Source organism: Pinus tabuliformis, chromosome 7 (assembly GCF_031772625.1).
Source record: "Pinus tabuliformis cultivar Carrire ecotype Pingquan chromosome 7, CPIR1, whole genome shotgun sequence".
In the NCBI taxonomy this organism is placed as follows: Eukaryota; Viridiplantae; Streptophyta; class Pinopsida; order Pinales; family Pinaceae; genus Pinus; species Pinus tabuliformis.
In genome coordinates, this window is record NC_142293.1 from 437,352,660 (window position 1) to 437,424,748 (window position 72,089).

A 72,089-nucleotide genomic window follows, 5' to 3' on the forward strand; every position below is an offset into this window, starting at 1 on the left:
ATAAAAGTCTTGGACTCATCCATAATTGATCATTTTCTCTAAGTTATTTGATTTAAGTGTAGTTGTTGGCGAGTCTTTGTGTTTTTTCTTCGTAGGCTAGTCCTGATAAGCAGAATTCAACAGAAATGTCTTAGTAGAAACCATTTTGTTTGCACTATTGTAGCTGTAAAGAAGTCTTAATAAAAAGAAGAACCATTGCAATTCTATGTATGAGAAGAGTGAATGTGTATCACGTGCTATTAAATATATGATGATGCTATGTTTATGAGTTGAATTACTGCTTTATTTGAATTTTTCCATATATGTTATTGGATGCAATTGGATCATTATCACGATTGATCTGTTTTAATCGAAATATTTTAAGTATATAGACGAATAACGGTATCATATATGTGCAGTGCTTTATATTGTTGAGCCCTGAAACTACATCTCTTCTACACACTTTCCTAGACTTTTTCCCCTCACCAGTGCCTCACAAGCTATCAAATATCATTACATATTGATTCTGAGAGTGCATTTAAGTGGTTTTCTAACTATGTTTTTGTGTTTGCTATTTGACTTAGATTTTTCTCATCAGCTGTAGAATGCAGCCACTTTCCGCAGCTAACTTGAGATTCCACAGTGATTTTCGTTGATCTCTAGGTTACAAGTGTCAGCAAGCAAAACAAGGCACGTGGGCAATTCAGAAATGATCTGGACATGGACCAAGTCCTATTGGTTCAGCCAAATTCGTAGAGAAAATCCTTGGTCAAACTATGGTCAAACGAGGAGTTCTACGGCAAACAGGTCTCTGTTTTCAACACGTGAAGAGTCCGAGACCGTTCCTAGATCCATGGATTCATTTTGAAAGCTGTAGACTGCCTCCACGACGCAAACCCAACAGCCACCTTTTGGTAGATTGAATGATCATGGCAACCAACACGCTAAGCTCACGGATGCTGTCTTTTTATGTGTCCTCTGCTGAAGGTGTTCCATAGGAAAAATAGTTATGTAATTTCCTTTATAAATAATGCATTTGCAAACGCATGTAGCTAGTTTTTTTTTTATGTAGTCTTGCTGTTAGTTCATGTATTGTGCCGTGACATTGATCTTGTTGTTGTAACGAGAGGATCCTTCCTCTGTTTTGCAATATAACAAGACTCTGTTTATATGACTGTGTGATTGTAATTTCGGACTCACAGCGTGTTAACCAAGGCCGTGCAGAGGGCCCCTACTGGATAAGGTTTCGTTCTTTATTTTTGTAAAGTTTTCATATGTTGTTGTCTTATTTCCATCGTAGATATTTCGTAGTTTGTTCACCTGTGTACATTTCATATTTCAGTTATGGTGTTAATGTTTCATTCCTGTACATGCTTTTCCAAGCATTGTATATTTGTGCTAACACTGATCAGTGTGTTTCAGGATAGGCTAGGCTCGGGCATTTTCATACAATTTTTGCAATAAATAGTGACATGAGATTGGCCTCTCTACTAACTTTATTTTTCTTAGCTTTGAATTTCAATTATGCTTTGATTTCAGTCTTATTCATTTGCTGTTGATAGTTAGTTTAGATATCAAATTCTTTATGTCATTTAACGTTATCTCCAGAGCCATGGCTTAACCCGGAAAAGCTACTTGGCGAGCTATCGGATTATGAGTGAAGTGATTTGATTTTACTTTCATTTCTGCAAATTAGATATCAGGTTCTTCATGTTATTGACGTTATCTCCAGAGCCATGACTTAAGCCCGAAAAGCTACTTGGCGAGCTATCGAACTATAAGTGAAGTGACTTGATTTTATTTTCATTAGCAAGTAGGTAATTTAGATATCAATTCCTCATGTTATTGACGTTATCTCCGGAGCCATGGCTTAACCCTGAAAAGCTACTTGGCGAGCTATCGGACTATAAGTGAAGTGAATTGGTTTTACTTTTATTAGTTTGCAGTTTTTGATTTGTTTGAGTGCAATAGCGTAACTTTTATTTATGTATTTAGATGAGCAACAGAGATAGTAATTTCATGATCAGTAGTTTATCATTTGTTTGATTTGAATAGCTGCACATTTACATTCTTGTTCAAGTACTAATTTCATCACTAGTATGTTTTGAGATCCTCTGAAGTGTTAAGCTCTGGAAGTCATCATAAAGGACATAATTGCCTTAAAATCTATCTCCATACTTGCCTTCTAAAGTATTCTTAAAACTTAGGAATAGGGTTTCCATTCGCTTTAGGAGACAAACCGAGATAAAAACCCCAAAAACAAAATAAAATTGAAAACAATAAAAAGTAAGAAAGAGGTTGTCTTACACATATAGTGCGCCACACTTCATCAGTTTACGACTCCCGGATTGATAATTAATGTAGCAATTTAGGACATACTAAATTGACTAAACATTTTGGCGCCGTTGCCGGGGAAGTGTAACTAGGTAGCCGATCTCTTACAAAAAAAAAAAAAAAGAAGGGAAAAATTGATAACTTCTTGAAGTATGCTCTCCTCTTGCACCTAGTGTGATCTGGAGGATCAGAAAAGAGAGTTATTAGTTTAATAATTTCTTGATTATGCTCTCTTCTTGCACCTAGTGTGACTTGGAAGATCAGAAAGAGAATTATTAGCTCGACTTAAAAATAAAAATAAAAATAAAAAATGACATGCATAGAGCAAGAGATTCTGGGGGGAGGTTTATAGCTAGGGCCAAAAGTTCGATTTTCACAACTCTAGTTACTTCAAGGCATAGACAAGATACACCTCCATCTATGACTCATACTCCCAACCTTAGGATTCCTGGAATTCAAGGGGCAGCAGCCGAATTAGGAGATTCTCCCACACTATCTACTAAATCTGATCTAGGAGAAGAACCTTTCTTCACTTCTACAGGGGAACATATTGTAATCAAAAAATTAGAATCACCTGAAGAAGAGGGAAAGGGAGAAACTCTCCCTCGTTCACCATTAATAAAAGAACCAGAAGACTCTGAGGAAACTATCATGACAGAGGAAGTAGTAGATGGATTTGGAGGAGGGGGTAGAGGTAGAGGAAGAGGAAATAATGGAGGAGGTAGAGGTAACAATGGGGGAAATAGGGAAGGAGATAACTCATTTGGATTCCCTATAGTTGATGAGGAAACTCATACAACAATGAAAAACATTTCACCATTTGTCCTCTCAAACTTTTATGGGTTGCGAAGTGAGGATCCTGAAACATTTCTATTTGAGTTTGAAGTCTTGTGCCGAACCTATGACTATATGGAAGACTCTCAAAAACTCAAACTGTTTCCTTCAACATTGAAAGGAGCTGCTTTGAAATGGTTCATGGGATTAGTCACTCAATCTATTAGGACTTGGAATGATATGAAACAAACATTTTTGGATAGATACCTGGATTATTGTATGCCCACCAATCATAAGGATGAGGTATTCAAGATGATGCAAAAAGAAGATGAAAACTTGGAGGATTTACTTGAAATATTTCAATACAACTTAAAGAGAGCAAAAATGAGTAATTTAGATGAGGAAACCTTGAAAGCCCTTCTATTGAAAGCCATTAGAGATGAATGGATAGATATTTTAAACATGATGGGGAAGGGAGATATTTCTCAACTTCCACTTCGTGACATAGCAGAACCATGTGTCCATCTCTCAAGGGAAAATCTAAAACTGGAAAAGGGTCGAGAGATCCTTCTCTTATTAGAGCAAAAAAATCTACAACTGGATCAGTAAGTAGGGTAGAGATTGGCAATATTCTTGATGAGTTCAAAACTGATATTCTAGGGAGCCTTAGTGAACAACTAGACACCCTTAAAATACAAAACAAGCAGAAAGCAGAAGCTGATGCCTTGGCCATCTTTTGTCCAAAATGTAGAAAGAAACATGCTCTAAGGGAATGTCCCTTGGATGCAAAGGTTGTAGAAACATGTATGATTTGCTTAGAAAGGCATGAGACCAAGGATTGCCCTTCAATTCCTGGGCTCAAAGTTGTCTTTCAGGAAGATCCAAATTCAGTAGAGTCCCTTTGTTTTGTTTCAAGAAGACCATGGCAGGGGCAACAAAATCAAGGATTTAACAATCCTATGAACTTTCAGCTCCCGCCAAATTGGAATTCTTGGCAACAACCTTGGCCCCAACCTCAAAATCCATACCAATCATGGGCACAAGGGATGCAAAATCCTTATGGGAGATTTGCTCAATTTTATCAATATCCTCCATCTTTTCAAAATCAACAAAATCCACAAATTCCAAATCAAAACCCACAACTTTCATTGCCATTCCCACAACAACAACCTTCTCAACAAAATCCAAATTCTCAACTCTTGCTTTCATTTCAACAAAAGACAAATCAACTACCAGCCCAGCCATTGCCAAATCCAACAACAAAAATCCTCGGAATGCTTACATGGTAGAAGGACAACAATTTCCTACCTATATGATTGTTCCTCTTAATGATGTTCAACTCAGATCTAGTAGAGTTTTAGAAAAACCTTCTATAGATGTTCAAGAACAAGGTACCTCTGAGGAAGATTCTCTTAAAATCAATAAAGGTTTTGAGGAAGTGTCTCTTAAAAACCCAATCATTCAAAAAGAAAAAGAAAAAGAGTCAACCCCCACAACTCCTATAGTTGAGCAACCTGCATCATCATCCACGCCTCCTTTCCCTGAAAGATTACAAATTGACAAAGGGGTGGAAAAACAAATCTCGTTGCTTGACTATGATTTTCTAGATGAATTAAAGAATGTCTGTATCAAGATTCCCTTGCTACAAGCCATTAGAGAGATTCCTGTTCTAGCGAAAATAATAAAGGAGTTGAGTCTCAAAAGACCAGGAAGGAAACCAAGAGATACAAGAAGAATCCACCTGGTAGGAAAAATTGCAGATATCATGATGGGAAAAATTACCATGTAGAAGTATGTGGATCCAGGTAGTCCAATTGTCAAGACACATATAAATGGGATAGAAATTCCAAACACTTTGATTGACTTAGGGGCTGCTATAAACATTATGAGTAGACAGACTATGGAACAACTTAAACTTCCTAATCTTCTTTTTACGCCTACCTTATTGCAACTTGCAGATAGATCAATAATCAAACCAGATGGTGTACTAGAAGATATTTCAGTCTCCTTAGATTCTTGGGAATATCCAGTAGATTTCATGATTTTGACTCCCAAGAGTAATTTAGGAGGGCATCCACTCATCTTAGGAAGACCTTGGCTAGCCATAGCTGATGCTTTCATTAGTTGTAGATCTGGAGATATGTATATTTCTAATGGTAGTTCAACAAAGAAATTCAATTTGTATCCTCTAGCAAAGGCAATTACATAGGTAGGAGATAATGAATGGGTCGATGATAAAGATATTATACAACTTGTCTTTACCATCTCTGAAATTAGTGAAGATAGTCAAATTTTGAACACATTAGAAAATTTTGAAACATCTTCAGAATATGACCACACATAATTTCAGTTAGATTTTGATATTGAATATTTATCATTAAGACAAATGTCTCTTTACTCTATGGAAGAGTTTGGTAGCTCTACCATTGAAATTTTTCCAGGAAAAACACTGAATATCAACAAAAATTTGGAAAAGTCACAACAGGAAGAGCTAACCAAAATCTTGCAAAAACATTCTACTGCATTTGCATGGGAGTATACTGATATGAAAGGTATTGACCCTAAGACTTGCATCCATCATATCTATATCGAGGAAAACAGTAGACCAATCAGACAACCTCAGAGAAGGATGAATCCAAATCTTAGGGAGATAGTGAAAGAAAAGCTCCAAAAACTACTCAATGTAAATTTCATTTACCCAATTTCAGATAGCCGATGGGTTTCTCCTTTGGTTATAGTACCCAAAAAGAATGGTAAAAGGAGGGTATGCATTAATTACAGGGAATTGAAAAAGCAACTTTGAAGGATCACTTTCATTTGCTCTTTATCGATCAAGTATTAGATACATTAGCAGGCAAAAAGTATTTTTCATTTCTGGATGGTTTTAGTGGTTATAATCAAATTTAGGTAGCACCAGAAGATCAGGATAAGATCACATTTACCTGTCCATGGGGAAATTTTGCTTATCGAGTGCTTCCTTTTGGATTATGTAATGCACCCGCAACATTCCAAAGAGCAGTACTAGGAATTTTTTCTGATCTAATCCATGATTATGTAGAGGTATATATGGATGATTTTACAGTTTATGGTGATTCATTTGAAGAGGCATTAGAAAATTTGGAAAAGTCCTTATAAGATGTAAAGAAAAAAACCTTTCACTAAGCCATGAAAATGCTTTATGATGTTTATTGAAGGTATTGTTTTAGGGCATCATATTTCAGGGTATGGGATTAAAGTTGATAGATCAAAAGTTGAAGTCATCTCCAAGTTACCTATTCCAAATTTTCAAAAAGATGTTAGAAGTTTTCTGGGATTTACTAGATATTATAGAAGATTTATAGAAAACTTCACCAAAATAGCATCTCCACTCTTCAAACTGCTTACAAAAGATTGTGAATTCAAATGGGGTCCTGATTGCCAATCAGCATTTGAAACTTTGAAAACAAGAATATCTGAAGTGCCTATTTTGAGAGGACCAAATTGGAAACTTCCTTTCCATATTTCTACAGATGCTTTAGATACAGCTGTAGGGGTTGTATTGGGACAGAAAGATTTAGTTCCTTATGCCATTTACTATACCAGTAAAAATTTAACTCCCACTGAGTTGAACTATACTGTAACTGAAAAAGAGTTCTTAGCTGTTGTTCATGCAATCAATAAGTTCAGACATTATATAATACGCTATGAAACTTTTATTCATACTGATCATTCTGTAATTATATATCTAATGAACAAACCTATTACTAATGATAGAGTTACAAGGTGGCTCCTACTTTTACAGGAATTCAATATTACTGTGTTAGATAGACCAGGGAAACAAAACATAGTAGCTGATTTCTTGTCTAGGATTCAGAATACTAAAGAAGATTCTCCTACAGAGGACAAGTTTCCTGATGAATATTTATTTGCAGTAACTACTAAGACTCCTTGGTATGCAGATATAGCTAACTATTTGGTTACAGGGAAACTACCTCCATATAAGGGACCTTCCTTAGGAGCTACAGGACCCCTAAGAGCTAACCAACCATCTTAGGTGCCTGACCTCTGAATTAACTTCATTTTTAACTGAAATAAACCCCGAGTCACTCCCATGAGAACCCCTCCATGCCACTGTAACCCTCCAGTCACTCCACAGCAAGGCCTCCATGCGACTACAAACTCTTTTAACCAATTTTGTGCCAACGACTACGAGATTTAGGCCACCTTTTTAGGCTAGTCTCTAGATCACTGCCCAAAACTTCATGAGACTTTCGAAAGCATTAAACGACACTAGGATAAGGCCTTTCACACAAAAATTAGATAAAAAAATAATCTGAAAAGGCCTAGCCATGACAGTTATTCTGTAAAACACATCATGAACGTGTATTGTACATGTCATAAATACACATCTAAACATAGGGAGCTTATATTTATATGAGAATGATCAATAAGGTGTAATGACCTCTCACAATTGTTGCACTATCAACTATTATGTCATTCATTCATTAACATTTCATCTACTAACCAAAACATGATGAGAGCTATAACTCAAGTCTGTCATTAACCATGTCTGTAACGAACATATAAATAGATAAACAATAATAACAGGCACAACCATCATAACCACATAATAAAAAGTACATTTACACATAGAGGAAAATAAGATTTGATTAACATATGTAAATCCAACCAAGTCAGGGAATTCCATGTACCACCCAACAATAGATTGGGTTGAAACAAATCTTTCTTTCAGCCAATCGCCCCTGCACCATATTCCAAGCACGAATGTGGGATCTCATGGAATAAACCAAGAAAATCAAACCAGGGCTTCCACAGGCCATACCACATCAACTCACAACCATTGCTTCCACATCACAGTGGAAAATCACTAACCATCACCATATTTGCCTCTATCCAAGTTGTCTAAGGCTCCAAAGAATTTTTTCCAACTTGGCTTCGAAGACTAGTAACTCAACCCACCAAGGGCTCTAAAGCGTTTTTCCAACCAATGCTTCTATGACTAGTAGCTACCCCCAAGCTATTATATGGCTTCTAGAGATTTTTTCCAACCAAGGCTCCAAGAACTAATAACTCAACCCAAAACCATAAGGAACATGTGCACCAATGAGAAAACAAAAGGTAAAACCCACAAAACCATGGCTATCTAGGAAATGGAAAGGCTAGGAAAAATAATTGTCCATTGAGGAAATCCTCCATGCCAATGATAGATCATAACTAAATAACCACATGCATATTCCATGCATGTCAAAACTAGCAAGGAAATCATACATGCAACTTAGTACCTACAAAGCAAACCTGTTGTAGCTATTGATCACACAGTTCTCTTGCACTTCTACTTTTCCTTTACCTTCTTGCTCCAAGTCCAAAGTATGCCCAAAATCCTCCAAGAGTGAACTAAGAACTCTAAGTGTGCAAGAGTATGAGATAGAGAATAGAGAGAGAGCTCCACATTAAAACTGACAAAATTATATGAACTGGTCCTCATAAGCCTTTTTATCATTGAGGCCTTTATTTTCTTTAATTTCCTTTATTTTCCTTCATTTTCCTTCTCACATGTAACCTGTGACCTTTCACCTTCCTTTTCTCCTACTTTCCATTATTTTCATAAATAAAATGCCAATTAATGCCTCTTTTCTTTTCCAAAGCCTTTTCCATTTCCTTTGCCAATTCCCATAGCCATTAATTAATCACAAGTGATTCCCATCGCTATGTTTTTTTCCCAACATTCAGCTTGGAATATGTGTCCCATGACCTTGGTATTATTTTTTCCTTTATTAAATTTATTACATGGATTTTTAACCCAGGGTTGTTACAAACCCCTCCCCCTTAGGGGAACATCGTCCTCAGTGTTCAATCACACCGACAACCAACAATACCATTGAAAACCAAACATACTTCTCATGGAGATTTATAAGTTAGCTCGTTGCAGTATTTACAATGAACAACCTGCTAAAAAGCATACCAACATGAAAAACATAGTAACATGACAACCATACTGCTTATTGGAACTTTATAACACGGATCGTTGCAATATTTACAATGAAAACCATATATAAATATGTACATATACCAAAACTAATTTTCCTCCACAGGAAAACAATGAAGGATACATAGCTCAAATCTGATCAACCATCCACCATGTAGCTTCATCAGGCCCAAAGTGCTTCCTCTGCACTTTAACCTGCTCGATTTCTTGGTTATGGAACATGAGAATATTTCTCTGCAAAATGCACTCAAGTTCTGGCTGGAATTATCCTTTTGGTTCCACTTGTAATACATACTAGTCAATTACATGATCAACATCTTTAACATGCTTCTTAAGTAATGACACATGGAAAACATCATTTAATTTTATTGTCAAAGGTATTTTAAGTCTGTAGGCCACTGGTCCAATTCTCTTAAGGATCTTGAAAGGCCCACAATACCAAGGTGCTAGTTGCACACATGACCCAATCCTCAAGGAGCTCTTCTTAGAATTGATGTGCAAGTACATCTTCTCCCCAACCTAAAACTCCTTAAGTTCCCTGTGCTGGTCTGCATAAATTTTCTGCCTATCCTGTGTTTCTTTTATATTCTTCTTGATAACCTGCATTTCCTATTCCATATTTGCCAACATGTCTAGTCCTATCAATACCCTATTCACTAGATCACTCCAATTGATGGGAGTTTTATAGCTTTGCCCAAAGAGTTCCTCAAATAGACACATCCTCAGTGACTCCTGATACCCATTGTTGTAAGAAAACTCAACCAATGGAATATAATCTTCCCATTTTTGTTATTGATGCATAACATACATTCTCAACATGTCCTCCAAAATTCCATTGAGCTTCTTTATCTGTCCATCTGTCTAGGGATGATTAGTTGTGCTGAAGGCCAACTTTGTCCCCAAACCTACAAACAATTATTTTCAGAACCTATAAGTGAACTTAGCATCCCTGTTTGATACAATATTCTTTGGTACACCATGCAACCTCACTATATATTTGATGAATACATATGCTACATCATTAGTTGAATAAGTAGACTTTACTGGAATGAAGTATGATACCTTAGTCAACCTGCCAACCACAACCATAATAGAATCATGTTGTCTATATGCTCTTGATAAACACATAATGAAATCCATGGAAATGAACTCGCATTTCCACTTTGGAATCATAACCAGTTGTAGTAATCCACCTAGATTTTTACACTATTCTTTTACCTGTTGAAATCCAAGCATCTAACGGCAAACTCTGCCACTTCTTTCTTCAGATTCGGCCAGTAGTAGAACCTCTTCACCACTGTTAATGTCTTTTGATATCCTAGATGACTTGAATATGGCTTATCATGAAATTCCCTCAAGATAAGATTCTTGAGCTCAATTTTTTCTGACACATAGATCTTGCTGCTAAATCTCACCAAACCATTCGCTGTAAGACAATAGTCCACATCCTGATCATTGATATCTTACTGTGACCTATGCCTAATCTCCATATACCTATCATCTCGTTGTCTTTCTTGCACGATCTGATCTTGTAGATTTGTCCCGTAAGAAATCAAAGCTATTATATGATTTACTTGTACTCTTATGCTAAGAGAATTTGCAACCCTATTTTCTTTTCCCTTGATGTACCTAATCTCAAAGTAAAACTCAATGATCATGGTGAACCACCTAGATTACCTAACAATCAGATTCAGTTGGTCAAGCAAATATCTCAATCCACTATGATCACTCATCAATACAAACCTCCTGCCAAGAAGATAGTACCTCCACATATTCAGTGCATGAATGATCGTTGCCAACTCAAGATCATGTGTCACATAGTTCTACTCATGTTCATTCAGTTTCCCTGATTCACAATACACTACCTGTCCTTACCGCATCAAGACTCCACCAAGTCCTCTCTTGCAAGCATCTAGACGCACTATAAAATATCTATCTAGATTTGCAATTTTTAGCACTGGAGCATTTATCAACAACTGCTTCAATTTCTTGAAAATTTCTACACATTCCTCTGTCCATTCAAATTTCTTACCTTGCCTTTGCAATGATGTAATAGTATAAACAATCTATGAGAAGTTTCTGATCAACCTCCTATAATAACTTGCTAACCCCATGAATGATCTGACCTCATCCACATTCCTAGAAGCTACCCATTCCATGATAGTTCTTACCTTTTCCGGATCTACTGTTATGCCTTCCTTGGAGAAAACATGCCTCAAGTAATGTAACTCTGTCTGAAATATTTTTTTTTTTAATAATCTTGGCATACAACTGATGCTCACTTAGTAGTCTTAATGTTGTTGCTAAGTGTTTGACATGTTCTTCCTCATTCTTAGAATATATTAATATATCATCAATGAATACAATAAGAAACTTGTCCAAATAAGGAAGAAATACACTATTCATCAAGCACATAAAATTATATGGAGCATTAGTCAAAATGAAAGGAACTACAAGAAACTCATAATGCCCATACCTAGTCCAGAAAGAAGTCTTGTAGATGTCCACCTCTTTAATGCATACCCGATGACATTTGTATCTCAAATCAATATTCAATAATAATTCTACTCCCTTCAATTGATCAAACAAGTCATCAATCCTTGGCAACAGATACTTGTTCTTGATGGTTACCTTATTTAGCTACTTGTAATCAATGCACAGTCTAAGAGTTCCATCCTTCTTATTTACAAACAACATTGGTGCACCCCAAGGCGACACACTTGGTCTAATGTATCCCTTGTCAACCATTTCCTTCAACTGAAACTTTAACTCCACTAAATCTAGTATGCTCATCCTGTAAGGTTCCGTTGATGTTGATGTTTTCCCTAGCACCAACTGAATAGAAAATTCCACTTCCCTATGTGGGAGTAACCCTGAAATATCTACTGGAAACACATCCTAAAACTGCTACAAAACTAGGTACCTATTCAATATTTATGCATCATCAACATCCTTACCTTTATCACTGGAAATATGTACTATAAATAACACACACCCTTTCCTACAACTGTGCTTTTCTTGCATAGATGTAACCATTCTGACTGATGTTTCCTTTTTCTTACCCTATAAGTTTCTTTGTTCTCCATTGTCATCCAAGCACTCAATAGCCTTATTGTAATAGTTCAGCTTAGTCCTGTGAAGAAAAAACCAATCCATACCGAATAGCGTAATGTACAAACCAAAGAGAAGCACATTTAGATGCACTAATATAGGAATACCATTCATTTCAAATGCAAAATATCTTACCCAATGATGAACTCTTTTCTTTGTACCTGTAGCCAACTACACTAACCAAGATTATGCATGTACTTCTTTATTCAAACCACAGTTATCCACTAGGTTAGGATTAACATAAATATAATTATATCCAAGGTCAATCAAAATAGAGACAACTTGATCAAAAATCTTACCATCCATCTCTATAATAGATTCCTAGTGATCTGTCTTCTTGTTATCCAACGTTACATAAATTTGAGGGATACTATGTCCAACATCCCCCACTGTTTTTGCCTCTTGTGCACTTTAGATATGTAGTTTACCACCCTGATGTTGTGGAAAATCTCTCCTATGATGATCCTTGCCACAACTCCAACCCTATAAAGGCTTCTTTCCATCACCCATGTTCTTCTCCTTAGACTGAAATCCCTATCCTCTGTCATATGCAATGAACTTCTTAGGCGGTGTTGCATTCTCTTTGTTACCTATGTCCCAATTTTTACTTCACTTCTTATCCCATTTTCATTTATTCTTCTCATTACCTTACCAATCCTACTTAGTCTCAGATATGTGCTTCAATTGCTCATAACAATGCTTTAGCTTTCTGATAGCTTCCTCCAATGATCTAGGATCATCAAACTCAATCCTGTCTTTGAGTGCTACCAGAAACCCACTGATAAATCTCTAAATATTTTCTTTCTCCTCCTTAAGGTAAGGCAGATACCTCAATAACTCCAAGAATCTGCTAGTATACTCCTCATCGATCATGGATCCCATATTCAACTTATAGAATTATTTTTCCCTATCATCATAGTATCTCTGTGATAGGTACTTCTTCCAAAAAAGTCTCTCAAACTCACTTCAAGTCAAATCCTCCTCGCGGATGCCTCTGACATTATTTACATCCTCCCACTAAATGTCTACTTTACCTTTAAGACTAAAAGAAGCTATTCTGGCCTCCATGTTTTTTGAGTAATCATGCAATCTGAAGAACTTATTCATCACAAGCAATCGTGCTTCTGCATCTTGTGACTTCTTCACGTCTCCATCAAATGTAGGTGGATTTGTTTTCTTGAACTCATCTGGAAAATATCCCATGTCACTCCTCCTATATGGATGACAGTGATGAAGACCATGATACCTATCAGAACCATAACTATAGTAAATCCCATTTCAAGTGCCTCATCTATCTGGTGTATCCAAGAACTTACCATCTCTAATGGTATCATCTCTATCTAACCTGTGCCCACCATGAGAATTACTACCATATGCCCCATTAGTTCTGTACTCCTATCCATGATCGATTCTAAGTGGTCCTTGTCTCTGCAAGTCTGACAAACTATGAAGGATAGATGCATTGACATTTGCTTGTTTCTCCTGAGCCCTATAAAGTATCTCTTGTGACTAAATTATTCTATCATTATATGCTTTACAACCTCTTATTTCTACCTTAAAACTTATCAAAGTGTATGTTATGTCAGTAGAGTACCCATCACCATGTTGCTCATATAATTTATAGGGAGAGTCTTGTGAATTGTAGTCTACCATTTTTCTAGTCATATTTGATCTTCTTCTTCTTCCTGCAAGCATGGAATGTCATGTAAACCTAATATAAACATAACCAACATACCTCAGTATAGTTCAAGGGAGGATATCTTGTCTGCAAGATCAACTAGATTAGCACGCTACATCTATAATCATAATCATAACAATATACCAACATCATCTCCATCATTATCCTAGTTACTATGCATGAGTCACAACTATAACTCTGACTAGGTACAATATATGCATGACAAACATATAGAAAACACACATGCATAAACAATACATATACAACCGACATGCATTCATGACAACAAAATTTAAATGATGACCGATACCATGCATACATAACAGCAGATAGACCACAAGCATAATGAACACATATGAAATCACCATGTATATATTCATTCCTCCGATGGAGAAGGGGACATTCATGAGTGTAATGGACATAAGCCCCACATCAAGCACAAGGTTTATTGGTTATGAGAGCCTTTTCTTGCTTGGGTTTCCCGGCCTATCGCTAGGTTGCAGGATTTGACTAGTCCCCCTTATTAACATTAGGTTGTCTACCTTGGCTTTCTTAATTACCCTGATATGGTCGATTATGTTTATATTTCCCCTTGTTTCTTTGCTTAGGGTTGGGTAGAATGGCAACACTCTATTGAGAATACAATTGATGAGTCTGTGGAGGTAGTTTTTGTTGTGGAAGATATGGTTGAGGCATGGGAGGTTGAGTTGTTGGTTCCATTGGGGTAGGAACATTAAGTGGTGAAAATGGATAATAAGGGTTCGCAGTAACATTTTGGTAACTAGGTTGAGTGAAATATGGCCCTGGCATCGGCTAATGTGAAAGGGAAAATGTGTATGATGTACTTGTACCTTGGTAAGAGTAGAAGTGCGAAGGATTAGGAGGAGGATAAGTGTAAGTGGAACTAGTCCCCCCCCTGGGGTTGACCATAACTCATAGGAGGTTGAGAATACAGTGATGGGTTAGGGTAAAAGAAGGGTCCAATGATACCATTGGTTCCATGAGATTCCCCTGGTGAAAAATAAGCACCAGACCAAGGGAGAACAAGAATGACGGTATAAACATAATTTGATTGGGCATATATCAGATCATATTTCAGAGCTATCTAGATAACTTCTTCCTCAATTTGAGGAAGTGTGAGGCGACATATTTACCTATGGGGCTAGGAGAGTTCTTAAAAACCAATCCATGTAGACATGATCCTCAAATTTAGGAGCTTTACAAAGACTCCTCCTTCTGCACCATTCTTGTACATCATAAAAAAGGTGAGTGTAAAACGTTTTATGGAAGGAAGTCAATAGTTAGGTATCGGTGTCATATCGAAGAATTATATTAAAATATGATGGGAAGGTGTTGGAGAGAGTTGCAAAGGTGGAATGAGAGGAATGTGTTTGGTCGACATACCACTTTGTAGCAGCTCCAGTTAAAGTGCGTTGGAAGAGGTGAAGATGAATAGAGTCCTTAGTGATGGAGTTGGAAGAACACCACATATGGAAAGAGCGAACATGGTTAGTAGGGTATTCTCTAGGATTCCCTTCAAACTTGGGGATGTCTGAGGGAAGTTTGGTTGGCATGGGAGGCCAATTATGATCATGGAGAAGGGGGTCATTGATGATTTGTTTTGAGTTGGGGAGGCTCAAACTAGCCATTTAGGGAAGTGAAGGTTGATTAGCGGTCATACTTGAAGAGTTTTTTATATTTCCTCCTTGAGGGATAACCTGGTTAGGACCCATTTTACCACCTAGGTTTCCACCACTTGCATTGGTGCCTAACATGGTAGCGGTGTGGGTTGAGAAGATGCATAATATGAGGAGGAGATAGAAGAATCAGAAGAACTAGACTCCATATATGGAGTGGGTGAAGGATTGGGTTGAAGGACCATAACTCATTGAGCAGGTTTGAGATGATGTCCTCAAGGAAATTGATGGAGAATTCCATGAAGTATCCATGACAAATGCCTAGGGGGCACAATGATGTCAGGGCAAAATAAAACACTAAAGGCTAAAGGGTAAGGATAAAGAAAGAGAGTAACAAACAACAAGAAAACACCTAGTGGAGTGGTGCAAGGTGTAAACTAACTATAATGATATGCTACTCTAATTCAAGCAAACTTGTCTCATCAAATAAAAATGACCTCTAGCCTAAAGTTTGTTTAAATCCTCAAATTCATAATTCTGTTGTTTTTGATGGCCTTCCAAAATATTTCTTACTTGATGGGGTCTTCTATTTGCAAGCAGCGCTGTCTAGGGGAAGGTAAAGTAGAGGAGTCGTCATTCCCCACAACCACCCTTATAGGGTGTTTTCCTAAGATTAGCCACTCAGGTTACCTTCGTCCCATGGGGGTGTTAAAACCTTGAGCTTCTTGTTAGTTAGTAAACAACGTGAATCCCTGGACCAACAAGTCAGGCAGCCTCATGGAGATTCATCCATACTGAGTCCTAAGTCTAACCTCCTCTGAATCAGGTTTCTAGCATGCTCCGGTTATGTCCGTGGGATTGTGAATGATTTCATTCTCACTACAAGGAAAACTTTATATGTATTGATATAAGTGATCGATGGGGGTTTTTGAATCCTATCCCATCGATCCTAAACATAACTACAATATTAGTTTTCCCTATTTCCCAAGTGGGCTTAATCTATGTGAGTTAAGTTATAATTAATGTGGATTGTTTTCAAGTCTTGGCTTGGCGATGCTAACAAAGCTCTCATTCGCTTAGGGTGTGAGTGTGTGTATAAGGTGTATGTGGATGGGTTTACTAAAGCATGTTTTATGATGCCAATGAAGCTGAGAGATAAAGTCCATAAACTGTAAATACTATTGAAAATTAATAACAAACTAACAACAAGATCAAGCACACAACTTCCCACCCAAAAAGGCTTATGAAGGAGTAGAAAAAATGAGGACAAAAAAAGATACCCAAAGAAAATAAAATACCTAAGAATCCAATGTCTAAAGGGACTGATATCTAATGCCAAATCCGCTGAAATGATGCAGAAATAAACCAGCAAAAATAGACAGCAAAGTGCTGGAAAATAACAAAAAACAAGCTGCAAAAAGAAGGATACACAAGGGGATCCTAAAGAATAAAAGAAACACAAATATCAAAGGGAAAAAATGTGTTGTAAAAGTGGCTTGAAAAGGACTAAAACAAAGATAACAATGTTGGAAAATAGTAGCTCAAAGTTCTACAAACTAGACTCCTCAACTCAACAATTTTTTAACTAAATGGAATAGGTGTACTCTAAACCCTAAGGGCATTTTTCCTTCCTCTAAATTAGAAAATATATCAAGAGACTCTAGGCCTGGTGGTGAATGGGAACAAGAAATAAACTCTTCTAGGAAAAAATCTTAGCAAAATTCAGAAAAATCTGAAAAATTAAAGGGTTGCAGGTTCTGACCTATTTCCTGTGTCCTACTGTAGATTTTGGCTAAAACTGAGATGGGAAGTGCAAATATAGCCCCAAAAGTGTGCTCTCCCTTAGTTCTTGCTCGATAGATCTGTAGAAAATGTTATCATCTCCTACATGGTTGGTACTTATGACTTGAAAAAGAAATGAAAACCCAATAGAACAAAGATTACTCCAGCAAAGAGTAAAAATCCAAAAATAGAAGTGAAAATTGAGAGAGAATAAATCTTGAAATAATAGTCACCAGGGTTCTGAATTTTTAAACCAATGGAGTCGCCAATTTTTAGTGTGGAAACTCATAGAAATTGTACCAAAAAAAATTCACTTAAGTTGTTGGTGACAAGAAGCCCTCACAACAAAAATGATGATTTTTATTGCTCTGCGGATCTCCAAAACAAATGTTAGAAACGTGCAGCAAAATATACCATGAAAAAAGAATAACACATAACAACTTATAAAACCATAGATACCCAATGGAAAATGAATAATGCTTTATTATTATTGAATTGGATTTAATACACCTGATGAGGAGAATGTGCAAACTTGGGTCTAAAAATCCCCCCTTCGTGGGATGGGTCCTTTGTAACCCTATGCTTCAACTACAACTTCATTTTTTCTCTCCAAATGTATGCTTTTGACAAAAGGAAGTGGTGATGGGTTGAACTCAAGATGGGAGCTCAAATATCATAGGACAATAATGATGAAAGTGAGAATGGTCATGTGTAGACTGATGAGAAAACCCCTCTATTTATAACAAAATATTAGGCTAGATATAGATTTGGAATAATAATAATAAATTGTTAGATCAAATCAAGATCTAGTTGTTAGGAATATTTTTTTATATTTGAGATAGAGAAATATTATTTGAAATGATCAAATATCTTTATTTAGAAAATGGTTAAAGTAATTAAAAAAATGATTTATTGATTACTTTATGGGGATAAAGTCAAAATGGTTTAGAAATAATTATTAAATATTTGGGATAAATATGGAATAATAAATAAATAATAATTTATTTAATTATTCTAATGGGGTTTTTTTGGAGTTAATGAGAAATAATTTAGGAAAATGGTTCACTATATTATTTCCTAAGGTGAAAGTGGGTTTTAATGTGTAAAAACCCATGCTACATGGTGTATTTCAGTCAGTGTACTAGGAAACATCTAATGTATACACAATGATATGAATTTAGCCTTTTAAAATTATGATCAAGCATAAAAGAGTCAAATTTCTTATACCATTGACAAGGGGCTTGTTTCAACCCATATAGACTCTTGTTCAACTTGCAGACCAAGTTTTTTTATCTTTTGCAATGAATCATTCTGGTTGCTCAATATATATCTCTTCTTCTAAATCTCCATGTAAGAAGGTTGTCTTGACATCTAATTGCTCCAATTATAAATCTAGAGTAGTTACAAGGCCAAGTACCACTCATATTGATGACATTTTGAGATTAACTAGAGAGAAATTTTTTGTGAAATCAATACCTTTTTCTTGCCCAAAACCTTTAACCACTAGCATTGCTTTAAATATTTGTTGATTTTCCTTGCCTTCATGCTTTATTTGATACACCCACTTGTTCTTTAAGATATTTCTTCGTTTTTTCCTTTCAATTAAATCCCATATTTTATTATCATGTAGGGATTTTAGCTCTTCCTGCAAGCTTTTTTCCATTTTGTGTTATCTTGTCCTTTACATGCTTCTTAAAAACGAGAAGGTTCACTTTCATTAGTCAATAAAATATATTACGAGGGAGAATCCCATTGTGAAGGCTTATGTGGCCTAGTAGACTTGCAAATTTATGAGTTTTGTGGTAGAATTTATACCAATGGCTATTGATTTTGTTGTTCTTCATGTTCTTCTCCTTGTTGTTCCTCACTTTCATTTTGCTGCAATGACTGCTCATTATCTTTTGATGTGTCTTCTTGTAATGGTGGTTGATTTTCCTATTGTTCTAGAATTTCAACAATTCTTTTCTCCTCCACATCTTTGTCATTAGTTTTAAACATTTTTTCTTCATTAAAAATAACATCCCCGCTTCTAATAACTCTCTTTTTCAAAGGATCCCATAACCAGTGACCTAGCTTATTATCAACATATCCTAATAAAATGAATTTTAATGACTTTTCTTCCAACTTGGATCTTTTTTCTTCAGGAATATGCACATATGCTTAACAACCAAATATTTTCAAATGAACATAACATAAATCTTTACTAGTCCATACCTTTTCAGGAATTCCACCATCTAATGAAGTTGTGGGAGATTGATTTATTAAGTAGCAAGTTGTTCAAATAACCTTTGCCCAAAAGTATTTAGGCAAACCAAAATTTGAAAGCATACTTCTCACCTTCTCCATTATTGTCTAATTCATTCTCTCGACTATTCCATTTTGTTGTGGAGTGTGAGGAATTTCTTTTGCATGTTTTATGCCATATCTGCTACAATATTCTTTGAATGCATTGGAGCAATATTCCCCACCATTATATGTTCTAATACATCTCAATAATTTATTAGTTTCTCTTTCAACAACCATATGAAATTTCTGAAAAATGTCTAAAACTTGATCCTTGCTTTTAATAGGGAAATCCCACACCTTTTTTGATGCATCATCAATAAAAGTAACAAAATAAGCAGCTCCTCCTAGTGATTTTATATTGATTGGACCACAAACATCAGAATGTACTAGATCTAATATTTTTGTATCTCTTTTAGGACCATCTCTCATAAATGACACCCTCTTTTGTCTACCCATAACACAATGTTCACAAAATTTAAATTTTGTACCTTTTATACCAGGCAAAATTTTTTGCTCAGCAAGAATTTTCAGTCCTCTTTCAGTCATGTGCCCAAGCCTTTTGTGCCATAAATCTGTTGTAAACTCCTCCTTAACAACAACAATATTAGAATTTTGTAGTTTTGACTTTAATGTGTAGAGAGTGCCAATTTTCTACCCCTTTGCAACAACTAGTGAGCCCTTCACAATTTTCCAACCTCCTTTGCCAAACACTGTAAGGTAGCCTTCATCATCTAACTTCCCAGTTGAAATCAAATTCATTCCAAGATATGGTACATACTGTTAGGATTCCAAGAAACTCTCCTAGGTTGTAGCTCGAAGATGCCTAGTAACATATAAATTCAACTATTGTTGCAGGTTTAATGGAAGGAATGATGGTTTGGTTCAAGCTAGATAACCACTTTCACTCTATTTCACTCGATACATGCATGAACACCCTTAGACTACAAGGCTTTAGACCACCAATGCTCACAGTTTAGATGTTAGGTGAATATGGAGAATACTGACCACACCAGTAGATGCACAAGACCATGTGATGGCCGGCTGCAACCAGTAAAGAAACCTGTAAATCTAATCTATTAATGCAAGGACAGGATGACAGCTCTCCTGCATTAGATAGAAAGAAACCTGAGCAACCTATTCAGTGATGCAATCAATACTTTAACACAGAGATAATATGACAATTATCTAGTAGTGAATACCAGGAGCTCAAGAATACAGCATATCAGGCACAAGCTTAGAATCAGAAGAAAATGGACAGTGAGCAATTAACAGCAAAAGAAGCTTGTATTAGCTGAAAATGAAGATGAGACGCTACAAGTGACAAAATGTCTACAATCTCCAAAAGTTGAACCTTACATCAAATGCCAACCCTGATTACATCTTGTTTCTGGGTATTTATAGATTTACATTACAAGGGCACTTGGCCACTTAGGTATGGAGGGGTCATAATTGACCACCAACCGCATTTAACTGCCTGATGGAGTCTCTGAACATGTTTTCTTGCTTCAGTGGGTGAATCCGATCTGTTCAGGTGTTGTGCTGTCCTTTTAGGCAGTTGGAGTGCTCGTACCTAGTGGAGTCCATGACTGATAAATTCAGTTACAGGGTCATGCTTGTCCTTTTCTCCCTTGGCCATGCTTTCTGTTAAATATGGTTGTTGGGGGTCTATTAGTGACTGATAATGGCAGAGCTAGTCATCTCCTTCTTTGGGCAAACGGAATGGTTAAGGATGTGGAATGCATGGGTGAGTGGACGATTTGGATGAGTGGGAAAAATGGTCGTCGGATCGAGGAAACGGATGGTGGAGATGGCTCGACGGAGGCTACCGACCGGGACGAGAGCGGTGTGAATTGGGGCCATCAAATCTTAAGTAGACAGATAGGACGGTCATCGGGAAGCGAAGCTGCACAACTGTTTAACGGGCGGGCAGATTAGTAGGGTGGTAATGGTATTTATTGCACTGCTTTCGGGTGTTAAACGGTAAATGCCCAGGGTCGTGCGATTCCATTCAACAATCGACACATAGCAGTGGATGAGAGAGAAAAACCGCTCTCATCATGCGCTAACATTCGATCATATTGGCGGTGCGATGAAAGCGAAGGCCATCGGATCTTTACGGAGATGATATGATGGTCGGGGGTTGCGGAGCGGGTTGCCTTTATCGGGTGCGACGGGAGCCGTTGGATCGGCGGGGTGATCAATGGTGGAGATGTGGCGCAGAGTTTATGAGCACACGGAGACATATGGTAGGGTTTTATGGTAGGTTCGGGGTTTTGCGTTTGGGGCTAAAGTCAAAAGGGGCTAATTTTTTTGGGTTTAGGAGAAAAATAGAGGAATGGAGTTGGCAGAGAGAAAGCGGGTTAGAAGGGGAAGGGAGAATGACCCATGAGGGGCCCCCTTTTGAAGACAACATCACATAGACCAAGCTTTCCTCTGATAATAGAAAGTCAGCATTGTATAGTGGAGCTAACACATACCGACCTATTTAAGTAATAAACTATAACCATATTCTGTGTTTATTAGTACATCCCCTATCCCTTCAATATTACAAAGACAATTATTACCCAAGCACACCTTTCCCATATTTCTAGATTTATAGGAAATAAAACTTTCTCTAATTAGGGTAGCATGGTAGGAGGCTCTAGAATCTAAAATCTAATCACTATCATGACAAGAAGTATAAAGGCATGCATCTTCATAAGAAACAATAATTAATACCTCACCATATAACACAACAATAATAGTTTCTTCATTGTTGTTGTTGTTTGATGTGTTTCGTTCATTTTTCTCTACTTTTAATATCTTGCATATTTTTTTATATGGCTAGGTTTTCCACAATGATAGCAGGTTATTCTTCCCTACCTAGACTTTGATCTGCCTCTAGAGATGGAACACCTTGATTTCCTTCTATGTGGTTGTCTTTCGCGGTCACCAAGTGTTAATGCCTCCATATTTGGCATTTCCTCCTTCATAGATTTCCTATGCATTTCTTCATTTAATAAACTATTAGAAACATATTCAAAACACAATTTACCTTTTGGTGTCGCATTACTTATTGTGACAATCAAGTTTTTCCAACTATCTAGCATTGAGCTCAACAATAACAAGGCTTGGATCTCATCATCAAATACAATTTTCAGTGAAGTGAGTTGATTTAATATTATATGCAACTCATTTAAATGTTCAACTACTAGACTCCCTTCCTTCATTTTGATATTAAACAATCTCTTCATTAAAAATAATTTGTTGACTGTTGTATCTTGTTCATATAAATCATGAATTTTTTTCCATAAAGATTTGATTTTTTTTTCTTGAGAAACATGGAAATATACCGTATCTGCCAAATATTGCCAATAGTGGCAATTTCTTTTTGATCTAGGTTCTCCCAAACTTCATAGGTCATGGATGAGGATTTCTTTGACTTACCCTCAATCCCATGTCATAGGTATTTGAATTTCAAGGTATCTTCCATTTTTTACCTCCATATAGTGAAATTCACCCCAGTAAGTTTCTCAATACTTATGAGTGATTCCATTCTAGCCGCCTGTAAATAAATGCTAGAGAAACCAAATCTCCAACAAGAACCAACTTGTTAAAACAACCAACAAAACTTGGTAAAAAAACCAAAAAATTATTTACCAATATAAATATCAGATCAGTGTAAAATGCAGTGGATATGTAACAGAAATATTAGATCTATGAATAATGCAACGTATTTATAAAATACATATCAAATATATAAATAATGAAATATATTTGTAAAAGCATGTTAATTTAAAACCAAATTTGAAAAATAATATAAAACATCAACACAACCAAAATGAGAAATAGATTTTCGTGGAAAACCCTATTGGGAAAAACTACGAGGAAAGATCTATAACATTTCCATTAAATAAAAATTACAAACATTAGCTCAAATCCAATCTTCTTGCCTTCTCACCCCACACCCAATGTCTAACCAATATTACATGTAAACAATATCTCATAAAATAATTTAGAGAAATATTATTGACACAAAACTATGTGCTATGAAAACCATGGTTCCAAAACCACAAACCCAAAACCATGACTCTAAGATTTTTCGAGAAGCTTCAAAAAGTCATAAAATGGTCGTCAATGTTCTGAAGCCTTCATTGTGCCGAGATGCAGAGTTACTATGTACCTCCACACAATAAAAGCCTCCATACACTTCAAAAAGTCATAAAATGGTCGTCAATGTTCTGAAGCCTTCATTGTGCCGAGATGCAGAGTTACTATGTACCTCCACACAATAAAAGCCTCCATACATATAACCAGTTATAATATTAGCTATTTGCAGTAAAGCATATCCGGAATCTAGGCAAACCATGTAGAACCACCTCTTGAAAACAATGAAGGTGAATACGGTTAAAATTGCAAGCAATATGCAACAACAAAAGTTGTGAGGAGTGCGAAGGTCCAACGATAAATGCTTCCTCCGCACATTTAAGTTGCTTTGACTTTTTATATATTAGTTAATATTAAATTTTAATCATAATCATAATATCTTTCGATTATTCCAACCCCAATCAGAAAAACAACATAAACCATTATTTTCCTCCTCAATATTAAAAGGAAAAACATGCATACTCATGATATAGTATACCAAGGGAATATTCTTCGTGCCATAATATACTAAAGGGATATTCATTATAATCAATATTATCTTTGATGAATTTTGAAAACAATATGAGGCTCCCATGTTGGATTAGGAAGAGGAATATGTCTTTATTTCTCTAGAGGAATTAACACCATATGTGTAAGCACACTTAATAGAAGATACAATTTTGCGGAAGAGGTTTATAAATATAAGACTAGAGCAGTGTGAATTTAGGCAAATCAGGTTGAAAGGATAACTTCCAGTAAAGGCTAGATGGTATGCCCGAAAGAAAGGTGAGGAAAAATTTCCTCACATCATTTAGTAAATGATTTTGGAGACCAAAAGCTTCCCAAAATCATGAGGTTTGATGTGGGTTGGATCAATATATTAATTTTCATTCATATGAATGTTTCTAAAGTGGAAAATTTGGAGGAATTTCCTTACAAGGTCATTTTTACCGGTGATCTTAATTTAGAAATTTTTTAGTAAAAAAAACATTAGGAGCCATTTGAGGCCTCAAATGACTACATTTTGTGGTCTCCATCTTACGATGGACCTAGATTCCATAACTTACATGATGAAACTTCTCCAATAGAGTAAGAATCACCGCAGTCAAAGTTTGTATGAGAAAGTTATGCCTCCCAAAAGTTGACTAATCGAAGTTGACCACCATACTTCGAGATGATGCCATGTTAGCCCCTATTACTCATGGAAAAGGGGCTAGCCATGTAGGCACTATGAAGAAGACTCTAGAAGGTCATGTTGTAACTTATATTTAGGGTTGAATGAGTCAAATTTAAAAGCTAATTGCCTGTCAAACTTTGTTATAATTGGGTCACTAGGAGGAAAAGGGGTTTCATCCTATTCAAGTGCATTTTGTTTCATATATCAGCATAGTAGCAATAAATGGAGAGAGAGAGAGAGAGAGAGAGAGAGGGGGGGGGAGAGAGAATTTTTGTTATGTAGTAGCCCATAGACCATAGGTCTCACTCTTTTGTACTTGCATTCACTTCCATTCAAAGAAAGTGAGATCATAATAGCCTAACCTTCCACTTGGGTTTTCTCTCGAAAGGTTTCCTAGGTCATATATTGTGTTAATGTGGTTTTATGAGTGATTGTTCTATATGTTCTCTACTTTTTGCATATTTTTATTTTGCATGCATATGCAATAAACAATAATTTAACAATTCCATAAATCTAAGGAATAATAACCATCATAGTATACATTTCCGAGTTTAGTAAATTTCTTTATCATATCTATTGTAATGAATTGTCCAATAAAATATCCACAACAATTTATAAATCAAATCCACCATAATATAATTATCATAACGCTAATCCGGAAATTAAAAATTATAAAAAAAAAAGTTAATAAAAAAATAACACTATTATAATTTCATAATAGAGGTTCATAATTATAAATAAAAATTCTTCTAAATAAATCACATTTTAAATCAATATGTTTCGAACCCCTATTAATATTTATCATAAGAAAAATAAATTTTAAATTATTTATAAATTCAACCAACAATTATATGCTTTTACACATTAACCAACTAATAATTATATGCTTTAACTCATTAACCATCCATAATAATTCAGTGCCCCTATTAATCCTATAGTTTTCTATCAAATTTATTGCAATTCCGTTGCTTCACATAGTTATCTTGCTTTGCCTTACCATTATTCTCCTTGTCTTTTTATCCATGGGCAAAAATGAAACGGACCCTCTAGTTAAATTTTAATTTATTGCAATTTGGTTGCTTTACATAGTTATTTTGCTCTGCCTTATCATTATTCTCCTTGATTTTTTTTATAAATGAACAAAAACGAAATGGACCTTCAAATTAAATTCCATGGTTAAAGTAAATCTATTTTTCATATAAATAATATAAATTAAAATATTATATAAATTAAATATTTAATAAATATTAATAAACATAAATCCATAATAAAAATCAAAAATTTTATTTTATTATACATTTTAAATTATTAAAAATAATAATAATAATTAAATTACATCTTTATTATTATTATTAATGATAAAAGTTATATCTATCTATCTATCTATCTATATATATATATATATATATATATATATATATAACAAGATTCTTAATCACGGAAATTCATTTTATTATATTAGGGATATTTTTAATTTATAAATAAATTTTGTTATAATATCATGGCTTATTAATATTATATATCCGAAGAAAAAAAAAAGCATGACTTGTTTCATATGATATTTGTTTATATGACTTTTTTAATTAGCCAAAAATCATAATTAATCTTACTCTTGATTTGTGTATACTACTAACAATATCCTATGAAAAATAATTCTACCTAGTCTCAAAGGTTTGACTTTTAATTGTACGAAAGTATACATACTCTACCCCCTCTCGTTTTGAACTTGTAACCTCTTAAGAGAAAACACACACTCTTAACCATTAAGCCCATTTAACCATTCATCACTTAAATCTACCTAGTCTCAAAGGTTTGAGATTTACCTTAAAAGTAATTATATTAAGGTCAGGGTAGTGTTTTGACTTTTAAGTCTACGAAAGTATACATACTCTACCCCCTCTCATTTTGAACTTGTAACCTCTTAAGAGAAAACACACGCTCTTAACAATTAAGCCCATTTAACCATTCATCACTTATTTAGTTAATAAGTTTATATTTTAATTAAACTAATTTATTTTTTATAAAATTATGACAATTAAATTTGATAAACATACAGTAAACTTATCAATCCTGTATCCTTTTCTTTTTTGAAAATATATGTATTCTTTACTTTTTGAAAAATCATTCCGGTTAGTTTTGGTTTTTTGTTTTTTTGAAAAATCATGTAGTGGACTGATTTTGTTAAGTTTTAGTTCATATTTTTTTTGGTTAATTTTCTCTAAAATTTGGTAATGATTTATTAGATTTATAAATTTGAACTACATTTTAAATAACAAAATATCATAATTACTGGGAAATTATATCGCCCCATTCCAATGTAAAAATGTTGAACAATGCTTAAAACCAATGCCAAAACTTTGCCATTCACAGTTCTTTTATTTCAAATTGCCTAGAACTTTGTTCTTTATGACTTGACTCATTCTCATATCTAATGATGGACTTCGAAATCTACCATATGAAGAGTATAATCTTAGTTAAGTTTAACTGGGAAGCATGCTCAACGATATGACTGCGCAATATACCCTCCCCCCTTTCTTGTTTGCACTTGCTAGAATCAAAACATTAAATGTATCAGACTTAGTGAATAAACAACACATGGTTTGAAAACCACCGAGATGTAAATTCCAAAACAATGATGTATTTTTCTTTCTGGCCCTAAAAAAGGGCTTTGAGATGCAGCTCGGTAGATGGGCCTGTGGAGGTGATGACATATCAAAGCCCATTATCCAACTCCATAAATCTTCGCTACCATTTTTCATTCAGTGATTCTTGTATCAATAGCCTAGAAAACGCATAAGCTATCACCAATAAGACATCGTAAAGCAAAACATTGGCATTAAAACCACTGGACCTATGAAGCTGAAAATAAACAAAATAGACCACCAAACAATTTCCAAATCAAGAATTCTCAACCATCTTAAATAAATAATAACATAGTTCCTTGTTTACATCTTAAATAAATAATAACATAGCACCCTGTTTACATGTAAAGGAAAATAAATAACATAGTCCCCTGTTTACCTGTAAAGGCAAAAGAATTCAGCCCATTGAATATTGGCCAGAAATAGGAAATACATTGACTTAGGAATTTTTCGAGTGCACTCACAATCCTGATATAATTCACATGATTTAAATAATACTTGGTTTTATAATACAACTACTGCGCACTAGATGAAAGGACTTGTGAAATCATCAATCTTAGTAAGTATATCTATATGACAGACAAAACACTACGGATTGAACTTTTGAGCCACCATATTATTTCCTTATCATATTGGATGCATTTTATTCCCACTTCCCTTCTATCTGGTTGCAATTTCTAAATGAATATGTCAGAGCAACACTTCCATCCATTCTTTTCAATACATATCTCTCCACTACAACATAACACACAAACTTTCTTCCAGTGCCACTGTTACTGAATAATTTCTCCATTCTCACATCACTGCTTGTTGCTTCTGATCCTTGCCTACCTTGATCTGTCCTGATTTTTGCAATAATGGGCCAACTTAGTCTCACACCCTCCAGTTTTCCCCTTCTCTGCATTAATCCTTTCATCCAAACACTCCCATCATCATCTCTAATCTCTTCAATTGCCTCAGTTCCGAATAGTAATGGTTCTTCCACCCTTGTTGTTCTCTGTACAAGTATATCTTCACCGGGAGCACTGACTTCTGTTCTGTAAATCTCCTCCCAGAATTTCTCTAGCTCCATCTTGTAGAAGGGTGTCTCCAGCAGCTGAATTTGGGGATCCTCATAGCTGTTGCCCAGCTCCTTGATGAAGATAAAGGGGCAGTACCATTCACCAACTATAACAATAGGTGATCTTTTCTCCGAGAATGAAAAATTGGAAGGGGGTAATTGTGACCTCAAGTAAGCATTCTCGCCTTGAACATATACAAGTTTGTCATGTTTACCACGCAAATCTTTGGGGCTAACTGACCAACCATCCCTACGTAGAAACTGTGGTGGAAAACCATCTGAAGCGATGCACTTTGAAGTGAACCCACGTCTCTTTCGAATTACTTGGATCTGTTGGTATGGATTGTTGGGTTCCAGAGATCTAGGACGCAAGTCTTTGATACATCTACAGATACAGAACTTAGTCATGTCTTCTTCTGTGGAGCAACTTTCCACCAATCTGCACACAGCAAAATGCTTAGCAGCCAACCTTCTCATTCTTTTTAGTTATCCAATGGTATAAACAAAATTATAAACAAAAAAATATAAGCCATTACAGCAATATTTTATAGTAAATATAACAATATTTATAGCTTATTCATAACCATAAAGCCATTACAATAATATTCTCACAAGGCATTGAATTTAGCCGCAAAAAAAAACAACAACCATCCTAACCAAACATTCAAAATAACCTCAATAAAAACTAATTATAATAATTAACTCTGTAACTGTGTCCCAAGAATCATAATCTGCAATCCTCATAAAAATGGTCCTCAACCTAGTTTACCCACAATCATAGCTCCAGAAGTTGGATTCGGTCCTCAAGCCTGGTTTACAGCTCCAAAAGTTGGATTCTTTTCACTTGTAGTTTACGAGTGACTGACGCTACCTGTTTCTGACTACAATCCTCATAAAAATGGGCCTTAAACCTTGTTTATCTACAATCATAGCTTCAAAGGTTGGGTTCTTCTCACATGTGATTTATGAGTACCCGCTTCTAGTCAAAAACAGACCACATGAGATTGATGCTTTTACTAATAAAGAAGTCTCATGCTTTTATGAGATGGTTTCTTTGGATATTGTGAGAGCAAAAGTCTATAGTATTGACACTATTAGGGGAGGAAACTTTCAAATATAGATTTGAAATCTGTTAATATTTAGCTAGTTTAATAATTATTTATTTTTTATTTCTCTGGTTTGGTTTTGGGTCCATTTTTTAAAATTTTCTGAGATAGTTGAAATAGTAAATTTAAAGTTCTTGATTTACAAAATGGTATTAATATAAAAGTTTTGGAGTAACAGTAAAAATATATTTTAAACCATAAAAATAAAACATATATAATTCCATGAAATTTTGATTGTCTAATTTAAATTCAAAAAAATTAAAAATATACATCTTAAATAATAAAATTATACAATCTTACTAACATTCTCATTTCTTATAAATTTAAAACATATTACACCATATTTTTTCTTATGCATTTATGTGAATGGTAGATTCTGAGAATATCTGGGGATGAGGGCTATAGCATTCAAATTCCAAAATATGCAGGGAATCCCCAATAATGATACCAACCAGATTCAGAGATATTCCCAAAATCTACCATCTAAATAAAGATATTTTTTCGAGTAAACCCAGTGTGTCAGAAATCAACACTGATTTGTTTTTAATTGCGATTAGAACAATCCTGCAGGGTTTTATAGCGGAAAACAGTCTGATAAATAGCAGAAATGCTCACCCTTTGTACTTGCGTTCAGCTCGAACAACGTAGTACCGATTGGAGGAGATGGGTTGGCCTAGAACTGGAATAAAATACACTCTATCCGTGTGCGTAGAGGAATTTTGTCCATTCTGCGTCCTGTAGACGGTTTCCAAGCATTTATCTTGCGGGAAAGGCAATTCTCGCAACTCGTTACAGCAGCAGCCCCAACAGCACGCACCCTGCTCCTCGTCGCCTTCCTCTTCATTTTGCTGAAAAACTAAATATGCAGAGTAAGGGCCTTCGGGTGGGGGGAATAGAACACCGCCCTGTTGGATATTTCCATTCGTTGCAGCAGCCTGCTTGTAGGCCTCTAGTGATACCGTAGCGTACATGGCGAACTATTTACTTCTCCCTAAACACACAGGAAAAATCAGGATGAGGATGTTAAATTCTTTCTTTCAAATTCAGACAACAGCTTTGAAACAAACAATCTGTATCCATGGGCTGTTATATAACAGAGTCTTCCCGATTTTTGTAAGGTATTTGATGGAATTGTCTCATTGACTAGTTTGCCCCGGCACCGTCTATACAAAGAAGTCAAGATAGGCCACCATTTTGACATTCCACGGCACTGTCCATAAGAAAACATCTTAATGGTTTTGACCCAGTATTGTCACACATGGTTTTGACCCATCATTGAACTGTGTGACAGTTTGTCAAAACAACTTGGCCAAGATTTCGAAAGCCACACATGTTAAGCGTAGATGCGGAAGATACTGTCATTGTCATTGTCATTTTCAGGAGGGATAGAATTTGACGGTCAAATTGTTTATTACAGTGATTTGCTGATCAAATACCATTTATAAATTTACAAAATTATTGAGATTTTTCATTAAAATTGTGAAGACGGATGGGGACATGCGTAATTGTAAAGATTGATGAAGAGGTGTGAAAACCGATGAGGCTATTTTGAAATTCTAATCTTTATCTTGATCCTACATGAGATCAAATTATTTGGATTGGACTCGTTAACGTTTAGAAATAATATGGAATTAATTAGATTAAGTGAGGTATACCATATTTTAAATTATTGAGTTAAGAGGTAGTATGTTGGGTAAGTATTCTTATCAATTATCAAAGTTGAAATTTTATCATGTCTATCCAAATTTAAAATTTTAAAATATAAAAAGTTAAAAATAAATAATTGTATAAAATATTTAAATAATATTAATACATAAAATAAATTATATGTGAAGAAATTGAATCTTTCTCAACTCATATTAGATCTGTATTTAAGATAGATTTATATTGGTTTAAAATCAAGTAAATCTATATCAGTTTAAAATCAAATATATAAATATAGCTGGAATTCCATAAAAAAATGACTCATTTGCATTGAGAAACTAAAATATATTATTGGGCTTATCAATCTAGCTTGACCAAAGGTTCCTCGTTGAGTACATCAAATGGTGCAACAGTATGAACAGATCAAGTGAGATCATGCTTGTGATTGTGAACATGACCTCTAGATCAAGCAAGACATTGTTTGTAATTGTAAACATGAATCCAAAATCTAATATCCATATATTTTGATCTGGAAATAACATAAGAACAATTAAATTAGTAGACATTGATTTTCACTTTGTTGGGTTTTGGGATTGTATAATCTTGTTAGTTAATTTTTTCAGTTGGATTTGTGCAATTTTTCCTAGCAGCAGGGTGTTTAGCTTAGGATTTGCCTAAATTTGAGCACCAGTCAGCTGCTTTGCTCAGAAATTGGGCAATCCCCTTGGACAGTCAACCCAGCTTACTGTCAAAAATGCATATTTTTCCCACGCAATTGAAATTAATATAAAAATAAAGTATTCTAACTTTGACACATAATTTAAATCAAGTATTCTAACTCTGAAACATAATCATCTTATCAAGTCTCAATTTGGAGACATGTTGTTTCTTATTTGTTTATAATTTGCTTAACTATGAAGCATAATCATCTTGTCAATCATTTACAATGCCTATAAGTCCAATCTAGTCTCAATTTGGAGGCATGTTGTTTCTTATTTGTTTATAATTTACTTAACTTTTAATAGTCTTAAAAAAGATGAATGACTATATTTGAGAAATAGAAGAAACTTTCGCATATATGGAATTTTGATGAATTATAAATTTGTATATGGAATTTCAAAGTTAAAAGTTTGTAAAATATGTACAAATAAATTTAATTTTAAAATAATTGATAGAATTTAAAATAAAAATAATGATATCATATTTAAGAGTAAATTTTATAAATATTTTTAAAGAGAAAAGAAGAAAAATATTTTTTAAATCATATTTTAAACTTATTTTTTTATACATTTATTTTTTAAATTTCACATATCATTATTCATTAGATACACACTATAATACACACACTTAAAAACCTGAGTAAAATTATAAAAAAAAATAAACTAGCAATTGTCCCAAAAGGTACAAAGAAAGGCCGATAGGATTATTAAATTAGAATTGTTGAATTTCTCTAGAAGAAATGTTAGTTCAAACCTAACGGATGAGCATTTTGAGCTGGCTGAAATCTATCCCATACTAAATTGTAGAACGTCTCTCGACGCAACAATAATATGTAATAATAACAATAATAAAGTGATAATGATCATCAACAATTACTCATAACATATAAATTTATTAATATTATATTTAAAACTATCATTATACATGAATCATATGTGTTTTTACCACATATATATCATCATTCTGCAGTGACAAAACAAGCACTAGAAACAGATCATAAATAATTAAATGCATCTCTAAGAATTTTTGGCATACACATTTCTTAGACCTATACAAACAAATATGGAGTAAAAAATTACACAAACAAATATGAAATAAAAAATTAGATAACCAAACTCTTAGAATTAAAACATAAAACCTTAAAAGCAATGAATATATTAATAGGATAAATTGCGTATAAACAAACTGTTCAATAAAAATGAGTCGATCACAGCAATGAAATCTTCCACTCAAGCTTATTTTCTTATAAAATCGGGCAGAATGGAGGCCTCGGTTAAGAAGCAGAAAAAAATCAATAGAATAAAATATAGCTCCCTCCCATGTGACCATGAACTTAAGCTTTTATAGCTAGTAATAGCATGCTACTCAATCTACCAGATCGCCATCAAATGCATCTCTTCTGAATTTTCACGACAAAAATATGCATACCATTCAAAAGCCTCTCCATTTCCTCGAATTTCTCCATTATAAACTGTCAATAGTTATATAAAATGTCAATACTGACCGTCCACTTGAACAAAATAAGAATTAAGTGACAGAGTTAGCATCTGGTGTCAAAATCAATTCATAACTTTACACAGACTTACAAGCAGCATAGCTCCTGTTCATCACTTTACACAGATTACAACAAGCATTGCTTCAAACGCACCAAATGCCCAATCTCTCAGCTATACAACAGATTATAAATCTATAAAGAATTTAGTTTTACTCCACTCCAATAAGGTGTGGAATGTTATATGCACAAGCCAGTACAACTGTTTATAATTCATCACTTGAGTTAATTGCTCAACGCCATGATTAGTGTGAAATGGATGTTATTGTTAAGATGCTATGCTGAAAGAGCTCACTTTCTTTGGTGTTGCAACCACAAGTGGAGCTTCTAGAGAATTTGTAATAGCAAATTTGTCATGCATAAATTTGCTATCCACAATGGATACATCTTTTGGAACAATCTTGTAGCAATAGCAGCTTTTTAGCCCATTCTGGCCCTTGTAACACACATGATCGTTGTTTTTTACTTGACGGAAGTTCCAGATGACAGAAAATTTACCAACAGTGGCAACTACATGGCGCTCCTGCCTTCCACTCTCAGTAACCTGCAGTGATGAAGAGAAATAGATGTCAGAAATTAGTACACTTGAAGAGCTAATAAAGGTTATATTGCAGGCCAACGGTCCTATAAGTTCAATTGCTACATGTTATGAAGTTGAAGTCATTTTTTGTGTACCTTATCCCTTCATAGACAATTGCTAACTTTTAATACATTATTATTTGTTTATAGTGGTGATATTGAAAAAACATATGGCCAAATTTTTGTGTATCTGTAAGGCCATGTTTGAAATTTGTGTTTGGGAGAATCAAGACCTATTAAAAATTAATGGAATAGTTCGGGGAATTCATTTTTCTTGAAAGAAAGGTGATGAGCCATGTAGCAACAAGCTGAGAAGGTTTGCCAAGTAAAATAGGATGTTTGGTCTGAAAATTAAAGATGCTATTTTAAAGGCCCCACAAATTACTGGATATTCAACCAGATAATTCGACCAAGCAACAAAACGTTGAAATTCACCATCTTGTGCCCGTTGAAGATCTCAAACTTTGGTTCCAGGTGCAGAGACTAATTTATTTTAGAAAAGGCTAATTGCATGTTGGCCGCATTTCCATACCATTTCTGTACCATAAATATTACTGTCCAGAAACGACACCAAATTTGGATAGTGCAGTTCATTAAGAGAAACGGATTTGTTGTACATAAAAAAGTCTTAAACTTTGAAAGAAGTCCCCAAAAGTATTAATGAAGTTCTGAGCAACTTAGGTACTCTGTTTTTTTATTTTTTCATACAATATCACTGCTTTTCAAAACATCATAGTCTAATTCTTGTATGTTTGGTTCTTTCTCAAGCATATTTTTTTTTATCAATTTTGTCTGGAATGCATCTGGAATGCAGGTGGGATTTATTGAAATCACAAGTTTGGGCCGTGAAAGGGTTTTTCAGGGCACTGAATTGATTTGTGCATTCAAAAATGAATTTTAAACAACAACAAATCACGATATAGTCAAAGATTGTATCACTAGATTCTGTTTGGAAAAACTGGGTTTTAAGCGAATTGAATCCATTTATACATTAAAAAAAATAAAAATTAAACAGCAACCAATAACAATCTGGTCAAAATTTGCATCTCCGAATTCAGATGAAAAAAAACTAAAACTTAGAATAATTAGGCTGTGCCCTTTCAAAAAAACTTTGCTGGTTTAGAAAATGCTTAAATGTCACCAAACACTAGTACAACCCCATGGCTAATAGCTGCCCTGGCTTATAGAAATTTGTTCAATTTTTGGTTTACAATTTTTTTTTTATCAATTTTGTCTGGAATCCAGGTGGGATTTATTGAAATCACAAGTTTGAGCCGTGAAGGCGGCTAGTATCCCAAGGGTTTTTCAGGGCACTGAATTGATTTGTGCATTCAAAAATGAATTTTAAACAACAACAAATCACGATATAGTCAAAGATTGTATCACTAGATTCTGTTTGGAAAAACTGGGTTTTAAGCGAATTGAATCCATTTATACATTAAAAAAAATAAAAATTAAACAGCAACAAATAACAATCTGGTCAAAATTTGCATCTCCGAATTCAGATGAAAAAAAACTAAAACTTAGAATAATTAGGCTGTGCCCTTTCAAAAAAACTTTGCTGGTTTAGAAAATGCTTAAATGTGACCAAACACTAGTACAACCCCATGGCTAATAGCTGCCCTGGCTTATAGAAATTTGTTCAATTTTTGGTTTACAATTTTGCGAGTGCAATGGATAGAAACATTCATTAATTTACTTTTCATGAAATGGAAACCAATGATTTTCAATACATACTTTGAAACAAGTAGTAGTTGGAGTTCAAAATTGAACAGGACATTAAAGTCAAATAAACAACATAAGGGGAAGAAAAACAATACAAATCAGAAGACCAAAATGCATATTAGTAACACTTACCCAAGAGAACTGACCACCATGGAACTTATCCTTTCCAGCCAAATGTGCATCCACTGGAGTAAGCTTGAGCAATCTCGGAGCTGGAATCTTGTGCCCCTTCCGCCCAGAAACTCCTGTCTTTGACTGTCCATCTTTAACCGTGAAGACAGTACTGATAAGAATAAGATAGGTATTAGTAGTCCCAAGAATCCACTTCGCATCATAAGTAACATCAACATGTGTGATCGGTGATCCAAGAGCTGGAAACGCTGTTTTTGCCACCCTCATAGATGTTTTCCCATAAAGCCGAATCTTCCCATCACTGGATCCAATCACCACGCATCCATCCCCAGTAGTTGCAAAGCACTGAAAATTTGTACCTCTCGCAAATTGATGACCATTGGCCCAATTCGAAACCGTGTTGTCAGACTGTTGAACAATACCATGCCTATCCCTCATATCCCACCTGCACAGCCTATTGTCATCAAGCCCCATGAAGGTCGACTCTGCAGCATCCAACTGTGCACCCTTGCTAACATTTGTAATATCCCGCATCGTGATGGGAGTCCCATCCTTCTCAAACTTCCATTCTGCCACAACCTGCCCAGTCTCAATATCCAGCTGGTGAACCCTTGCAGCATGAGGCTTGCCCTGCTTGGCAGGGCTCATCAACATCATATTGGTCTCTGCTCTCATGAGAAGACCCTTCTTCGGTGTAGAGTAATAAGACCCATCACCCCCCAAATCCCCCTACCTGAACTTCACAGACATGCCCTTCCCATGGATCCCATGGTGCAAATTCTTGGCTGCCTCAATGCCAGTCTCACCGACCAAAAAGCTATGACCCAGGGCACCCATGGCCAAGCTCTGTATACCACCATTAGTAGCCTCCTTAATCTCTTCATTCAAATCCCTATCCTCGTCCTCCAGCCCCAAGCTCTCCTCTGCATCTTCCCAGACAGAATCATCTGCAGTCTGGGGATTAGCCCACCCCATGAAATCCTTCCCAAACACCTTAACCTTGTTTTCCTCAGTAGCCTTGAGAAAATAAGTATTCTCAAACATACAATTCTGAAACTCTGTAACAAAATCCATGTACCCTTCACGATACAGAAGGCCACCCCATATAGTCATGATCGAAGCCAAGAAGCAGAAAAACCCATTCATAGATACAACAATAACGTGCACGCTAGGAGCTATGATAGTCCAATGATCTGACAGGTTTAAAGCATGGGAAAATCAACCCTCAAGAAGCCACAAATAACTTCGCAATAAAATATAAAATATAAAAGCCTGCATGCCGCCTTCTTCATTTAAGAGTCTTCAGCGCTGGAAACAAATCATTACCTATTTTCCAGATAATTCATAGTAAGATTAAAATTGGCTATACCACAGTATGAAGTCAGCCCCGCTGAGACAGATAAATGTACATTGAGAAATCTTACCTCCAAATCCTGGAATAATCCCAAATTGAAGTTCTGGAAACCCAAGCTGTGCTTTTGGGGTTGAAATACGAGCATGACAAGACTGTGTAAATTAAATACATCCATGATAACTCAAAACATGTAAGTTCCCAAAATTCCCCTTCCAAAACATAAAATTACAAGAGATGGACAATCATTGCCACATACCATTGCTAATTCTAATCCACCACCAAGTGCAAGCCCTTGAATAGCAGCTACGGAAGGTTTCTTAGCCTCTATAACAACACCAAAAGGCCAAAAAGGTCAGAGCCAGAAAAAAAGTTCCATGCTAAAAACACATAGAATCCTTTTCCAAACTTTCAGGGGTGCCTAAACATCCATCAGAATCTTAATTTTTTTATGTTAACAATATCAACATATCCAGCTACGTATTAAAATACAGGAAAACATGTAGAATCCTTTACCAATACATTGATGAGTTCCTAACTATGCTATAAGAATGCTACTTTTAACTGTACCATCAAATCCAACTATACTCTACAATAAGCCTAGGTATCCATATTTTGGCACATTCCTAGAAAAGCTCAAAATGTCAAGGGTATGATAATTTCACTTTATAGTATTCAAATAACATATGGAAAATAACGATCCAACAAAATGTCTTTTACAAGAATTGATAATGTTTTTTGAAATGACAAGTCAAAGTAAAAGCAACATTCCTCTATCTTATACATTATTTGTGGATTTGATAATAGCTAACATTCCCGAGATACAGTACCCCCACTTCAGCCTTACATATCACCAACAACTTGCAACTTTAGTGAAAACAAAAAAAAAGCAACATATATAACAAACGCCTACCTTCAATAGTATTGATCATAAGATCAACAGAAACTCTACCCAAATGTGACAAGTTCCCTGCTAGATACACAGTTACAGAGAATTGAATATGAGCAAACATGGAAACCTTTGAAACAATATGCAACAGAATTTGAATTTTGTATGAAAACTTAGTTTGGCATACCAGTCTGTTGTACTTCCTGGAGAACGTTGATGTCAAAACCACCTGAGAATATGCTTCCATTACCTAACAATGCCAAAACAGAGACATAGACATGAAATCATCTCGATTTTTGAACAGAAGCATTTACATCTCTCTCTATATATATGAATATATATAAAGATTTATAACACCATTGAACATTTAGTACAGTTTCCATCCCTTCTGCAAAGTTGCATACTAGTGACAACAATGGCCTTCACATCATTTCTCCTCATTGCTTTGTCATATTTTTCTTTCAAGCCTGCAAGAATTGTAAATAAAACCAATTGAATGGTTACTACAGATATTAAGTTAAATGGTAACACATATGCTAATGCATTACTTACACCCAGATATCAACACACAAATGCGTATGTCATTAAGCCTTCTCTTTCAATGAACATAAAATTATGACGTAGTCAACTACTTACTGGACAGTAATATGATGAATTTGGTAAGGTTGACCTATGATTTCGAATTGGTATGTGCAAATTAGTAGGCCTTGGAGGATTGGTTTGCATTTTATAATCATTTTAATTTGACCTTATCTGTCCTATCCTCATATGGCAGAGCTGATATCAGTTTGCTTTGGGAAAAAGCCATATTGCCCTTTATTTCCAGCCACAGCACAGTTTCTTTACTGCTGAAGCATTTCTCAGTTTCAATTTGCCTACTGGTGCATGTGATGCTGTTTGCAAGGCATAGGAAAATAGGTTAGTTGTGCTTCCTGACCAGACATATGTCACTCCTTCGCATGATGCCTGAAAAGTTGCAAAGGAATAGTTTGATTTCTGTTTCACTACCAGGCACATGCTGCACTCTTGCATGAAGGCATGTGTCTTCATTAAGGGGTGCAATTTGATTGTGTCTGGACTCTGTACAGCTGTGTTTTGTACGTTACCTGCCCTTTATATGTTTCTATGGGAAAAGCCTTTCTGCTATCTACCTTTTTTGCGTAATATGTTCATTGTACTGTATATTTTTTTATCGATAGAACTTGGAGGCGTGTTTAATATATACATGTGTGCACTATCTGGGCACACACGGTTTCTAATCCTAACAGGCATGCTCCTCCCTTGAATGAGATTTGCCAGGTGTGGCTCTTGACTATATTGAATATTATTGAGGTATGCGGATTATGGTATGGTCCTGGCAAGTTACCAGTTCTTCGCTCAAATGTGTGAGGGTGGGTAGAGCTTCTTACAAGGTTTACCATCCAGGTAAAGATAATATATTCCCATTTACGAATAAATAAAGGAATTTCTTTAACCTACCGGCAGATTATGGTATCGTGCTGGCAAGGTACCAGTTCTTCGCTCAAATGTATGAGGGTGGGTAGATATCCTTTCCAGGTTTACCATCCATGTAAAAAAAATAAGTTGCCAGATATAGAATAAATAAAAGAAATTATTTGATTTTATGACGTTTCTCACTGCTAATAATGTGTACTTAAATTGAGGAGGTAGTGCATCAGATGGATGATCTGTGAAAAAAAAATTAAGCTTACCTGACTCTGGAGAAGAGTGTGGTATTTCTGTAATAGTCCAATGCTTCATCCATAAGCTTCTTATGCTCCTTCGAACCTTCAAGAAGACCCCTGAAATAACCCCTGTTCTCAAAGCTTCTCCTAAATGCCTCCCATCCAATATCTCTACTCCTCGCTGCTTTCAGTGCCGAGCTTTGGACTTTAGCAACCCCTGAGCCACTTAGTCCGAGTTCTGCATTCTCCATCTCTTACTGATAATGCGATCTCTGCTGATACATCATCTCAAATCCACAACTTATCTTCATACCCAGTTCCGCCTCCTTGTAATTTGGAGACGACAGAGGCGATATTGGATAGCAACGCGGTGCCTGAAAGGCTTGCTGCATGAACTGAGCATACATGGCCCTTGACATCCTCACAGAGACATCAATTACTAAAAACAAACCCAAAAAGAGAAAAACAAAACAAAAAAATCAGGCTCGAGTTTGTGAAACCTGTGATGAGGGACATGGTTACATCGACGCTGGAGGGAATTGTCGTTGTTAGCCAAGGACCCACTACTGTGACTGGGACGATACTGACAACTTCCATTTTGTTTTCTTTAGCAAATTGCAGGGCAGCTTGGTCTGCCAGGGTTTTTGACACATAATACATCTGCATGCATTCAATCAATGAAAACTGTAAAACTTCCTACAATGTTCAATTTAAACCAGAAATTCGTGCAATAAACTTACCCAACCAGGGGGTTTATTTTGTCTGATGAGATCTACTGAGCTCCAGCATGATTCATCGATGATTTCCACTGGTTTCTTTGGAAAAGAAGCAGCACTGGCAGATGATGTGTAAACCACACGCCTTACACTTTTGGTTGCTAGGCAGGACTTGAGAACATTCAGAGTTCCTCTCACGGCAGTTTCATTCACCTCTCTCTGTACAAAACAATTCAATTAATATCATATCGTTGTCCCAAAAACATCGGTAACTTACTTCTTTACTGTTTCACTTACCTCTGGATCTTGGGAACCAAAATCTGTAGGAGTTGCAACATGAAAGACGCTGCGGCAGCCATGGATGGCATAGTCAAAGCTCCCTTCCTCGCAGAGATCTGCTCTGAAAAGACGAAGCCTCTCTTGGGCCCCTGAGAGTGAGAGAAGGGATGAGTTCTTTGATGGGTTGTGTGGATCTCTGAGAGTGGCATGCACTGTGTACCCATTCTCCAGCAGAGTCTTTACGAGCCATGATCCGATGTAACCCCCTGCTCCTGTCACGCAGACGGGAAGGCCTTTCGCTTCATTGCCATGAGGGATATTCATGTTTGCTTCCATATATTTATTTGCTTTCATAAAAGGCCTCCACCGCCTTAGAAATCAAGTGCTCATCGTGCTTCAAAACCTGAGCCATGCTCAGAGAAACTCGAACCCTGACCCTATGCATGTTAACCCTAGCTTTATCGGGATGACCTTTAATACGACTGTTTATAGCATTCTGAACAACATCGCTAGCTCTGGTTTGCACAAAACCACCGGTGAGAGCCCGCAAGGAGTCCCATACTGAGGGTTTAACCGGCAAATGGAACGGAAGCCCGCGGGTTCGAGTCCCGGAGATTGGAATTGAGAGTACAGGGACACAATGAGGGTACAGCGGGTTGAATGATTAGTGTTGCCATATATAATCCTTATCGAAATCTGAAATTGTGTCTAGACATTGTACCTGGAGTTCTTTCAATCGGGATTCGGTTTCTTTGGCTGACATCGAGTCTGGTAATGCGAATTCCGGGAAAATGGCGTAGAGAAGAGTCTGGTAATGCGAAGTCCGGGAAAATGGCGTAGAGAAGAGTGTCTGTAACAAATTTGCAGATATTTCTGCCGGCTTCATGGGTGAAGATTCGAGACCGCCATGGAGAAAGGCACGTTCACCGCACCACACGCAGGTTGGGCACACGTTCCACAATAATAGCGCACACACTGGCATAACAAATGCGAAACTGCAACATGCAAAATACCCAAATGTCAATTTGACTGTTAATGACAGGTGTCAACATTAGAATGAAAAGGACGACGAAATTTTGTTCCAAAGGAAGGCCTATCGGCCTAAAAATGGCGTAGAGAAGAGTCTGGTAATGCGCAGTCCGGGAAAATGGCGTAGAGAAGAGTGTCTGTAAAAAATTTGCAGATATTTCTGCCGGCTTCATGGGTGAAGATTCGAGACCGCCATGGAGAAAGGCACGTTCACCGCACCACACGCAGGTTGGGCACACGTTCCACAATAATAGCGCACACACTGGCATAACAAATGTGAAACTGCAACATGCAAAATACCCAAATGTCAATTTGACTGTTAATGACAGGTGTCAACGTTAGAATGAAAAGGACGACGAAAGTCTGTTCCAAAGGAAGGCCTATCAACCTAATAAAACTAAAAAAATCCATCAAAACTGGAATAAAATAATAAAAAAAAACAGACCACAAATTTTTCTTAATGATCTTTTCTTTTTCTCCAGCAACTCGATGCTTATCACTACAATCTAAAATATATGCACCGCCTCTTAAATTACATTAATATTAATCAGAGTATAACCTGATGCAAAATAACAAATAAAATTAAAAAACCACAAATATAATCACCAATATAAAGCATCATTTATGTAACATTTCATTCTAAGATTTTCTTCATCAAAAATATCATTTATGTAACATTTCATTCTAAAATTTTCTTCATCAAAAATATCATTTTTTTTTTTAAAGAGAAGCCTTTCTCGTAGCTACATGTCTATAGAAGGTGCTATTAATCTAGTAAAATCCTCAAATAATTAATTAACTTTTGAATAACATTATTTAATATCAAGTTTACATATCCATATGATCACATTAAATCAAGACTAATAAATCATGTTCTTATGTCACTAATTAAAATGTTTGGACTTCATTCTCTCCGCATAATCAATACAATTACTGCATTGTTGGAAAAAGGAAAAATTTAGGAAAAGATGTTAGGTTTTGCAACATTCACAATTTTTTTTATAAGAAAATATATTTCATGAATATCTAAATTTATATTATAAAATAAATGAATGGTAGTAAGACTAATTTTTGTGTAAAGAATTAAAAGTAGATTAAATAAAAACAATATAAGAAATATACTAATTATTTGAATTTAATATAGCATATTAGGCATAAAGTATAGTATATGGTATGTTTTGAAGTGTCACAAAGCAACACCCTTAAGAGAATTGATATAGAAAAGTTTTTTAGCCAACGATCTATGTGAAAGTGGAAATTTTCACTCTCTATTAATTTGCATTTCCATTTTTGTGTCCTTGAGGAGTTGACTTCCAATATTATTCTAAGGCCATATAACATAATCTATACGGGTTTGCTATAAATGAAAGTATCTAGATATATTATCTTATTTATTGGTTTTAGACTATTGTTGCACAAAAGTACACAGTGCAACTTCAATGGTGTTTAAAATGACTCTAACCCAATCTAAGAAATGCAAGCTATATGATAGATGAAATTTTTTTGGTTCAATGAATGTTATGTAAGGCAGGGGAAGAAATTTTTCCCTTTTCCAAATAGTAAAGAAAACTTAACAATCTCAATGGTCACTTAAAACCTCTAACTATTGTAAACAAATGTGATCTAAAATACTCACACAATCTAAGATTAGTAATGATAATGAAAATACATGCGCACTCAGAGGCACTAATTTAAGATTTGATAAAAATACATTCGATGATTAACTTATCTAAGAAGGAAAAGAAAAGCACATCAATAGTCATCAAAGAATGTTTGGACCTATAGAAAAATGGGGGCACTTGTCAGTCCTTCATTATGACTTAATTTTCCTATGGTTTATTACTCCATTTGGCCTTAAAAAATCCATTTCAAAGTGCTTATGATACCATTTTGTCATACTCTTCCTAATACGTACATTTCCTAAGACATTGCATTGGTAATTTTTTTTAGAAATTTATGAGAGAATTATATTGTAAAATGCAGTTATAGCAATGACAAGTCTTGTAATTAATCATTTGTTCCCATATATGCGGGACAACTCGGTGAAATTTGAAACATGGCTTTTGTCGCCTAGTCTCTCTAAATGGATGAACACCTATCTGCTCAGCGAAAATCAACATCAAGATGCCTAGCCAACGCACATTCAATGAGCCCAACATAACAACAAAAACACATGTCATTTTTGTAATTTTTCTCAGATCTAATTTTTATTCATTCACTCCATGATTTGATCTTGACACAAGGTCAATTTGATCTATATACAATCTTGGGATAGCCCATCATAATAAAAAGTGGGAATTTTTAGGTTTTTAGTTTCATTTTTACCTATAAAAGCAAGCAAATGGTGCTTATTAAGCTAAGTTTATAATTTCAAGACAATAAGTAAATATTTTGTCAACTTTGTTGAAATATGTAACTAGGTTCGGTCTTCATAATGACATGTGTAATCATGATTTTATGTAATTGATGTAAAGAAAAATAAAATTATTTATGTTATGCTTGAGTCATGGGTTTCATGCTCAAGGAATTTTATTTTTATAGTTGAAGCTCCCATTGTGAGCTTTTAGGATTGGTCATAAAGTCAATTGAGTCATTGTCATGTATTGAAGACCCATTTGGGCATGTTACATATTGTAAAAGAGAATTTATTTGAGTCATAAACCCTCCAAGACCTTGTCACAAGTACTCCATCAAGTCGACCTTCAAAAGGAAATGGAGATCATTCTAGAAGAGGATGTTGGCCTACACACTAGCACAAGTTGGCTTATTTTACATGGAAAAACTACTATATAAAGGAGGACTCGACCTCACTTGATGAGCATCCATCCAAGCATATGAAATTCAAGAAGAAGTGCGAGAAAACACTAGAAGGAAGCCTCATATCTAGTGAAAGGAAAGGGAAGGAAAGCAAAGAGTTTTTGGCACTGTTTTGGGTCATCTTCCTCACACATGTGACAAAGATTAGGGTTTATGTAGTAGGGTTACCTCAACCCTTGAAGAAGCCAAGAAGAAGGTCACCAAACCAGCATTCTTGCTAGCTGAAATCACCAAAAGAAATCTACAAGCCAAGCGAAGAAGGAGAGTATTACCAAACTCTTCCACTAAGACCACACGTGTGAAATTGTAGAAGTTTCATGCATTCCAAGAATTGCAGGACTATGGAAAAGGGCCGAAATTTCAGAGAAGTCGAGATTAGGAGTACAAGAAGTCAATTTAACTAGTGTTGACTTGGGAAAGAAGGAGAAGTTGTGAAAAAGGTCTTGTGATTTGGTATTGGAGAGGTTTTTGGGTTAAGGGTATTAGTCTTGGAATACATCACTTGAAGATTTTATAAGAAGAAAAATTCATTTGGGTTTTCCTCTAAATTTGGAGAGGTTTTGGCTTTGGCTGATCATGTACATCTTCTGTCCCTTATCTCATTTTTGTTCATATTTTTTATAGTTGTTTGATGAAAAATAACATTATAATAATTAATCTAAAGAAGAACCTAATCAAAATAAGAAGAAAGTATTCACAAGTAGTTATCATTTCTAGAGAAATCACCTCTTGTCTTTGCCCTAGATTTCTCAACATGGTTTCAGAGCTAAGGTAACAACTCAAGGAAGGGTAGCTCAACAAAGGACAAACAAGCTCTCAAACATTAAGGCTATAGAAGGATATCAAGGGCATCAAAGAATCAAGAAGATCCTCTCATCTCCAAGGCATTTTGAATTCAAAGGCTACATCATCATCTTGAAGGAAGTATCAAAACCCTAGATCTATCAAAGAAGAAGTCCACAATTAAAGCATTTTTGGGATCCTCGCTCAAATCATCATCTCAAGGAAGGAGACCTCAAAAGACCCTAACTCTACTTGAATTGAAGAAATCATCAAATCAAAGCATCTTGAAGTATACTCATCCAAGAGAAGCAAGAAGAAAGGAGTTGTTGGCATTATGAAAGGACAAAAGGTGATTTCTCTCTCTTTGAAGTCTAGGATCACTTCTGCCAAAAACCATCGTCATCAAGAAGAAGTTTTCTATCACCTATATCATCATCAAATTCAAGAAGGCAATAGGTTGAAGGAGCATATTCACAAGTAAGTACATTTATGTCTACATCTGAATCTGTCAAAATATATTTTTTCAAGGAAAGAAATAAATTGGTTGGGGTTTCAAACCTTCTTGCATGAAATAAAAGGAAATATCTAAACCTCATAGAAAAAGAGGTCATTGAACATGTTAAGGGCGCATTCACCAAACCTCCAAAGGAATATATTCAAGCAATTGCAAGGTATATGGAAGGGGAAATAAGGGTTTAAAGGATTCTAATAAAATCCATCAATGATCCCCTCATTCCATATGTATCTAAACTTGAAACATCAAAAGAAATATATGAAAAACTTGTAGAGTTTTTTTTGTTTTTGTTTTTGTTTTTTCCTTTTTTTGTTTTGTTTTTGTTTTTGTTTTTTTTTTTCCTCCGTAAGCACTCTAGGAGAAGTAATATCATTAAGGAAATATCTCTACAAGATGAATATTTCAAAGGAAGGAGTAGCCTCATAATTTATGAGGATATCTGAAATGAGGGACCAACTACAAGATCTGGGAGAAATAATGTCTGACAAAGAGATGAGTATCATAGTACTAAATGCGAGAAATAATGTCTGACAAACAGATGACTACCATAGTAGTAAATGCATTACCATAGGAATGGGGTAACTTTACATCAAGAATTTACAGGAAGAAGGAAGCTAGTCCATTCAAATATCTATGGTCACTATGTAAAATTAAAGAAACCAAGTTGAAGGAAAAATCTGATGTAGGATCAAGTGAGAAAACTGAAGCATATGCTGTTTTGGAAAAGAGAAAAGGGAAGTTTGGGAAATTTGATCCTCAAAAATGAAAGAAGAATATGAAAAAGGTTCAATGCTATGGATGTCAACAATATGGGAACTATAAGAAAGATTGTCCTAAGCTCAAGAAGGACAACAACAAAAGAGGAAGGGAAGAAGCCCATGTCACTAAATAAGTGGAAGAAGCTGAAAAGAAGAAAACCAAAAAGGGGGAAGTAAAAGATGCCTACTATGATTGACATATTATTCCTCACCTAGTCCTTTTCATGTTTCTATTTCAAGTTTTTTGTTGCAAAATATAACTATCATGGTAGAAATCATTAGAAGCATGATATGATGAATGTTAGGAGATGGCATCATAGAAGCATATGATTGAAAGCAAGAGCTTGTGACATCATCATAAAGAAGCATGAAAGATAACTGAAATAAAATTCTATGGTTGCCACCTATGGAAGGATGTAGCTGTTGTAGCCTCATTAGAAGCACAAGTAGTACTTATGGGAAAAATAAACTCGTCTAGTATAGATCTCATCATACATCATTCAAAAAGAGAATTTGCAGATGAGCATGATCAAGATCCTCCATTGGAATCTTCATTGGAAGGTTCGCCTACTAAAGAAGAAAGTGTCTCGCCAAGAATTCCAACTTGTATGGGATTCATGGGATGATGGTATGATGTCAAAAGAAGTGAAGCGGGTCAATGGATTGAAGTTATTTCAATCAAGGAGGTTGCCAAAGGAAGTCTAGATGACCAAAAGAGGAAATAAGAGGTATGTATGCTTGTATTTTGATAAAATTGAGTCATTTCATATAGTTGCAAATAGTACGGATAGTTTCTCCACTTCATGAGCACAATCACAAGAAAATGATCTCCTCCTTTGGAATGATGCATGAAGGCATGAGTGTTATAGACATTTTTGGGCACTACAGCCCCAAGCATAAATGTCCATAAACCAGGGCTCCTAAGTCCCTAAAGGTGTTGTTCCAACCCTTAAAAGAACAAGGTCAACTGATTACAGCTTCTCCCAGAAGTTCTCCATGAAAAACCACTCAGAATTGGTCAAAACTGGACCATTTCACCTACTCCATAGGCAAAGTGCGTTGCATCCCACCTAAATACACACAGTAGGTGCGTTGCATGTCAAAAAACCCTTCTATGGGGTGTGATGGGCTAGAAGGGACAAATGGCAGGGTCAATCCGCAAGGTGGAGAAGCATGGAATCTTCCAAAAACTTCTCCTGTGACACTTGCCTCTCTGAATTCGACCAGGGATGAGTAAGAGATCATCAATCTCCAAGTGGAATAAAGAACTATCAGAGGGAAGACACTAATCAAATCTCAAGCTGACTCACCTCCCTTGCAGACATCTATATATGGATCCCTCATCCCAGAGATCCAGAGGCTGGAATTTTGCATCTTGTAAGGAAGTGTTGCTGGTTTCTTGGTGCAATATCATAGTGTTGGGTGATCTAAGCTTTTCATGAGGTGAAGAAGGGCTTCTTGCTGAGAGGATGATGCTGGGTCAGAACAATTGGTTGTAATTCTCTTGGCTCTTTCTTGATTATCAATAAAGCTATTCAAGTTTTCCTCCATACACTTGTGTGATTGATGTTTTATGCATTTGTATGGTTAATATACATCTGATCCTATATTGCTTATGATAATAGATCTATGTTCTCGTATAGTGTTATGCTGCTTTGATTCTACAGGTACTCTGTGAAGCTGGGTACACAAGAAAGCAAGTAGAAAAGGACTATTAGAAGAGAGAGGAATCGAGCAAGGAACCAAGCGCAAGACAGAGGTTGGTCTCCTTTATTCTTCTCTCATCTATCTCTCATAAAGGAAAACGAAAGTAGTTTTAGTTTGTTTGTTTCTAAGGTAGCTACCAGCCTTAGTGGGATTAGCAGCTCTGCATAGACACAATTCCTGGTAACAAAATGGCGACTCTGCTGGGGAGCAAGTACATTGTTTGTTCATCTACATTTGTTTACTTTATAAACTTACAGATGGAGCCTGAAGTCAAGCCAGCTAGCCTTCGAACTGCATTTGCTATGCAAGTGAAAAGTAGATCAACGTTGCTTCAGTCAATTTCCAGGTTTTGTTTATGAATTAAACAATTGATTTACAAGCTCTCTAATTTCCCTTGTGGTGGCTCTAGTAACCTCCTTAGATCTACCCCTGTGATTGATTTACTGATTACCACTTGCTTGGCCAAAATCTCTGAACTGAACTGCAAACTGTGACCCGGAACCCAATCAAAGTCTCGTGCCTGGTCTAGCGCACTGTCTGTTCTGTGAACTTCAAATGCAGTGCACTTCCCGAGTGTAGTGTGTGCGTTGCATTTCAGTTTCACTGTGTTATAGGTGCGCTAATCAGACAATGCCTTGTTCCTAAATTTTGGTTTCTGTGTTCATTCTTTTCAGCTCTATTCAAGAGTTTTGCTGCCTGTAGTCAGTACACCTATGTTTGAAACCCCTTTCCTTGCTGTTATTCTGCCTCCATTGTGCAAAGAACTGTAAATGTTTTTATGTATTTTTTGAGTCATTTTCAGTTCTCCTTTACAATGAAGTAGTGTAATTGTACTGTCGTTTCTTGATTTGAAAGTGTCGCAAGTGTCGTTTTCAATCATAGAAGAGAATATCATTGTTCTTGATAGTCGATTACCCTGTTACTCTTGTATTTGATATGAATTAGTATTTTTTCTAGTGTCGAAAGCAAGTTTTCAATTCCAAATCGCAAAGTGTTGTCATTGTCCTCATTTTGTTTTGAAAAGAAACTTGTTAGTAATTGTCGCTTTGAAAAATAATTCAGATTTGCGCTTAGCTTTCTTTTTACAATTTACACATTAAGAAGGCTGAAAATAAATACATGCATGTGCATTTTCATTTAGACTGTTTGTTGGTTTGATTTAGGACAGTGCATATAGTGTGTGCTCTTTGTTGAAAGAACACCATCTCTCTTTCCTTAGTAGCTAGGATTTTCATTTGCAAAAAGAAGATTAAACGACCGTTTATCATCTTAGATTGCATTTTAGGAATTGTACATCTACATCACACGGTGAACCTGAAAGGAAAATTTCTTAAGCAAGATCAACTATAAAATAAATTTAATGAATCTAAAAACGCTTTGGAACCTAACGCACAACATCTAGAAGTCTAGGCTAGAGACGTATTCCGGCGTCGTAAAGCCTGGTAACTGTTGTTTTCACTGTTGGTTGGGTGATCCCTCCACTTTGAGACGATAAGTGCCAGTACGGACTTGTGCTCCCGCGTACCGTCGGGTATATTTTGGGAGACCACAATAGGCTTAATCCTTTATCCATAGGAAGTCGTGTCTGCCGCCCTATCGATCGCAATGCATTGAACACAGCATTCGGGAAGATTGACTGTCGTACCGTAAAAAGTATTCTGCAGTTTTGTGATTGGTTTGGTAATCCCTCTGTCTAGATTTCCAGAGCAGTCCCTTTCGTTCTTTTCAGACTCCTTAATGGAAAAGGTCCATCTGAGGACTTGTCACTTCAGGCTCATTAAAAATCGAAGGCGACTAGAGTCATCTTTTGTTTTTTCTCGACTCTTAAAAATTGAAAAAACAAGTTGTGTCAAAGTGTCTAAAATTTGTTTTAAACGGAATAATCATCACCTTTCCTACGTTGGTCTTAGGTTGAGGAAAATGGAGTCCACCAACCAAAGAGTTCCCCTTGGAGGAAATCCTAGTCCCTTCTCTTCTTGGGGAGATGTTGGTGCACCCCATATGGCCACATTGTCACTTCCAGGATTGACAATTGGTTTGCCCGTATGGCTCTTCTCAACCTCCGTCGTTCAGAACACCGTGATTCCTGAACATTCAAGTCAGCAACTAAACGATTCCAGAGTTACCCCCCAACCCTCTACTTCATCCAATTCTTCCTCTCCTCCTTCCTTTTTGCTTGATGAAGCTGGTAAAGCCAAAAATCAAGTACCTGAGAAGAAGAAGGAAAAGACGAAGGAGCCAAAGGTGAAAATATTGAAAAATGAAATTAACTCAGACAAATATATAAATAACACATAATAAACCAGACACAAAATATTGACGGAAAAAGCTTCAGCCTCATGCTTCTTCAGGTATTCTCTCTCATTTTCATTCATTAAAATAATTGAATATAGTGTTACAAATAAATAGATGAGAGATAGTGTTCTCAAGATAGTGTGTGCTATCTTAGACACTTTTGGTTGAGATAATTTCTCCTTTGGTTGAGATCATTTCTCACCAGACACACACCAATATAGGAGTTACCTAAACTAACTCCTATCTTAGAGGAACAACCCAAGAGTTAGGCAGAAATTCCTAACTTGGAATTTTTAATTAATTTATTTATTTTTGGATCTATTATTGTTTTATGAGAGAGGCTAACATTCCCCCCTTCAATGATAAATCCAAAATAAGAATGAGGAACCATCTTCCAAGTTCTCATGTTGATCCTCAAAAAACATTGTCTGAAAAAAACCGCCAAATCTGGATGCTGAAGAAACTGCAATATGAAGAGAGTGAGTCAACTGCATCACTCATTCATCTCAAAAGGACACTTGAAAACTCCATCATGTGCCAAGCCGCAAAAGGATCCAACTGTCCTTTGCTTGAAAATAGCATCCAATGTCCACTGACACAATTTGATGAATGCCCACTGGCGTATTTGCTGATGATGATTGCCCATTGGCTGAACATGTCGAAAAACAACTCAATGTTGCTTTTGCTATGATGAAATCTGCTCACTGCTGCTTTGGCTGTCGATTGCCCACTGGCGAATTTGCTGATTCTCACTGCTGATGGCAAATGCCCACTCGCTGATGAAGATGCCCACTGGTTGCTTCGCTGATGTTGTCGAGACTTTCAGTCTGACAACCACTTGTCAATTTCATTAACATTTCCACCCCTTTGTCAGCTGAAAGGAGAGACAATCTTCTCCAAAATATATTTGAACTCCCCCCCTTCAGGTGTACGAGAGTTTCACTGTTGTACTCCATCGTTCAACTGCATGAGAGTACCATCATCGGTTCACTGTTGGTTGCACTATGTGTGATTGTAGTCGGTTGTAGAACTGAGACAATCTTTTGACTGTGGATGACCATTCCCAAGGATCGATCCATTCATAATGTATCTTCAATCTGGCTGATTTTTGTTGAGTGCGACATTTTTCTGAGGAATGATTGGGCTTGCCACAATGGCAACAAGGATGGAGATCAAAACACCGATCTTCCATATGACCGGTTCTTTGACAATGAGAACATTTCGGTTGGACATCAACTTCAGGTTGTGTGCAATTCTGTTTGTTTGCAACTTTCTCAGAACCTACTGAGGTGAGTTGTTCAAGAAATCCTGCACTCACGAACTTAATTGGCTTGGAATAATCTGGAATATGTAAGTTGGTGTCATCAGTGACATATCCTAAGCCTTGTCGATTCTTGTTATTTTGAATTTCTTCCCAGGGCTTGATGATGGGTTTGGAAGAAATGTTAACTGGAACAACTTCGACACTTGAAGCTGTTGGGATGAATGACTTATCATCTGGATGGTTCAAAGACTTGAAAGTATCACTCTTTTCTTGTAATTCATTCCTTTGAAGTTGTGACTCAAGTTGAAGAAACTCAAAGGTTTCATGTGTTTGTTGTAGATGTCGTGAAATATCAGCAAGAGTTTCTTTGCTGATGTGCACCATGTCTTCATCATTGGAGATGATCAAACTGTGAAGAATGTTTAACAACTGAATATGTTGCGCCATCGGAACTTGCTTATTTGAAATCAGGCTCGCTTGTCGTAGATGTCGTGCTTTGAACTGTTTCACTTGATTTTGTTACTTGCATGACAGGGTCGCTTGCTATGGGACTTGAATGGCACGCTCGCTTGATTTGTTGCTTATTGCACTTGCTGGGAACACTTGCTAGAGTTGTATAAATTTTTTGCTTAAACTCTGGAATTCACGCTCGCTTGATGACAATTGTGTTTGCGTGAATGCTCACTTGCTTTACTTAATGACTTCACACTCACTTGAAGGAATAGCCACGCTCGCTTGATGTCGATCTCAACTTGCTTGATTGGTGTTAGAGTTGAACTTGTTTGGTTGCTTTGATGGTTGCTGCAATGATCTTCACTCTGGCTCGCTTGAAAGTTTGAACTTTGTACTGTTTTGACGCAAATTGCTTGAATGAATACTCACGCTCGCTTGCAGGAGATGTGAACTTGTTGCTTGTTTGCTTTAGAGTTAAAATTCGTGGACTCACTTGAGTGTCGAACACTGTCGAAAATGCACCCAAAAAGCTTACAATGATTTTAATGACTCACATAAAACAAGGAATTCACTTGGCTTAATTTTGACTAAGTTGAAGAGAATTGACGTGCTTGACTTCTGATCCAATCAAAACGTGGGTGTCGGTTTCAACCGAGAATGCACCCTTACAATTCAATGCAATTGGAATTTGATTTATAAGTTCTTAAATTTGTTTGCATGAATGTTGATGTAGACTTTGCTCTGAAACGTTGAAGTTTACAGATTCATTAACTTGATTGTAGTGATGTAGACTTTGCTTTGAAATGTTGGAGTTTGCAGATTCATGAACTTGATTGTATTGAGTGAATTTGTTTGTTGAGGTAGAATGCTGATGTTGAAAACTTTGATTATTTGTTGTATGTGTTGAGCTTAATTATCCTTCCTTGAAGCTATTTTGTTACAAGTGTTGTGCTTTCTTGCATTGAACTTTGTGTGTTAAATGAGATCATTTATGTATCAAAACTAGACACAAATAAAAAAGGAACAACATGAAGCATGCACCATCATCAACACACTTTTCGTGTACCTAAGATCCCCTTATTCAATTTCGGGTGGATCTAGGACACAATCACCACAAAAAGAGATGTTTTTATTAATTACTGGAGTACATCATTCTTCAACTTCTCACAACCCCTTGTCTTCAAAAATAAAAGTATACTCTGCTAAAAAGCTTTCTTCAAAAATACAATGATGAGCTTAATTTTTTAAAAATATTCACTTATCCCTCCAAAATTACAAAATATGCACCTTATCCACTCCTTATCTCTCCTAAAAATCACCCATTTATTATTCCACTCACTTATCACTCAAAATAAAAACACACCTTATCACTCCAATAATTTTTTTTAAACTCCCATTGAATAAAATTTTATGAAATTCTTTTTAAAAAGTGAATTAAAATGTGAATGGAGTCACCTTAAAAAATGAGCGTATCTCTAAAAATTTCAAAGCAAACTCTTTTTAAAAAAAATGTATTTTGAGAAGTCACGTAAACATGGTGAAGTCCAGCGTGCATCGTACCTTGCAAAAAGAGATCGAGCTACAGGCCACGCACAGTTTGCCCGCAAAATTTTTAACGTTCACACAGCGTCATTGCTCCAGATCAGAATTTTTTAATTTTCCATAGCTTTACTCCACGAATACTCATTACAATACTATGATATCATCCTTGGGCAGGTATGCTCATGCACAGGACTTCTCCAACCTATAATTTCCACACACGCACAAATCTCAATGTTGCTTCAACTTGTTCGTCATAGTTCCACGCTGCAATAACATTACTGCACAACATTCCCACACAGGTGACTCCAGACAGGTTGATATACGATCAAAATCCTCCAGAATTACAAGGCCGCTGGAATGGCTTATATGGTCTGGCCGCATAAGATCCCTTTTTTTTTTGTCAATTAGGTTCGCAATCCTCTCAGAGATCTAGGGTTTCGTTCTTCTTTATCCCTCCTGGTAACAAATCATGGGCGTTGAATGTGCACTTCAGCAGTTGCAATGCCAACTGCTATATCCGCCATAACCTCTCTATGTTTTGCTTGACGATTGGGCATCCAAATTCTGACTATTTGCTTTCAGACAATTGGCTTCGACCAAAGACACAGATTAATTTTCTCATGGAATTGTTTGAAATTGTCTTAAAGGAGGAACTGCAAAACTTCAACAGGGAAAATATTCGATTGTTTGTGATTGGAGACCTTTCTAGATTATCAAATTCATTATAGAAAGCGATTGCGGAAGCAGAACATGAGGAATTGGAGACAGTTTTCCAAGGAAATAGACACAAGGCGTAGAAATCTTTTAAAAATGCGCAAATGACAACAATACCCTCATACCTTAACTTGACGAGGTCACACTTCTTCAAATATGCTTCCGCTGCTACATGTGAAACAATCTTCAATGGCCAACCAAATTTTATTCAGTTTGCAATACCCCGCATTCATTTCTACGCAAAAATATTCCACCATACATATGCATCTCTATGTCATTCTACAGCACTGTGTCTCACGACCAAAACGCTCAAAGTGTACCACTAGATTCGACTCTCCTCCTCAACAACGAGCCATCCTCAATGCCAAGCTCTTTCCACGCTCAATGATCAATGCTACAACAGCTTCACAGATCTTCACGCTGATAGACTCACATAGGCCCTAAGAACCAAAAAAGCTCTGATACCACATATTGAAAAATGAAATTAACTCAGACAAATATATAAACAACACATAATAAACCAGAAACAAAATATTGACAGAAAAAGCTTCAGCCTCATGCTTCTTCAGGTATTCTCTCTCATTTTCATTCATTAAAATAATTGAATATAGTGCTACAAATAAATAGATGAGAGAAAGTGTTCTCAAGATAGTGTGTGCTATCTTAGATACTTTTGGTTGAGATAATTTCTCCTTTAGTTGAGATAATTTCTCACCAGACACACACCAATATAGGAGTTACCTAAACTAACTCCTATCTTAGAGGAACAACCCAAGAGTTAGGCACAAATTCCTAACTTGGAATATTTAATTAATTTATTTATTTTTGGATTTATTATTGTTTTATGAGAGAGGCTAACAGAAAAGGGGCAACCAAGCATCGTCTAGCGAAAATCCACACACTGCACCCACCAGGCCTAAATCGCCATGTGTCATTTGCAAAGGAGACCACTATCATCGAGATTGTCCTTGCATCCCTCGGATATTAAGGGACTGGTCTCCTCGTTTGCACAACCCAGTGTCGTCAACCTTTGATGATCATGTTGAAAATACACCGTCAACTAGTGAAAGTGAAGCCCCTGGACAAAAAGGAAAATGTAAATTTCCTTGTAAGCTGTGTGAAGGCGATCACGCCGTACACCGCTGTCCCTTCTTAGATGAGGCTAAAAGAGTTTTGGACGACCGTTCAGTTTCACCGTTACGGCTTCCTCCTGGATATAAGAAACTTTTGCCGAGTTCGTCACTAGTTGAAAATCCGGCTGACCTGCCCTTGTGGTTGGCCGAAGCGTCTATCATTGAAGATAAACCATCTGAATCCATACCAGACGAAAGTCAAAAGGTCGAGGCGACAGTTGACCCGGTCTTGCCTTCAGAGGTTCCATCTTCAGATGATACAGTCACCGAAGAGAACAAGGATGACACCGTCCAAATTCTTTTCGTAAGCACAGACTCCGATGAACATGGGGGCAATTTACCCATTCCTTTACCGCAGGAAGGAATTTCGTCAGAGTCATATCCGGCCGTCTATTCGGTCCCACCTCCAAGCAACCTGGTTGTTTCCCTTGACTGGAATCTACTAGGCAGACCCTGTTTATCGGCTAGTGTACCATTCCGAATCATTGCTCAAATATATAGAATGGTCATGGCCGGTACCATCATAGATGAAGGGGCTTCTGTGAGTATCCTTTCCTCAACTGCATGGAAAGCGCTTGGTTCGCCATCGCTTTTGCCTGAGATGAGAAATCTAACAGGCTTTGACAAAGGAACCAGTCGATCGTTAGGGATCCTTCCCAATGTGCCCATAACATTGAGAGGGAAAACCGTTCACATGAACGTAATGGTAGTCCAAGGACCCCTGGATTATAATCTACTCCTTGGACGAGACTATATTTATTGCATGGGAGCCATTGTCTCATCACTCTTTAGAGTAATGTGTTTTCCGCACGAAGGAAGAGTGGTCAAGCTCGTAGACCAGCTTTCATTCCCTGGTTCACGCATAGCAAATAGTTATATACCATCCCTGAATGGTCTTTTCGCGCAAGAAATGTCTCGTCAATCCCCAGTCCGTCCACCTAATGAGCGCGAGTGATTCGGGGGACATGACTGAAACCCAGGGGGCATGCACCTTGGTCTGCTTCGGTAGGAAAACTTTAGGTATAGGGTAGGTTTCCGCGAGGGATATATGACTAGTCTGACACACTCGTCAGTTTAGGAAAATGGGGATTAGGCTACAATAAGATTCCCTCGTCAAAGTTATGTGATTGGAGGCGTCTGCGCCACTCACCTTTTTCTATTTCGGTAGACATCGCCGAAGAAGTGTTTTGTTTGTAACACAGATAGAACAATCTTTGGTAACCTGAAAGAGGTAGGCCTTTCCTGATAAAAAAAAAAATTTGTCTGCAAATTGAGGGGTAACCTCGAAACTCTATTTCATTATACCTGGGGGCATGCAAACCTTTTGGCATGCAAGCGAAGAGCGACCATTTATTTTTTAAATTTGTAGGTCCTCTAACCCTCTAAACTTGTAGGATTGGTCGTTTCCTAACTTGCATAAAGAAAGGATGTGGAGCAAAGCTTTGAAAAAATGCCATTTTTAGATGAGACATCCTTATTATTCAACTAGATCGAGCAGTTTTAACGCGGACTTCATGCTTGTTAAAAAATAAACATAAGTAATGAGCAAGTGTTTCCCCCAGCATTTAAGCTCATTTTAAAATAAAAAATGAACCAATTTTCGGTAAGTAACCATCGTGAATGTAATACTTCAACCTTTGAAGCCTTGGTCGTGTTCTCATCATCACCTCCACTCTATATTGGCCGATCATTCACCTCCACTTGATTGTTTACCCCTTTTGAGGAACAGCTGTGAAGAGTGATCCTGTTAGCCATCCTTGTAACACTGCCGTGATTGGAAAATTCCAAACCTTACCTGGAATCAGCTGCTACCCGAATTTATCACTCATTCCTCAAAGACGAGTCTCCTTTAAGCTCTTTTCAACTGACTCGTAAAATATGAAAAGATTGCCGAGCCATTGGCCTCTCCAGCTCGTTAAAGTGACCGGAAGTGCTATCCCCCCTTTAGATTTTAATCTTTTTGGACCTGAGGGATTATTACGCAAAAATATCGAGCGCTTGTTTTGTTCTACTCGTTAAAAGTATCGAAAATTCATCCCTTCTGTATTATTTTATACTTTTTTGGACTTAACGGATTAGATGACGAAAAAGGATTTTTGGAGTTTCCTTTACGTCCCTTTTCAGACTCTCTAAAATTGAAAAGGACCGAGTTATCTTTGTCATTAAACTCGTTAAAACCTAATAGCGACAAACTTGTCCATAACAGATAAGAACGAGTTTCACTATCACTAGGCTTGTTAAAACATAGCGATGGGTTTGCCCGAAGGGAAAATTATAGAACAAGCATATGTTATCCTCCTCAAGCTTGACAAAAATAGAGGTATTGGTCAGCAATGACTGGGGAAAAATTGGGAAGAAAACTTGAAGAAACTTTGTTGGTAGCAAGTCGCTCTTGAACATGACACTTTCACTCCGCATCCAAGTCAGGTTGGGTTGTTCCATTCACTGGTCACATCACCATGGTTCCATCACACCATCCACATTTGGGGTTAATGCTACCGATCCATCATGTCAGTGTCGCCGATATGTTCAAGAGAAGTCGCTCAGAGAATTCACCTATGTCTCACCCACTGCAATACATTTACGCTCCATTCTTTCATGACTACCACCTTGAACCTTATATCACCAGATCGTTTTCACCTCCATTAAAATCATTTGCTCCGTTCCGTGTCATTGATGTGGGATTCATTAAGGCCCTCCTATGACGGATCGCTTCTTGTCGACATCAGCTTATTATCCAAGAAGTTGATCTAGGAACAACCCTTTAGTACTTTGAAGCTTGCATGCCTCAATGGCAAGTTTCTCACTTCCGATGATAGGTTTACATCAATGGCCTTCGACCAAAAGATTTTGCGTGGTGTTCGACGCCAAGTCCTTTATTCACACCACGTAAATTGTACTGTATTACCTTGAGGGTCATCATCATTATCGGTGATTCCTCTCGCGCCTGTTAACGGCTTACATCATTGGCTGGTAATCAGGCGATGTCTTTCCATGTTCGACTCTAGAACATCTCTCACATGGATCGACTTGTACTTTGAGTGAAGATCGAACAAGATTGAAGACCCTGGATCTAGTTTCATCCATCCGGGCTGCGATATATATTCAGGAAAATAAAGACATCAAATGTACATTATTGTTGCACAGATAATCATCCAATATAAGCGATGATGGCTCTACCAGAATCATCAGTCTACACTTAGACGATTGTCTGTCTCATGTACATGAAAAATGAATTTATAAAGCTAAGCATGGGAATGCCCGCCTCAGCTAGATCATGAAAATATTATGAGGATAATGTATTTTATTGTATGTTATTACAGGTCTCCTTCCAGCTTGAAAGAACTTCGGATCCTCATGATAAAGCATTTCACCCGACATCAAAAAGATTAACGACCTCGTGCTTTAGGGGGCAACTGTTATAGACATTTTTGGGCACTGCAGCCCCAAGCATAAATGTCCATAAACCAAGGACTCCTAAGTCCCTAAAGGTTTTGTTCCAACCCCTAAAAGAACAAGGTCAACTGATTAAAGCTTCTCCCAGAAGTTCTCCATGAAAAACCACTCAAAACTGGTCAAAACTGGGCCATTTCACCTGCTCCATAGGCAAAGTGCGTTGCATGCCACCTAAATACACACAGTAGGTGCGTTGCATCTTAAAAAGCACTTCTATGGGGTGCGATGGGCTAGAAGGGACAAATGGCAGGGTCAATCCGCAAGGTGGAGAAGCATGGAATCTTCCAGAAACTTCTCCTGTGACACTTGCCTCTCTGAATTCGACTAGGGATGAGTAAGAGATTATCAATCTCCAAGTGGAATCAATAACTATCAGAGGGAAGACACTAATCAAATCTCAAGCTGACTCACCTCCCTTGCAGACATCTATATATGGATCCATCATCCCAGAGATCCAGAGGCTGGAATTTTTCATCTTGTAAGGAAGTGCTGCTGGTTTCTTGGTGCAATATCATAGTGTTGGGTGATCTAAGCTTTTCATGAGGTGAAGAAGGGTGTCTTGCTGAGAGGATGATGCTAGTTCAGAACAATTGGTTGTAATTCTCTTGGCTCTTTCTTGATTATCAATAAAGCTATTCAAGTTTTCCTCCATACACTTGTGTGATTGATGTTTTATGCATTTGTATCGTTAATATACATCTGATCGTATATTGCTTATGATAATAGATCTATGTTCTCGTATAGTGTTATGCTGCTTTGATTCTACAGGTACTCTGTGAAGCTGGGTACACAAGAAAGCAAGTAGCAAAGGACTATCAGAAGATAGAGGAATCAAGCAAGGAACCAAGCGCAAGACAGAGGTTGGTCTCCTTTATTCTTCTCTCATCTATCTCTCATAAAGGAAAACGAAAGTAGTTTTAGTTTGTTTGTTTCTAAGGTAGCTACCAGCCTTAGTGGGATTAGCAGCTCTGCATAGACACTATTCCTGGTAACAATGAGTCACATATTGTATAAGATGAAATCAACATAATAAGTCCTCATATGGAATATGAGGAAGTTCATAAAAACAAAGGAACTATGGTTGGAAGTTCCTAGGATACAATTTGTAAAGGAAGTTCCTAAGATACAATTTGTGAAGGAAGTTCCTAGGATACAATGTGTATGGAGGATTTATTGAATTGACCGTGGATTTTCCTAGCCTTTCCATTTCCTGGATAGCCATGGTACTGTGTGTTTTACTTTTGTTTTCTCGTTGGATTTCTTGCGCCTTTGGCTGTGGATTGAGTTATTAGTTCCTGGAAGCCTTGGTTGGACAAATGCTCTGGAAGCCCTGTAACAGCCTGGGTTGAGTTACTAGTCCTGGAAGCCTTGGTTGGACGAACGCTCTAGAATCCCTGTAACATCTTGGGTTGAGTTACTAGTCCTGGAAACCTTCATCCTACAAATGCTTTGGAAGCCCTTTATGGGTTGAGTCACTAGTCGTGGAAGCCTTAGTTGGACATGTAACAACCCTGGTGAAAATTCCATGTAATAAAAGTAATAAAGGAAAAATAATAACCACATATTATGGGACACTTATTCCAAGTTGAATGTTGGGAAAAATCCTAGTGATGGGGATCACTTGTTATTGTTTATGGCTAAGAAAATTGGAAAAGGCAATGGCTAAGGCTTTGGAAAAGAAAATTGGCATTTTTGGCACAATTATTTATGAAAATAATGGAAATTAGGAGAAAAGGTAGGTGGAAGGTCACAGGTTTCATGTGAGGAGGAAATTGAAGGAAAATGAAGGAAATAGAGGCCTCATTCATAAAAAGGCTTTTGAGGATCAAGTGGTAACCTTTTGTCAGCTCATTTTTGGAGCTCTCTCATTATTCTCTCTCTCTCACTCTTGGAGACTTAGAGTTTTCTTGGAGCACTCTTGGTGGGTGTGGCATACCTAGATTCTTGGAGAAAGAAGGTAAACAAAGAGCAGGAAAGCGTAAGAGGGCATCGGGATCACATCTACATCAGATTCTCTTGCAGGTATTGAGTTTCATATATGTTTTCTTCACTAGTGTTGGCATGCATTGCATGTGCATGTGGATTCTTGGTCATGATCTGTCATTGGCATGAAGGATTGCTTGGATTAACAGTGGATTGGCTAGCCTTTCCATTTCTTGGATAGCCATAGTGATTGTGGACTTAATTTCACTATTTGTTTTTGGTTGGTTCTCATGTTTCCTTAGCTTGGGTTGAGTTATTAGTTCCCAGCAACCCTGATTGGACAAACACTCTGGAAGCCCTATTGGAAAAATGCTCCAGAAGCCTTTGGTGGGTTGAGTTACTAGTCCTGATAGCCTTGGTTGGAAAAACACTTTGGAAGCTCGGCAGAAACTATGGGTTGAGTTACTAGTCGTGGAAGCCTTTGTTGGAACAAATGATATGGAAGCCCTAGAAGACTTGGACGGAGACCAACCTGATGATGGTTTTGTGACGTCTGACTGTGAGGTGGAATGATTTTTTGATGGGTTAAGGTGGATGGCCTTTGGGAGCCCTAGATGGGTTTTGATTGATGTGTTCTATGAGATCCCACATTCATGCTTTGAATATGGCACGGGGGTGAACGGATGAAGAGATATTTGGCACAACCATTCTATGGTCAGGTGGAACATGGAAGTCCCATCCTTGGTTTGGATTTTTCATCTTTAATGAAAGGTTATTTCTCCTTGTATTTCTATGAGAATTTTGATGGATTATATTTGGTCTATATGGTTGTACTTTCATGACTATTTCCGCTACTATTATGCTGGTTATGTATGTGTTTTATGACATCAACCATGTATGGATTTCATCATGTTTTTACTATAATTGAATGATCAATGTATCTATGACCTAATGGATGGAATGTCAGTTGATTTGTTGATATATCAATGGTTATTAGTGATTCTCGGTTAAGTATGAGACCCATATGCTCAGAACTGTTATTTACACCTATAGATTCCATATTTGTGATATGTTTGACAAAATGCCTGTCATGGCTAGTGGGGGTCCATTCAAGGTCTTAAACAAGTATTTTCTTTAATAATGTCATTTCCATGTTATTTTACTGTTTTGAAGAGATGGTTCAATTCCAAACATTAACCTGGGCTCGGGGACTAAAAAAGTGACTCAAATCACGTGGTCACTGGCATAGTGCTAACAAAAATAGTCTTTAGTCGTTGGCAGGTAAGCCTATGAGAGTGACTTTGGGTTTCTAGATGCTGTCATGCTTATAGCATGAGAGTGACTGAGGCTTAAGTTATCCAAAATTTCAGTGGGATTCAAGGGAAAGATGTCTAAAGTGTTGGATTGGTTCTTAAGGGTCTTGTAGCTGATGTTGAATGTTTGCATGGTGTTTTCCTGTCGGTTCCACTTTCTTAACGTGACTTAGGAGGTCAAATCATATCATAGTGGCCTCTCTTCACATGTTTATATCGGTTGGCTGGTTGATTGGGCAGATGTGGGAGGAGGGTGTTACAGAGTGGTATCAGAGCATGGTTCACCCCCTGGACTAGATGGGCTATGTGTTGGTCATGCATGCATTTTAGTTGCATGTGTGTCTCTCAACATTTCATTCCATGTGCTTGTTGCATTTGCATGATGTTGTTCATGGTTGTAGTGATGTCACCATTGGGAATTTGAGGTTTCTATCGTGGAATGCGTCATTGTGAGTGTATGATTGGTTACATGTCAATTTATGTCACTTACATGTATCGTTGTAGTATGCTTGGTTACATTATTTCATGTTTGGTTAAATTCTTGTATTCTTGGTTGCATGTATCATTCTTGCAGGTTTGATTTCAAATATTGTTCACTCATGCTTGATCATATGTACATATGCATATGTGTAGTTGGTTACATATTGCTTATGCATGTTCATGGTTTCATGTGGTTAAAAGTACAGTGGTGTAGTGGTTGTTTTCATGGATTAGTTTGTGGTGTGTGTTGTTGTTAAGGTCATGCATTGATAACTAGACCCTAGCTAGAATGACGGTTGCATGGTCATATGCTTATGTATTAAGTTTATAGACTGTCATGATTACGTTATACATGTATAATGTTGATTTGTTGATCTTGCAGACATGGTATCCTGCCCGAGCTATGCTTAGGTACGTTGGTTTATTATGATTTGGTTTAGTTGACATGATATACCTTGCAAGAATAAATATAAAATGGCTAACAAGATGGTTGACTACAAAGACTCTCCCTATGAATTTGAAGAGCAGTTTGGTGCTGGGAACTCTTCCAATTTGGTATTTACATTGAGAGGATTAAAGGAAGAAATAAGGAGTTATAAGGTAGATAATGATAGAATCATGCAGGCACAAGAGAAACAAACAGAGGTAAAAGTAGTGATACTTCATAGTTTGTTGGATTTGCAGTGACAGGGACCACGTTAGATCAGCTATGAGTAGGAAGATAGAACTAATGGGGCATATGGTAGTCGGTCATATGGTGGTCACAGGTCAAATAGAGATGACACTATTAGAGATGATATATTTTTGGACACTCCGATTAGGAGAGGGGATAAACACAGGCATTATTCTAATTCTGATTTAGATATGCATCATGATAGTCATCGTTATCATCTTTACAGAAGGAGTGATAGGGGATATTTTCTGGATGATTTTAAGAAAGAAAATCCACCAATATTTGATGTATAGATGAAGAAACCATAAGAAACAAAGGCATGGTTGCTTGGCATGAGGAAATTCTTCAGATTGCATAACTATTCAGAGAACATGAAAACTAGAGTGGCTACATTCAATATCAATGGTAAAGCATACATTTGGTGGGAAGATGTGAATAATTTCAGATGCATTCATGAGGAAGTGAGTTTGAGCAGCTATTTAAGAAGAAGTATTTGTTAGAGCGATAATTTGATGACAAGGAAAAAGAATTTTATGGCCTAAAGATGGGTTCCATGATAGATGATGAGTACACTAGTAGATTCTTGGAGTTACTGAGGTATGTGCCTTATCTCACAGAGGAAAAGGCAAAGATTCAGAGGTTCATTAGTGGGTTACCAGTTGCATTTAAAGACATGATTGAGCTCAATGAGCCTAGATCATTGGAGGAGTCTACTCGGAAGCTAAGGAATTTCTATGGACAATCGAAGCATAGAAGTTAGACTAAGCCAGAATGGAGAGGTAATGCAAAGAACAAAAGAAAATGGGATAGAAAGAAAGCAAGGCCTTAGGATACCTGTCACAAGGAGAATGTTGCACCACCTAAGAAGTTAAATGTATCAGATAGAGGATAGGGATTCTGATAAGGAGAATAGAACAAGTAGAAAGGATGGAAGCCTATAGAGTGTTGGATTTGTGGCAAGGATCATCGAAGGAGAGATTGTCCACAAAATTAGGGTAGTAGACGTCAGATATATAGTGTGTAGGAGGCACAGAATGTTGGGGATGTTGGTTAGAGTATTCCACATATCTATGCAGAATTCGATAACAAACATGAAGATCATCAGGTATCTATCATTGAGATGGACAGTAAGCTTTGTGATCAAGTTATTTCTATTTTGATTGACCCTAGATCTAATTATAGCTATGTTAGCCTTGACTTGGTGGCTAAGTGCGGTTTGAGTAAGGAATTGCATGCAGAGCCTTGGTTAGTGCAGTTGGCTATGGGTATGAAGAAGTGAGTTCATAATTGGGTAAGATCTTATGCATTTGATTTTAATGGTATTCCTAGAGAAACACATTTGAATGCATTACCATTGGGATCATACAATATGTTTTTGGGCATGGATTGGTTGTATCTTATAGAACCAAGGTAGACTATTATGACAAATCCATTGAGTGTGTTGATGAAAATGGAGAACCAATAGTCTTACAGGGTAAGAAGAAAGCTACATCAGTTAGGATGGTGACAACTATGAAAGAAAAATGTAGTCGTAGGGAAGGGTGTAAGTTATTTGCAATGCACATTTCTAGTGATAAAGGTAAGGAAGTTGAGGATCTAATGTGTTGATAAGGTACCTAGTTTTACAACAGTTCAAGGATGTATTTCCTAAGGACATCACAGAGTTTCCACCTCACAGGGGGGTAGACGTTTCTATTGAGTTAGTTCTAGGGGAAACACCAACATCAAAAGCACCTTATAGGATGAGCACACCTGAGTTGTTTGAGTTAAAGTTGTTGTTGAAGAAATGTTGGACAAGGGTTACATTAGGCCAAGTGTATCACCTTGGGGTGCATCGGTGCTTTTTTTAAAGAAGAAGGATGGTACTCTTAGATTATGTATTGACTGTAGGCAGTTGAACAAAGTGACCATCAATAAGGGGTACCCTTTGCTGAGGATTGATGAATTATTTGATCAGATGAAGGGAGCAACAATGTTCTCTAAGATTGACTTGAGATCTGGATATCATCATGTACGCATCAAAGAGGAGGACATTTACAAAACCACATTCAAGACTAGGTATGGGAATTATGAGTTTGTTGTAGTTCCATTTCGCTTAACTAATTCTCCAACTACATTTATGTGCTCGATGGATAGTGTGTTGTGTCCATATTTGGATAAGTTTGTTATTGTGATCATTGATGATATACTGGTATATTTTAAAAATGAGGAAGAGCGGGATAAATATTTAGCCGTAGTGTTGAGGTTGTTGAGAGAGAATTAGTTGTATGCTAAGCTGAGAAATTGTAGTTTCTTTCGGACTGAGGTACACTACTTAAGGCATGTTATCTCCAAGGAAGGCATTACAGTAGATACAAAAAAGATAAGGGCCATCATGGAGTAGGTAGCTCCTAGGAATGTGGATGAAGTGAAATATTTCATGGGCTTACCAGGCTACTATAGGAGGTTCATTAGGAACTTCTCACATATTTCTTATCCTATCACATCATTGCAAAGGAAAGGTAAGATGTTTGAATGGATAGAGGAGTGTGAGGCTAGTTTTGAGTAGCTCAAGAAGTTGTTGACACATGCACCAGTGCTAAAGATTGCAAATCTAGACAAAGAGTTTTTAGTATGCACAGGTGCTTTCAAGAGACGACTTGGTGGAGTCCTTATGTAGGATGATAGGTGGTATGCTATGAGTCATGGAAGTTGAATGAGAATGAGCAGAACTATCCCATGCATGATCTTGAGTTGGAAGCAATTATACATGCATTGAAGATGTGGAGACATTGTCTTCTAGGCAGAAGGTTCACATTGATGAGTGATCACAGTGGTTTTGATATCTATTTGCCAACTGAATCTGAATGGTAGGTAGGCTCGATGGTTGGCTATGATCAATGACTTTGATTTTGAGATCAAGTATGTCAAAGGTAAAGAGAACAGAGTGGTAGATGCTCTTAGCAGATGGATACAGGTAAATCACTTAGCAACGATGGGATCCTATGGGAAAAATCTATAGGATAGTATCTTGCGGGAAGGTCAATAGGATGCCAGATATGTGGATATTATGCACAGCTTATAGCCAAGTATTAGTACAGGTACAGGTACATGTTTGGGTACACAAGATGTGGATTATTTCCTTACGATATATGGATTGGTTAGGTTCAAACATAGGATATATGTGCCAGACAACAGTGAGTTCAAGAAGGTGATCTTGAGGTAGTTTCATGTGAAACCTTATTTAGGTCACCCACATTATTAGATGACACTGACAGCACTGAAGATATTTTACTATTGGTCGAATATGAAGAGGGATGTAGCAGATTTCATGGCTAGGTGATTTGCTTTTCAGCATGTGAAGGAAGAATGTAAGCATCCAAGTGGATTGCTACAACTGATTGCGATCCCAACGTGGAAATGGGAATTCATTTCCATGGACTTCATTATAGGGTTGTCGAAGATAGTGAAACAACATGATTCCATCATGGTTGTTGTGGACAAGTTGACAAAGGTTGAAAATTTAATTCCGGTGAAGTCTACATTTTCAGCTAGCGATTTAGCATAGGTATTCATCCGAGATGTGGCCAGATTGCATGGTTTTTCGAAGAATATTGTTTTAGACATGGATGTGAAGTTCACTTCCAAGATATGGAAGGAGTTATTTGCAGGTTTGGGCATAGAGTTGGCCTCGAGTACGACTTATCATCCACAGACAGATGGAAAAATAGAGAGGGTCAATAGGATATTGGAGGACATGTTGAGGATGTATGTGATGCATCAACAGTGAAAGTGAGAAGAGTACCTTCCATTGATAGAGTTCACATACAAAAATGGGTATCAGGAACCTTTGAGAATGAGTCCTTTTAAGGCATTGTATGGACAAAGTTGTAACACTCCCATTAGTTCGAGTGATCCGGTTAACAGGGTATTGATTGTGTTAGACTCCGTCTCATATCAGACATTGATTCTTCTTCAAAACCCTGTTTTGAAGAAGAAATCATTAATATGTTGTTTAAATTTGTGTAATTTATTTTCCAGCTCTTCAACTGGCAGCGATTTCTTCATATGGTTTCAACTATCATGGCACAGAAGTTCTCTACCGTGGCTTACTTGTGAAATACTCAGCTAGAGGATGGATTTAAGTGAGAAGATCACAGTGTGTTTGCCTTTCATAGGACTTTCTATTATAGACTCCGTTCCACAGGAACTAGCCTTTGCATGTGCAAGAGGGATCAAGATCCAGATATTGCAAGGCTTACATCAACAGAAGCTTATTCTTCAAGTAGCATCAGTTCAATTTGACAACCAGCTACCCCATCCCATATATCCAGTCATGGTCTGTAATGAAAATGCTTCTAGTGGGCCATTATCATTCCAAGGGAAAGCTAAAGATAATAATCTTGAAAGGGCGGAGATGAAAGTTTGCAATAAGTCTCTTCTGAAAGCCTTTTTGGCTAAAAATACTGGAGATATGCCTCTGGCAGTGAACACAATTGAGGTAGCTGGTAAGACTTGTGGTTCAGATGGTTTCAGGGTACACACATGTGATAGATTCTCTCTAGTTCCAGGAGAGTCCATTGAGCTGTTGGTTTCCTATCAAAGTGATTTTTCGGCATCAGTGGTCTACCGCGATCTTGAGCTGGCCATGTCTTCCAGCATTCTTGTGATCCCAATGCAAGCAAGTCTTCCTGATTTGATGGTTATACTATGTCAAAAGTCATTCATTTGGGTGATCATTTGAAACAAAGCTTGGCGGCAGTTTCCAATACAAAACTGAATTTTCCAGCTGTCAAGAATAAGAGTCCTGGGGAACAACAAATGAGTTTTACTGTCAAAAAGGTAGGGGAACCCATCTGGGAAGGAAATGGATCATCTAATATTCATGATGGCGTGGAAAGAAATAATAATCCCATCGCCCAAAGCTGAATATGGGCATACAAAATCTTTGTGTGATGCTGAAACAAAGGCTTTAATAAATGCTGATGTGGGCAGAGGTCAATCCAGAGATGATTCTCTATGTTCTTAAAATTCAGATGCAGGAAATTTTTTCTTCCCATCTGCTGTGGCACGGTCTGTCGACTTTACAGCAGAATCAAATGCTTCAAACAGGAAGTGTGGTATATATCATTCTCAGTGCAAGCAAACGAAATGGATTCATGACAATAGTAAATAAAATATTATCAGATTCAGGTTTGGGTGGAAATAAATCTTTAGATATTACAGGATCTTCTGAAGCGTTGGATGCAGGGGTATCTTTTTCCAAAAATAAAGTTCCAGAGCCTTTGAGCCCTATGGGGGAATCAAATCCACCAGCGGTTTCCTCAAACAGTTCATCACATGTGATTCCATATTCTGGAAATTCGTTGACTGTTGCTTCATCAAGACCTGTTAGTCCCCTCGTAAAGATGCAATCACAATCAAATTTAATGCTGTCAACTTTTGTTGGAGCCAGCGACTTCCAGCACATAGAATCAGCTGGGTGCGGGTATACGAACAATGAATTTCCTAGAACACAGGAAAAAGTTGATGATACCTCCCAAACTGGTTTTGGTGCAGATGTTTGTAAAATACATTCATGTGAAGTTGGTGTTGGTGTCATGCAAACAAAAAGATGGGATGATACAGGCACTTTTTCAAAAGCCATTTTTAAGCAAAAGAATGAAGGGGAGTCGACAGATACAAATGGAGATTGGGTTACTGTTGCCAAATCCCTCTGGGGAAGGATTGAAATTTTATCAGATATCAAAATCAACAACAATACAACATGTTCTATTTCCATCCTCGAAATTGTTTTGAAGCCTCCAAATCATATGGCCAATGATGGTACATTTGTACAGGCGGCATGTTTGGAGAAACTTTTCAAGATATTCAAGAGATGTTGATATTATATTTTTTATGGTGAAGAATGGTTTGCACAGATGACAGTTGTCTTGTAAAAAATCATGTTCCCTGGAGTGTAAATGGCTTTAAAAATTGAAGTAGGTCGAGTGGTTCTCTGTTGCCTGCGATTTAATGATTTACAGATGGTAGCTTTCGTCGTTATCATGACACGGTGCAGGTAAAAGATATTTTGACAGTCTATTGTGATTCCTTCAAGGAACGGGTCCTGGCTCGTAAATACTTCTACCAGTCCAGCAAACTTGTTGCTGTAAGTTGAGAACGAGTACATATTCTCATGGAGGTGGTGACTTGATGGATCAGCACATGGAATTAGATCGTCGCATGCTGGATTGGATTGTGGGTCTTGACACGGAAATGCATGAGCGTTATATAACAGAGGAAGCCTTTTCTGGTTCACCTGTTATTATAAAAGATTATCCCAAAGATATAAAAGCTTTCTATATGTGAGAAAATGCGGATGGGAAGACTGTAGCAGCTATGGATGTTTTAGTTCCAAGGTTCCTCCTACTGTAATCTCGGTAGAACAGCAGCGTTGGAGTATGGATGAAGCAACACGCCTTGATGTACTTCGTTTGGCTATAGAATTGGATGCCGACTATGTTGATGTGGAGCTCCAGGTGGCATACGATGATGTTTACACACCAAAGTTACTAGACTCTTACAAGAAACAGAAGAGTGCCAAGGGTAAACGTGTAATGCCACCGCTATTCAAACGGTGCCAGAACAACAAGATAGGATTCGATTCCTATTTCCCAGATTTTAATTAATATTGCAAACTAGATATGCGCTCCAGTTTTGGTCAATCATCAACAGAAAGAGCGCCATTCTCCCTTCAAGAAAGCGCTGATTATTTTTAGTTTATTTTGTTAATAATAAAACAAATCCCTCATCTTGGGGTCGACTTGTTTTCCCCCAGCTGTAGTTTGTTTGATATTTTTGTAGTGTTAGTTAAAACAGCGCCCCTGTTTTGGGCAGCAGAGGTATTTAATGTATTAAAAATTCATTTGTAGAGGAGTTTTTTGGAGTGAAGAGTGAGAGAGGGAGTTTTTCTGAGCGCTGGGAGCTGCTGGAGAAGCAGAGAGCTTTGTATTGTATAGTTTTCTGCAGAGAATTTAATGGAATTGCACAGCTCTGTTTGCTGAGATTCATGTGGTATGTTGATTTAGCATAAGTTTTTCCCTTTGTCTCATATGTAATCAGTTATATTCCATTTCATTTCATGACCCTTTCAAGCTGAACAAATGAAGTGATTAGGTAGGAATTCATAGTATTATATGCTCCTCCTATAAGTTTGTTCGCTTTCGATGTTTTCTACTGTTTAAGGAGGATTCAGAGTTATTGTCTGCCCTCCTTAACTCCTCACCAGTCTTGCCATCCCGTTTGAAACCAGATTTGGTGTTAAATTGCATGCCTACCTTGCCTCAGTTGATAACCTGTGTAGTCATTATATTCTTCTGTTTGAAGCTGTGATTTTCCCCATGCAGCCCAGAAAAGCCCCATCATTCCATCAAAAATCCCCACAAATCATCAAATCAAACCCCCTATCAATTTACTAGCCTAAAATCTTTATTCTTCATTGGTCAGCTTAATCATATTGAAAGATCTATCGAATCTGACCCGAGAGATCCTTCTCATACCTCGTAGGGCTAGCTACGAGGTGAAATGGTTTGATGTAGCCTTGAAGGTTTACCTTCCTCAGCCTAGGGTGAAATCTCAAGCGCTAACAGATTGGACCATATATTTTGGCAGACATGGAATAGGAAATACAAGTGATCAAGAAGAATCTAAAGGCAACACAGGATAGGCAGAATATTTATGCAGATAGGAATAGTTTGTTCAAGGAGTTCTAGGTTGGGGAACATGTGTACTTGTGCATCAAATCAAAGAAGATCTCCTTGCAAATTGTATCATGTGCCAAGTTGCCACCATAGTTTTTTTGACCCTTCAGTATTGTTGAGAGGATTGGGCCAGTAGCCTATAAAATTGCACTGCCTCTGACAATGAAATTTCATGATGTTTTCCACGTATAATTTCTTAAGAAGTATGTTAAAGATTTTGATCATGTGATTGATTGGTCTATATTGCAAGTGGAACGAGATGGAGAACTTTAGTTGGATCCTCAGTGTATATTGCAGAAAAAGGCACTCATGCTCCAGAACTGAGTAGTCGAGTATGTTAAAGTGTAATGGAATAAATTTGGGCCCGATCAAGCTACATGGGAGATGGCGGATTAGATGTGGGCTATGTATTCCTCCTTGTTTTCTGGTTAAGGCAAAGCAATTTTAGCTTGGTGTTTTGGTGCGACCTTGGTATATGTTGTGGTATATGTTTTGGTGTATGTTTTGATGATGTTGGTTTATGTACATATGTATATGGATGTAAATAACTCCATAATCTATGTTA

The 72,089-nt window shown here is 36.8% G+C and overlaps 1 protein-coding gene and 2 pseudogenes across 3 annotated transcripts; all 3 read right to left on the reverse strand.

Moving 5' to 3' along the window:
* Positions 1-27,826: 27,826 nt before the first annotated feature.
* LOC149247842 (uncharacterized) lies at positions 27,827-30,793 on the reverse strand. The gene is made up of 2 exons (XM_089458304.1): positions 30,293-30,793; positions 27,827-29,010 (listed from the first exon to the last, which is right to left on the reverse strand). Exons 1-2 carry the CDS (start codon positions 30,646-30,648, stop codon positions 28,155-28,157), a joined length of 1,212 nt encoding a protein of 403 aa, XP_089314430.1. The 5' UTR covers positions 30,649-30,793; the 3' UTR covers positions 27,827-28,154.
* Positions 30,794-33,487: 2,694 nt separating this feature from the next.
* Positions 33,488-38,674, reverse strand: LOC149247843 (protein CYPRO4-like; annotated as a pseudogene). The gene is made up of 6 exons (XR_016266639.1): positions 38,457-38,674; positions 38,294-38,350; positions 37,640-37,707; positions 37,454-37,535; positions 36,030-37,222; positions 33,488-34,137 (listed from the first exon to the last, which is right to left on the reverse strand). The product of XR_016266639.1 is annotated as a protein CYPRO4-like (transcript).
* A 1,312-nt stretch (positions 38,675-39,986) lies between these two features.
* Positions 39,987-41,273, reverse strand: LOC149247844 (putative anthocyanidin reductase pseudogene; annotated as a pseudogene). Its single transcript, XR_016263744.1, has 3 exons — positions 40,968-41,273; positions 40,695-40,889; positions 39,987-40,614 (listed from the first exon to the last, which is right to left on the reverse strand). The product of XR_016263744.1 is annotated as a putative anthocyanidin reductase pseudogene (transcript).
* Between the last annotated feature and the right edge of the window lie 30,816 nt (positions 41,274-72,089).

What these genes read in the sequence shown, in the direction of transcription:
- LOC149247842 (XM_089458304.1), bottom strand. Translation starts at nt 30,648, where the DNA reads ATGTACGCTACGGTATCACTAGAGGCCTACAAGCAGGCTGCTGCAACG. An exon ending in GCTGAACGCAAGTACAAAGG is followed by an intron (nt 29,011 to 30,292) that starts GTGAGCATTTCT and finishes TGCTGTGTGCAG; the next exon opens with ATTGGTGGAAAGTTGCTCCA.